This window comes from Lathyrus oleraceus, chromosome 5 (assembly GCF_024323335.1).
Source record: "Lathyrus oleraceus cultivar Zhongwan6 chromosome 5, CAAS_Psat_ZW6_1.0, whole genome shotgun sequence".
NCBI lineage: Eukaryota > Viridiplantae > Streptophyta > Magnoliopsida > Fabales > Fabaceae > Lathyrus > Lathyrus oleraceus.
The window spans coordinates 392,621,035-392,693,123 of NC_066583.1; the positions used below are offsets into that span (position 1 = coordinate 392,621,035).

At 35.1% G+C, this 72,089-nt stretch overlaps 1 protein-coding gene across 1 annotated transcript; it reads right to left on the reverse strand.

Annotated features, from left to right (window-relative positions):
• Window positions 1-33,976: 33,976 nt before the first annotated feature.
• On the reverse strand, window positions 33,977-34,549 carry LOC127080941 (uncharacterized). The gene has a single exon (XM_051021224.1). It carries the CDS (start codon window positions 34,547-34,549, stop codon window positions 33,977-33,979), a length of 573 nt encoding a protein of 190 aa, XP_050877181.1.
• Window positions 34,550-72,089: the final 37,540 nt, after the last annotated feature.

A 72,089-nucleotide genomic window follows, 5' to 3' on the forward strand; every position in this document is an offset into this window, starting at 1 on the left:
TAGGTATCGAGCAAGCCATTGATTTGAGAATCAAGACTCTGGACATCTTCGGAGATTCAGCTCTAGTGATCAATCAAGTGAATGGTGATTGGAATACTCTTCAGCCTAATCTGGTCCCCTACAGAGACTACACGAGAAGACTGTTGACTTTCTTCACAACAGTAAGGCTGTATCATATACCTCGTGATGAGAACCAGATGGCAGATGCTCTTGCTACTCTGTCCTCCATGATCAAGGTGATTCGGTGGAACTATGCTCCCAAGATCGATGTTATGCGCCTTGATAGGGCCGCGTATGTGTTTGTTTCTGAACTGGTAGTTGATGACAAGCCCTGGTACCACGACATCAAGTGCTTTCTTAAGAATCAAGAGTACCCTGTAGGGGCATCCAACAATGATAGAAATACTTTGAGAAGATTGGCAGGCAGTTTATTCTTGAACAAAGATGATGTGTTGTATAAGAGGAACTTCGACATGGTTTTGCTCAGATGCGTGGATAGACACGAAGCAGACATGTTAATGCAGGAAGTTCATGAAGGCTCCTTCGGTACTCATGCCGGCGGACATGCAATGGCTAAGAAATTGTTGAGAGCGGGTTATTACTGGATGACCATGGAATCTGATTGTTTCAAATATGCTCGGAAGTGTCATAAATTCCAGATTTATGTTGATAAGGTGCATGTGTCGCCAAATCCTCTGAATGTGATGTCTTCGCCGTGGCCGTTTGCTATGTGGGGCAATGATATGATTGGAAAGATTGAGCCGACTGCTTCCAATGGGCATCGCTTCATCCTTGTTGCCATTGACTATTTCACCAAGTGGGTCGAAGCAGCATCATTTGCGAAGGTCACCAGACATGTGGTTGCCCGATTCATCAAGAAAGAAATCATTTGTCGTTATGGGATTCCCGAAAGAATCATTACTGATCATGGTTCTAATCTCAATAACAAAATGATGAAAGAGTTGTGCAAGAACTTCAACATTCAACATCACAACTCTTCCCCTTATCGTTCTAAGATGAAAGGTGTTGTTGAGGCAGCAAATAAGAACATAAAGAAGATTGTGCAGAAGATGGTCGTTACTTACAGAGATTGGCATGAGATGCTACCCTTCGCCTTGCATGGGTACCGTACTTCAGTATGTACATCGACCGGGGCAACCCCTTATTCCCTTGTGGAAGCAGTCCTACCTGTTGAAGTGGAGATTCCTTCTCTAAGAGTCATGTTGGATGTCAAGTTAGACGAAGCTGAATGGATTCAGACAAGGTTCAATGAGTTGAGTCTTATCGAAGAGAAGTGAATGGCAGCCATTTGTCATGGGCAATTGTATCAGAGTCGGATGAAGAGAGCCTTTGATCAGAAAGTGTGTCCTCGATGCTTCCAAGTCGGAGATTTGGTGTGGAAAAGGATCCTTCCTCCTCAGACAGATCACAGGGGAAAGTGGACTCCTAACTATGATGGACTGTATATTGTCACCAAGGTTTTTGATGGTGGAGCCTTAATGCTTGCAACTATGGATGGTGAAAACTTCACTTCCCCTGTGAACTCAAACGCAGTTAAAAAATACTTCGCATAAAATAGACCCGCTGGACGATAAAAAGAATAGTCCAAGCAAAAAAATGGGCATCCCGGCGAACCAAGAAAATGAAAAAGGTTCGGGCAAAAGTTAGGGATTTAAAAATGAAAAGATTGTACACCCGGTAAGTTGAAAACCTGAAAGGGCAACTTAGGCAAAAGTGGGTATCCCGGTGGATTGAAAACCCGAAAGGGCGATCCAGGCAAAAGTTAGGGATTAAGCGAATGGTTGCGTTCTGAGTAGTTCTGAATATCATCTCGTGTCGATAACCGGAAACTTCTGAAGGATAGGAAACAGTCCAATCACCTTTTTCTGAAAGCTGATCATCCGGAGGATCTTGAAGACGAGCGAATCATAGCAGAATTGGAACCCGATACAAATCCATTTCACATTGTCATTAGATTAATTTCTGTTTTTATCTGTTGTGCAATTACCTCTTTCCAGGGATTGCTTCCTGATGTAAATACCTATTCAAAGGCCACTCAATCAATAAAATCATGTTATTCAGTACATCTTTGTGTTCATTTTCATTTTACTGTTTTGTTTGCAAAAATGACGTCCGAAATTTTGATAAACATTGCATCATGAAACATAAGAGCTTTACAGGTACGTACTTAATAAACATTGAAAATTGCTGTAAATTTTAAGTGCTTTGGATTGTCTATTCAGAACAAGTACATTCGGGGCATTTCCTTAAGGTCCCCATCAAATGATCGCGGTTGTTTTTCCTCAACAGTTGGAATTTGGTATCTTATCCCTGCAGAGCTGGTCCGAGCGTTGGATTCTTCAATCCCCAACAGACTCTCACTGCTGTACTTCCCCAAGCATTTGTTTCAGATTATAAATTCACCAGTAGAGTCGACAATGTCTGACTGTATATCCCCAGCGGAGTTGACAATGTCTGACTGTATATCCCCAGTGGAGTTCACAGTGCCTGACTGTATCTTCCCAGCAGAAGCGGCTGCTCCTCAGAGTTCGATGCCAGATCGATGATCTCGACGTTAGACCCATGGTCTCTTTCCTTGAAGCAGAATCTCGGTACCGTATCGGTGTTTGCTTCCCCTGTTGAGTCATCTCTCTCACAGATTATGGTTGCCATAACCACTGTCGCTTTCCTCAGCAGCAAGTTTTCAGTGCCATTCTCTCCCCAGTCAGAGCCTCGGTATTTTGTTATTTTCCAGAACACCGTGTGGCGGGTCATTTCCCCACAGAGTTCTTTGTGATGTGCATCTCCAACAGCCTTGCCAGGGTCCACAAGATGGTGATCATTTCCCCAGCAAATTTCCTTGCCTCAGCTTGGCGTTCTCTCTAATCAAGCATTTCGTATCCCTGCATGTAGAATCATATTGCATTGCATCCTCCCAAATTGCGTAGTATTTCCATTTTCATGGAGCATTATGCCATTGAAAAATTGAAACATATGCATGTAAAGCATAAGGCATTCTCGGTATCCCAAGTGATAAGCCAGAAGTTGTTTCCAGTACTCAGACTGAAGATTGTTCATGACTTATCTTTATTATTCCTAGCAGGGGTCGTTGGCCCACGCACCGCCTCAATTATCATTTTCCCTATTTCTGTCGATGTTGACAAGCATGAAAGTTTCCAGTATTCAGACCGAAGTGGAACTCAGGCCAGTTTTCCGATGTTCAGATCGAAGAAGGTTCTGACATTCAAGTCGATGCAACTTGTGGCATTCAGGCCAGTTTTCCGGTATTCATACCGAAATGGCATTCAGGCCAGTTTTCCGATGTTCAAATCGAAGAAGTTTCCAATCATCAGGTCGATGCAACTTGTGGCATTCAGGCCAGTTTTCCGGTATTCACACCGAAGTGGCACTCAGGCCAGTTTCCCGGTGTTCAGACCGATGGTTGATAATCTAATATCTTCCGATGTTCAGATCGAAGAAGTTTCCGACATTCAGGTCGATGCAACTTGTGGCATTCAGGCCAGTTTTCCGGTATTCAGACCGAAGTGGCATTCAGGCCAGTTTCCCGGTGTTCAGACCGATGTTTGATAATCAAGTATCGTCTGATGCTCAGATCGAAGTCATTTCCAGTATTCAGATTGATGAGCGGCATTCAGGCCATGTTTATTTCTGTGTTACCATTTATTTTGGTATTCAGGCTAACATTCCTTGTTTCGATGTTCAGACCGACTCTCACCGTACCAGACGAATTCTTTTTCAAGACTGCCTCTTGGCCGATTCTGACAGGCATTGTTACTTCATTTTTTTCACTTTAGTGTAAATTTTCGGGATTTTATCGTATTCAATCACTTGATACCTCGAAAGTGCGAAAGTCGTTGCTATCTTCCTTTCGGGTTACTGCATTAGTGACATGGAGATCAGGTTTTGATCGATCACTCCTTAACAGAAGGAGCCCACACAAAGCAAGATTGAGAATTGGACTTCATTTTCTAAGTATACAAGTCTCAAGGGTCTCAGGGGGGGTCCAAGTATCTTATTATGGTCCTCAGTTCATCAGTGAAGGATTCAAAGCTATCAGAGTGTTCATCTGGATTTAATCTGAAATTAGGGTTTCATGGCTACCTGCAACAGGCAATGTTTGGTTGGAAGTAGAGGAGCTCATCCATGTCACGATTAGAGAGACATCTTGGCCTAGGAATATTCACAATTATCTTAGAAAGATCCATTGGCAATCAGTGCAATCAGTTCCTGACCATTTTGCCCTAAAACTAGGGTTTGGTATAAAATCAGTTTATTTCTGATTCTTTGGGTGAAACTCTTTTCCATGGCCCTCCATATGTCCACAAGGGTCTACATACAAAAAATCAGCTCTTTATTTGAGCTAGAAGTGCTTCAATTGATCAATGGAATCGTGAATCAGACAGTTTGGGAAAAGTCAACTGTGGAGCCAGAAAAGTCAAATCCTGACATTTTGAGAGTGGAATCTCAAAATCCATGCCTAGGGGATCCTACATGTGAAATTTGATCAAGGTTGGATCATGGATTCATCATTTAATCAGGAATTAGAAAAGTTACTTAATTTGGAAATGATTGACTTTCCATTTAGGGCAAGTTTTCATGATCGTTGCACTCACTTTAAGCCCATTTTGCATCCAGATAAAAGCTCCATTTTAAACTTTCTCCAATATGACATTTGTTCCTCTTGTTCTAATCTTTCTAGAGATATAAAGTTTGCTCCATTTGAATTAGAATTGAGAAAGTTATGCTTAGTCAAAGTGAGACATTTGTTTAGGACACTTAGAAAAATTTCTAAGTCCAAAATCTTCAAAATTTGTCAAGACTTCTTGGCCATTTTTCTTGCACTTCAAGGCATTATTTGAAAATACTTTCTTCACAACAATTGTACCTTGCCATGTCCTCTTTAACATCCTTTTGGAATCATCTCATTTGGATCCATGGTTTAAGAGATACATTCATTTAAAGTGGGCACCATGACTTGATTTTCTAGGCAGATTTTGGGCTTGGCTGGCCCAATCAGATTTTCTAAGCATGTTGCACAAACCAGTCACGTTTTTTACCTCTTTTGGCCATGAATTGGACATCCATTCACTTAAGTTTGGCCCAAAATAACAACATTTTACACCTCACTTCACACTTTTATTCTTATGGATAAATCACTTATTAAAAAGCCCATGAGAACACCTAATCCACCCTATTTAAGAAGCTGAAACCCTAACTCTAAAGGAGCATTGGAATTTCATGGCAAGGAGGCAAAGCTTCATCACATATCAGATTCCATTCCACTTCTATTTTCCATTAGGTAATCATCTCTTACATGGCCATGTTTTGATATATCTACGCTTGCTTATCATGTTCATCACCAATAATCCTTCCATTTTCATATTTCTTTTTCTTATTTAAAATATTTTGTTCGCCCATAAAATTACCCAAAAATATTTTTCACTTTTCTTAACGTTTTATTTAATTTTATATACTTTTTATTTTCGTATTTTTTTAATATTAATATTTTATTTTAATTATTTATTCTAAATGGTCCATTTTAACACACTTTTTTATTTATTTATTTTTTATGACTTAAAATTATTGTTAGAATTTGATTTTTGAGATGAAGGTTGACCATTGTCTCATAGTCAACCTGACCTTTTCTTGGAATTTAATTTCACATTTTCGATTTATTTTGGATTTAGTTTTGACCTAGTTTGGTTGGTGGACTTTTAATTTGACTTCTGTTTTATTTTAATAAATTCACGTACCAATTTTCATTATTTTTAAAATATTTTTGGGGGATGATGATGTCCTGACCCCACCTTATTTATTTTAATTTTTAATAATTTTCTTGATTAATTTACTATTTATTCTTGATTTATTTCTAACCTAGTCTTATTAATTGACTTTTGGTTTGACCTATGTTTTGTTTTAATTAATTCACGTTCCAATTTTCATTATTTTTAAAATCTTTTTGGGGGATGATGATGTCCTGACCCCACCTTATTTAGTTTAATTTTTCATAATTTTCTTGATTAATTTGCTATTTATTTGTTAAGTTGACTTGAATTTTCAGTTGACTTCTTTATGATCGATGTTTGACTTAGGGATTGCTTATGGCAATTGATGAGATCTTTTGATCCTCCCTCGTTCATCTCATATGCCATGTATTAGAGGCCTTTTACCTTGATTTTATTTGGTCCTTACCTCATTTCCTGATTAAATTATTCAGTGGACCCTTCGTGTGCATATTTTCATCTGTTTGATTCATCTGTTATCTTTTATACTTGTTTCTCTCATTCATGCTTTCTATTGCTTGATTATTTAACATGTTCATACTCCCATGCATTGTTTAAATGCTCCATTATTTGATTCTTTGGTTTGATTATATATTGTTTATTTATCCGATCTGATTGATAACTGTTGCCTACTTGTATGATGTATGAGGCATATATTCTTATTGTTTGTTTGCCATGAACAATCCCCATTCATAACAAATGTACCCCTCTCCCATAAAGTGTATAATATTTCTTTCTTTATTTCTTTAGTCACCTGTTAATACAAGAATTAAAACGAACATCCGATAACCATTTCAAAATAAGATCAAAAGCTCGATCCAACGTCGAGTAATCATTTTCAAAACTTAACAGAACCAGCACGCATTCATCCCTCCTCTTGTAAGTCGATTGCCTCCGGCATCGCCATCTACCTGTAAGTCGATTGCCTCCGGCATCGCCATCTACCCTTATCCGTAACTCCTCTCCGCGCTCCATCCGTCGACTCTTGTTCCGTTTAGGTAGCACCCATTAGGTAGAACCCTTTGTATGATAACATATGTAGAATTCCCTTATTCTTTGCATGCTAACATTAGGTAGATGTTCCCCTTTGTAAATCCTAACACATAGGTCCACATTGCATGACAACTCTAGAGCATAGCTTCCCCACTTTTAGACCTTCCGTGCGTCTCCGGTCTTGTGGCATGTCAATCCGTTCTATTGCAAAGAGGTAACTGCCTAAGACTCGATTCAGCGAGCTGCGACACCTACTGCTACGACGTTGAACACACTGCCCACCCTCCTTTGACACAGCTGGTGTCCTCTTTTGTAAGTCCATGTTCAGATGGCAATCCTTAACCCATAGTTAGCCGAACTACGTTTTGCTCTAATTCTCATTCCAGATGAGATACGTAGGCATAAGACGCAACGTCTTACCGAGCACACTTCTCTTTAACCCATAGGTAGCCGAGCTACGAAGACTCTGATTCTCATACTCAGATGAGATACGTAGGCAGTGGATGCGACATCCTTGCGAGTCATTTTCTTTTAACCTTCCTTTTAGTAAATAGTACTTTAGATATACCTACACCCTTTAGACTAGAACAACACTTATGAAAAGGGCTCCCTAGGAGTACCTAGGATGTTTTGGGTGCTTAAAACCTTCCCATTGCATAACCAACCCCCTTACCCAGATCTCTGACATTTTTACTAGTTTTTGATTCGATAAAACTTTTAGGTTTTTGTTCGCTTTCTAACCATTCCTTTGGATAAATAGAAGTGCGGTGGCGACTCGACTTGTATGGTTTACCTTTGATTTAGTCAATATCTCTAATGGTAACGAATACCCCGCTACATCAGGTATGGTGACATAGGTGTGAGAGCTCGAGGCGTCACCAAAGCATTCTGGATCAGTTGTTGGTAGAGTTTGATATATGGCATCGGAATTGGGTCATTGTGATCTTTGTTCCCCTTGTTCTTATTCTGATTTTTGTTCTTAACCTGACTTCGGTGATTTTGAGGAGGAATAGTCATAGGATGTTAATGATGACTTCCCGAGGGAGGGTCATATGCCAGTAGATGAGGAGTTGCCACATAGAATTGCCCTTGACTTGGGGTAACACCGAATGGATGTGGAGCCGTAGCTTCCTCTGTTGCATCAATGGGTATGGGATAACCCTCTTTTCTCAATAAGGCTTTCAAGGTTTCCACGACCCATCCCATTTGGCTCTTCAAAAGATTGAATTCCTCTTTCAATGCTTCTTGACTTTTCCTTAGCTCGTCCATCATTTCTTAAGACATGGCTCTTTGTTCTAAACGCGTGTCGGGAATCAATTTATTGATCATGGACAAACGATAGATGAGTTTTTTGTATTTTTTCTGGAAAATGACATGCATTTTGATGAGATGCAGATGTAATGGAATATGAATGAATGCAATTCAAGCCATGCATATTTTTTTTAAAATATACAAGTTCAAAAGTCTGAGGTACTGATGAATCTGATTGCTTTCCAAGAATAGGTTCTCACCGGGTATGATCTAGGGTTACAAAGGTTCCCAGAGTCATGGATCCACAAGATTGTTTGCTGCCTACGGTAGCTTACTTGTCAGGCGTCAACTCCATCCAAAGAATCTACTCTAAGTGAGATTCTCGCATCGATCCAACGAGAAATTCGTCTCGCAGACCCACACTACACAACCATCTTTCCTAGTTGGCCAAAAGATTAAGGTTCTACAAATGGTCCTTAGAGTCATGAATCCTGATGAAAATAACGAAGCTTATGGCAACTTACTTTTCAGGCGACAACATCCTCCAAAGGATCTACTCTAAGTGAGGTTCTTGTACTGACCCAATGAGAAATTCATCTCGCGGACTCGCACTACTCAACCTCGTCCCATATTATGTTTTTACTCGAGACTCGGGTAAAAAGTCTTTCCCACAAGGTTTGCAATCAGAGTATCCAAGTACTAAAGCATAATGGAATCAATACAATAGATTATATAAATATGATAATAAAGATAGCAAAATTAAAAAAGAAAAGTTACAAAACTAAACAAACAAAGGCATATAAACGACCTAACTAGACTTGACTCACTTAAGGAAATTGTCATCCCCAGCAGAGTCGCCATCTGTCGCACCTCGAAAAATAAGAACACAGCCTAGCGAAGCGCAATCGCATGATTGCATGATGGACTAAACAGAGTCGCCACCAAACTTTATTTATTCCCAAAATGGGAAAGGGAAAATATCAATAAAACCCTTAAAAGAAAGGATAAGATATGTGTAGTGGGGTATTCGTTACCATTAGAGATATTGACTAAATCTAAGGTAAATCATACAAGTCGAGTCGCCACCACACTTCTATTTATCCAAAGGAATGGTTAGAAAGTGAACAAAAACCTAAAAGTTTTATCAAATCAAAAACTAGTAAAAATGTCAGAGATCTGGGTAAGGGGGTTGGTTATGCAATGGGAAGGTGTTAGGCACCCAAAACATCCTAGGTACTCCTAGGGAGCCCTTTTCACATTTTTTGTAAGGTTGGTGTTTTGTGAAAATTTGTTTGTGCAAACATGATTGAAGAGATGAGAAGAGAATGTACAAGTTATTTACATTTTGTGTTTGGATGGATAAACCCATTGCCTACGTACCATCTTTAAAAGATTAGGATCAAAACCTCGTAGTTCGGGGTAAAAATCTCAAAACAAGTTGGTGAATTGATTGGTCCAAAAGCCTTAAGGTCTTTTGTTATCCAAGGGAGAAAACTCAACCCAAAACCACAAATCCACCATGTGAGGATAGCTTCAACATGCTAGTGAGGGGTTAACCCTATAATAAGCATGGAAGACTCATTGTCCATCACTAAAGATATAGGTGAGCATTACATCAACCTCAAGGATAACTCAAACCTAATAGCTAAAGGTTATGAAAAAATTGATTAAGAAAGTGGCCATTGAAACCACAAAAAGACATTTGATTGGGTTGTATTTACCAATGAAAAGTATGTACAAAACATGGTCAAAGTTGACTTAGAAGTTTAATTCAAATAAGTATTAAGAAAAGAAAGTTTGAAAATCAAAAGCATAAGGCTTAGGTTTCTAATGTTGAAAACAATTGTTAAATGTTTGCACAAAGGTTTTGGCTTGGGTTAGAGTGGAGAGAAGAAGAAGAAAGGCTAGAGTCCTAAACATACAAAAGGTGAGGGATAAGAAGCAAAACCACAAATGGAGTTCCTCTCTTGAGATCATATTGATGATCCAAGTAGCTCTCATCCTTTGGAATAAGCAATCACATAAGCATAAACTCAAGCAATCAACAATCAAATGAACTCTTTAGAAAGCTCCTCAAGGTATCTTGGATTTCTCTCTCTCTTGGAAGCTCATGGCAATGGTTCCTCAATTTGGATCAAGTTGGAATCCCTAGCACAAGAACACACACATCAAAAGATTCTAGCAAAACAAAACAAGGAATGGACAAGAGGAGTTTAGAAGTTGGTCATTTCAAGGTCATCTTTCAACATTAAGCATTCTAAAGGCATGAGGCCTAGTTTCTCTTTGACATTTAAGCACTCTAAAGGCGTGAGGTCTAGTTGCTCTTTGACTCCAAATTTGCATAGGGAAGGTCCTAAAGTCTAAGTCCATTTGTCCATTTCTTTGCACTTGGTTCACAACAAACAGACAAACACAAGCACAAAAGATATATACACAATCATATGCTCAGGTGAGCAAAAGGCAAATGGCTTTAACATAAACATGTGCTCCAATGAGCAAAAGGAAAAAGCAAATGGATAATATGTACAAGAATGATAAATTGCATAAAGTAAAGAGCAAAAAGTAAATGTTAATGGTTAATAGTTAGTGTTAGTAGTTAGTATGCCATGAGGCAAATTTAGCGCTATGTTAAGCAATCGTAATTGGACTTATGTAGAAGTCACAACTATCTGAGCCGGTCAATAATAACGTAGGCAACAACACAAGTTAGAAGTCTTGATTAGTGAACCAAGTTCCAACAACTTGCCATGCCAAAAGGAAAATGGGAAATGATCTTGTATTGGTTTAAGTTTTTTTCATGATTTAGGAAGCAACATATCCTTAATGCAAAGCCATTCACTTGATCATTTGATCAAGATGAATTAGATTTGAATCAAGGAAGATTAAACCTCCCTAATCAATTCTAACTTATCAACCTTCAACTCATTGATCAAAAAGAAGAAAGAAGAAGAAGAAGATGAATAATGGAAAATGGAAAAGGAAAGAATAAAGTGCATTAAATGAAATGAAATGTACCAATCAACATAGGTTGACTAATGACAATGAGAATCATAGTCAAACAATCAAAAACAGAAGTGAGATGAAGATTGGAAGTCAAGAAATGAACAAAATATTTTTTGGCATTTTTAATATTTGAAAATAAACTTGAATTAAAATATTAAGGAAAGGTCAAACTTCAAAATCACCTCAAATCAACCTTGAAAGGTCCAAGTGATTTATCCTAAGTTCAACAAGGTCAAACAAAGTTTGACAAAAAATTTCAGCATTTTTAAAAGTCAGAAACTATTTTTAATCAATTAAAAATGAATAAAAATAACCTAATTGAACTAAAATCTCAAATAAATCTCAAATCAATTAATAAATTGATGAGAATATTTTTCATAGATCCATCATCATTCAAATAGGTTAGGAAAATATTTTTGTATTTTTTGAATATTAAAAACTATTTAAAAGGAATTAAAAATAACCAGAAAAGAGAAAATTCACAAAAAAATATCAAATGACAAAATAAAAAATATTAAAAATCATTTTTAGAAACTAGAATTTAAACGGAGAAGAATGCAATTGGTTCCACATTTTTTGGAATTAAAATGAAAGAGTTATGAATTTTTGAAATAAAAGGGAATTAAAGAAAATAAAATCAGAAAATGAAAAATAGCAAAAATCAGGAGGCGTTGGATGAGATTTCATTAATTGACCTGGCACATCTAATGGTCCAGAGGCGCGCGCTCACCATGAGTCCAAGTCAATGCAACCACACACTGAATTAAAAAAAGTCATAAAGATGGAAGGTGGAGATTAGATCTGGAAATCAGATCCAAGGGCCCATATTCAACCTGGCAAATGGACGGTGGTGTACACCACCGTCTTCTCCGGCGAGTCCAGGCATTCCGGCCAAAGTTGCAGGTCATCAAATCTTAATGAAAATGAGTGATCCTCATATCATTGGAAAGTTGGGGTGATGTACATCACCCCTGTACTATTAGTTTCTCTTCTAGATCTCCATAGAAAGAGAAATCAGAAGAAGAAAAATATGGTGTTCATGTTGAACTTCATGTTTTTACAAAATTGAAAGCACAAATCAAATGCCTCTAATGAGAGGACTTCAGCCAAGCCAAGGAACTCAAGAAATAAGCAAGAAACAATGAGTTTCGAAGAGAAAAAGTTCTGATATCCACCTTTGAAATGCAGGTCTGGAGAGCACGATTCTTCTCAACTAAAGCTTGCAGTAGGATCTAGTGATGAAGATGAAGCAAGGATAAGGAATTGTAGGTCTGAAAATCAACCAAGGTAGTTGAAATTCATATCTGAATTTTTTAGAAGAAAGTAGAAATTCCTTTAGTGATGGCTAGGTTTTGATATCTGCAACATTTCAGATTGATTCAGGGATCCCAATTGAATGAAATGGTGCTTCAATTTATAGATGGAGAGGCAAGGCAAGGGTGATCAAACTCATGTGCATGAAATTGGGTCCTCCATGCATGGGCCTGTACAGGCGCATGTGAGACCCAAGATCAAATGCAAATGCAAGCTGAGCTCATTCTGAAGTGAAATGGACGTGCATTTTGAATGGTAATTGCTTGTGTATGAAGTTTCACCATGAATTGCATAATTGTGCCTAAAACTTCATCTCTTCGAAAATGCCAATTAGAAAATCCAAACATGAGCATATGAGTAATGGTTGGAAAGGTCTTGATGCAAGGAACAACAGTTATGTTGAACAAAATTTCAATTGGGCCTTGGAAATTAGTGAATTTTGAGTTTAAAGCATAAGGTGCAAAACATGCATAAGTGAAGTTTCCAAATTTGGCCAATGTTCAAGCCTTTCTGTTTTGATGATGCAAGCTTCAAATGAAAACACTTCCAACACAAAATTTGTAGATCTTTTCAGGACAATCAAAATGGACTTAAATTTTGCATCATTTGGATTTTTTATAAAGAAGTTATGGGCACTTGAAGTTGGACTTTTTTTGCCTTTCAATGCATTTGGTCCAAAGTGACCTATAATGTTTTGTATTATCACATGTATTTATTTTGAGATTTTGAAATTTTGTTCAACATAAAATTTGAATTAGACATGTTAAGATTTCCAATGCATTTGATCCCACCTCAAAATCATAAAAAATGAATGAGTTATGTTCTTGGGAAGTTGACCCAAAATTAGGGTTTCAGTCAAAATGACCTATAATGTCTTAAAATGGGAGATGACCTTACAAGCTTCAAATAAATTTTTGATGAACATGAAAGTTGTTCATATTGTCCTTAAGAATATATTTTCTTTTGGGATCATCTCCATTTGACCAACACATAAAAAGTTAGATCTCAGTGCATTTCAAAATAGTCAGATGAATTGACTGATCAACTTCTCAAGTCCACAACTCATATCTTGATGAATTGATGATTGAGGGAACTCAAATAAGTTCAAATATGCATGAAATGATGAATTAAAGAATTTCCCTTGATTGTATTTGACCATGGGCTGAGGTTACTTCACTAGCAAGGCATTATAGGTGATCAGATGAATTAGGGTTTCCTTGAGGAACAAACCTCAAACCCTTTGACTTGCTTTGATTGAGATACTTGGGATGCATATTTGATGGATGAGAGCTTGGGGAACCATTGTCATGCTTGCCTTCATCTTCTCTTGGCCATATCTTTGTACCAATGATTTCCTTGAAGCCCTTGACCTTGTGATTGCTCAAGCTACAAACAAGAAATGTTAGTGACATATTTTGTGCTTTTGGTTAGTGAATAAAGATGAGAAAAGCAATAATATACAATTCAAGCATACTTGGTGATCTCAAACCACTCGCAAGAGGTCCCACCCAAAGGCAAGGGGAACCAAGATGCTTATGATCCTTGAGGCTTTGCAAATGCAATGTTATGATGCCTTGAGGGATCTTAGGGACAAAATTGGGGTCTTACAATATGGTCATCGCAACCAATATCAGGGTTCGGGAGTCGATTACGCAAGGGAAATGTATTAGCACCCCTCACGTCCGTTGTACTCAACAGGAACCATTAGGTTAGTTGTGCGCGTTAGTGTTGGTTTAGAAAAGTTAGGCTTCTCAAGTTATTAAGAGGGAAAGAAGAATATGAGAGAGAAGAATGTTTTTGGATTTTTTGCAACGAAGAGGACTAAACCTAAGTTTTTTATTAATGGGCCTGACAAGATTTACAAATCCTGCTTCTACGTATCTCCGGATGCAATAAAGAACTCAAGGCTTACGTAGTTCTGAGTAGAAAAATATTTGTTTGTTGGTCGATTTTAGCGAAGCTATATTGTATTAATCGACGAAAACATTATTTTACCCAAAATAGATGAGGAACGGACGTATACCACCATCAAATGAATTTACAAATCAACATTCGGAAAAACGTCACTTGTCTCAACTCAACAATTATGGCTGAATCATTACGTTACATCACCTTAAGACAAGAAGTCTTTCGTTTATGAAAAAGTTTTAAAGACCGCACGGCGGCGAAAAAATAGTTTGATTGGTTGAATGTATTTTTGGGCTTGAAAGACGAGTATTTATGACTTGTAAGCTCTTACAACTTGGGTCTAATACTCAAGACTACATCTGGACCTTTCACCCAGGTAATCTTTTTCTTCCAATTTTATTGAGAAAAGAAGTTTGAATAATTACAAGTGTTTTGAAGAGAAGATGAATACATAGGGCTTACAAGCTCTTACAACTTGGGTCTAATATTCGGTATTACGATTGGATATTCCATCCAGGGTAATCTTTTTATTCATATTCACTTTTGAAAATGATTTGAATATCATAGCGTTTTGAAGAGAAGACGGATACTTATGGCTTGCAAGCTCTTACAACTTGGGCCTAATATTCGGGATTACAACTGGATATTCCATCCAGGGTAATCTTTTTCTTCATATTTTAATTATGAAAATAGTTTAAAATGATTTAAGGGTAATTGAAATGGTCTGAATTCGAAATTGATTATTGGATACCGCATTAGTGAGATGATTATTTACATATGTTAGGGCATGGACATGAATAGAGAAATTAACTAATTAATCTACTAAAACATGTGAGAAGGATTAAACAATTAATTAAACAATATATTTAGAAATTTAAAAGAAAAAAATTAATTAATCAATTAAACTATAAATAGTAAAATAGAATAAAAAACATAGAAGAGTGCATATTAGCATGGAATGGAAGGTGCATGAGCAATTAGGGATGGGCAAAAGTTAAACCTATTTAGGGCCCAAAGCCCATCTTGCCTTTAAAACCTTAAATTAGGATCAAATTAATAATATCATTAAAATGTAGATAAAGCAAAAATTAAAAAAGAATACTAAAATAATGTGAGGAGTGTTGCATCCTAATTTCAATTTCTTTCAAAAGTTACATAACGAAATAAATGAGTCAGGTTTGACTCACCTCTCTAAAGCAACCAATGGGATTGAGACATATAACCTCCATTTATTATTAAAAACAAAAAAATGGAATAAAACTTGAAAGAGGTAATGTCTTCACGTCAAAAAAAAATTTGGCAACAACTTAAAGAAAAATGGTTTCAAAATCTGCTTTACTGTATAAAGTCAGTATTTTCTCTTTATCAATAGGCCAATGAAGATTTGACACATGGACTTTATTTAATTCAAATTATAAAATAAATGAAGAAAACATTTCTTCTTTGTTTTAAAAATCTCAGATAAAACAAAATAAATTAGTTCTTACCAAAGCAAACTTCTCACTCTCATATTTTCTTCCATTTTAACTTTCTCTAACACACATACTAAACATGGTGGCTAATACATAGAATCACACATGAATTAAAATAAACCAAACCTTTCAAAAAACAAAATAAAAATGATACCGATAGAATAAGCCAACTGCTTATGGCATTGTTCTGTGAGGGTTGACATCGTGGAGATGACCGGATCTGAGAAAAAGAGTTCATCGTCGAAAGAGCTTCAAAGTGGTTGTTCATATTTGGTGATGGTGGTTGTATTTCCATGAAAAGAAACACACATGCTTAGGGTAGTTATGTGTGATGATTATTGCAAAAATGAAGGTTTTCAGTGTGAGTTTATGGTGCTCTTATGTGGAGTTATATGAAGGGTTTGTATAGTGATGAAGAGGTAGCATGAGGATCACGATTATGGTGTTGCAAGGGATGAATCAAGGTGAAGGAAATGTGTTGTGAAGGTGAGTAGTAGTAGGTTATGGAAGGGGTGATAATGGTTATGAGATGTCGATGATGAGGTGCTGATATGTGTTGCACGGTTTAGATCGGTTAATTTCCGGCGTGACCAATGGTTCGTGTAGTGTGAAGTTTGTGTAGTAGTGTTATGAAGCAAAAAAATGGTTTGTGTGAATAATATACTTGTTGTAATAAAGATAAAAAAATGAAAGTTATATGCTTATGGTAGTGATAAGGAAGAAAGAGAAAGTGTTGTCTCAAAGGTTTTTTGTTGTATAGCATGGCTATGGTGTCTCACGAGGCAAAATGTTGCATGAAGAAGGAAGATTCTTTCTTCTCACCAACTGACCAACTTATCTCAACCTTTCTTTTTATCTTTTTGGGATTTCAAATTGAAAAGTGAGATAAAGTTGTAGCAATTGGATAGGGGCTCCGCTCCCCCCTTTCATTAGCCTCTTCCACATTCTTATTTATACCAAAACTTAAGGCTACTCATGCAACGCAAATGTCATAAATATCCTTGTGAATATTTTTTGTCAATTAAAAAGTGTTTAAATTATTCAAAACAAATAAATTCAAAAAAATTAAATAAACATAATAAAATTGAAGTGAAAACATGACTAATCCTATTTAGTTTTTATGAACATATTGATAAAATACAAAAATAAAATTATTCAAAATGAATAAAAATCGGACATAAAAGTGTTCGAAAAGATAAAATGAATGCACCAAAATGATCGGCGCGAAATAAATCTCTCGGAAATATACAACGTTTGAGCCAATTTTGAAATAAAACTTGACCAGTTAAAAGGCTAGACTGTTTAAAATGCGATTGAAAAAGTAGTCAAAAAATAAAACGAGCACGCCAAGTTAAACTACGTGAAACGTAGATTAATAAAACTGATGTCTGCAAGCTTGATTTTAAAAAATTTCGCCCGTTGTTTTGATGTGCATTTGATAATTAATTCGACCGGTTTGTCTGTAAATCTGAAAAATTATTTTGACTGACATTCTAGGCATTATGCGGTATGGAATGCATGTTATGATATGCAAAGATGCAACGACTATGACGAATGTGTCAATTGGTGATGCACGATCTTCGAGGATCTCAATGAGTGCATCCTTGTCTTTCATCTCAAGTTGCAACTCCACTTGATTTCAATTCAAAGCATGGAATCGTTCTCCCCAAAGGTCCTTATCTTGCTTAATCTTAGCTAGTGTGTCTTCCAACTCCTCTACGTCTTGGTTAAGAAGAGTTGATGGCTCAACCACAACCATAGACATAGGTATTTCATAGGCATGCAACATCTTAAGCTCTAAAGCTCTCTTCTTCACCCAACTAGTATAAGGTTCTAAAGCTACATAATTGCACGGTCCAAGCTCGACTTTTCCCTTCCTATGAACATTATGCCAAGAACGCACCATCCTACCCTTCAAGTTTTGGGGATCTTTACCCACTTGATAGAATAGATCTTCTAATTGGACGTTATTAGGTTTATCTTTCAACCATCAACTTAGAGAGGCACATTAGAGAATTCACCACAACTATCAATAATCTTCAAGCCATCGCATATATAACCATACCAAGTAATATCATCATTAGTGAGAAACATAAGTCTCTGGGACCGCCATAGACATTTCTTGTTCTCTAAGAAGACTGGTGTCTGAGGCAAGTGCAAAATAAACCACTTGTATAGAAGAGGGATGGAACACACAATGGTTCCACCACCTTTAGAATTCCTTAGCTGTAGAGAGAAGTACATGTCACCCAATAAAGTTAGAACATGATTCCCAATCAAGAAGATTCTAATGGAATTAACATCGACAAAGTTGTCAATGTTAGGGAACAATGCTAGACCATAGATAAGCAATACGAAGATAGCTTTGAAAATATCCATACTACCATCTTAAGCAAAAGCGGTATGTCTCCCAATCAGAAAATCAGAAGTCAGACCTCGGATACCTCATTTCTTTGTCATATTTGCAACAATCTCAGACTTCTTCAAATGAAGAGCATCAACTATGACTTGAGATTTTGTAATCTCCTCTAATCCACGAAAAGGCACTTTGTCAGATACGGGTATACCCAAGAGATAAGCATACTCCTCCAATGTAGGCATAAGATGATAATCGGAAAAGGTGAAACACCGGTAGAGAGGATCATATAACTGAACCTACATACTCAAGAGTCCTTCAACAACATCGATAGATAGCACAGACAGAAGCTTTCCATGACGTTCTTTGAAATCCAAGGGATCAATTACAAAGGATGCCAGCTTCCTTAACTCTTTCAAATCTAGACATCTGAAACCGTATTTCTTAGTGTTCCTTCATCCATAATCCATGGTCTGAAAATATTAGTAAATACAACCTTAGTTCCTTGAACTTTTATTTTTATGATGAATGTTATGATGTGCATGTATGCATGCATGCAACAATCACACACAAGGAAAACACAAACAAAGGTCAAGGGATAGATCAAGTCATTGTTAAGATCAATCATCCATTTGGTGGATTAGGGTTTTTCACCTTATCAACACCCAAGACACATTGATATTGATTATAACCGATTGGATCAACCAGGAATCAAAGGGTTTATTGCGAGTCACGAGTATGAAGTAGGGTTAAGAACCATCCCAAAGGAGTGTACTAAGGATTAAAAAAATTGTAGAGCATGTTCTACAAAGTTCCCAAAGCCGTGATCCCATCTATCGAATACTATAGGTTTGGATGACTAGGTCTTCAATCCATAGTATTCTCAAGAGAAACTCATCTAAGTGTAGTATCGCGTAACAACTGTTATCATGTCTACACTTGAACAGTCTTTGCACTACATTCTAAATAGGCCATGTCGGGTTAAATGTTCTACAGTTCTCAGCTTCTCAAACTCCTAGGTCGGAGAATGTAGTGTCTATCCACGACTTACTCGTGTGACACCAGTAACTCTAAAGGGGTCTCCACTGAGTGGATGAGTCTCAAGACAACTCGTTAAGGACTATTCCACACGAGCCGAACAAGACTATATCATCCTCCTATCTTAGATTGCACTCAAGTTCGGGTATAGAACTTATCTCACCACACAGTGATCACCAAGCACAACAGACAAAAAGTATCATACATATAATATACAAACATACAAACATCAATAATTAACAAATATAATACAGACAAAAAGTAGGCTAAACCCACTTGGGACTACTACTCCCCAGCAGTGTCGCCATTTTCTTTCTGTAGCGGTAAATTCATGACCATTTGAGTTATTCGTTAACTCAACAACAATAAAACCAAGGTCGCCACCACACTTTTATTACTTACAAAGGAAAATGGATAAAGTACGAAAAAAAACCCAAAAATAAGAAGTTTTCAAATCAAAACTAATAAAATGTCAGAGATTACAGGTAAGGGAGTTGGTTACACAGAGGGAAGGTATTAGCACCCAAAGTGTCCTAGGTACTCCCAGGGAGCCCTCTTTCTGTGCATTTGTTTTGGTTAAAAAGATGTTTGTTTTAAAAATAGAATGAGGGGATGAGAAAAGAATTCATTATTTACATTTTTGTGTTTGATAATACTTTTGGTCTTATGCCTACGTACCAACATAAATGAGGGATCAAAACCTCGTAGTTCGTGGTAAAAATTTCAAAAATGGGTGGATTGATTTTAACAAAATCTTAAAGATCTTTTGTTATCCATGGGAGAATACTCAATCAAACATCCACCAATAATGAGAGCTTTATAACATTTAAGATGGATGGCTCCAACTTGAATTAAATCAACAATTATGTCACTAACCCCTAATAAATAGAAGGTCTTACACTCAACATATCATGGAATGGGAGAATTACATCTCAACCAAGGATAATTCAAATCTAAATGCTTTCTTTTTGAAAAGTTTAAAAGGAAAAAGGCATAAAATGGCCAAAATGATTAGATGAGGTTGTTAGTTATTTTTGGTCTTTTTGAAAATAGAGTCAATATGATTATCTCTTTTTACATACTTGATTAGGAAAATAGTTTGAAAGTCAATGGCATAAGGCCAAGGTTTCTACTCATTAAAACAAGTCTAAGTTGAAAAATAACAAGCAAAGAAGTTTTGAAAATGAGGGGGGAGATTTTGAAATTAAAGAAGAAGGAGGAGATGAAGGGACTATCCTAGACAAGATTTAAAAGTTTAAAGTTGAAAAGATCTAACACATGGGAAGCATCCACGAAATAATAGGTACAGATAGAAACTCATTTCCTTTTGATTGTCAAGCAAACAACAAAGCCATAATCATCTAAGCAATTAATAAGAAGACTAAATATTATCAAATAAAGATATCCAAACATCCAAGCTAGCACTCTAAAGCAAGCAATCTTCAATGTCCTTTATGTGTATTAGATGAAAAATTTCTTTGAAGCATACTCACAGAGAAAACATCAAATAATAATAATAAGATCAAAATAACAATTGGACAAAAGAGAAAGAGTGTATCAGATGAACCAAATGGAGTCTCTCAAGCTTGTATCAGACGAATGTCATTGACCAAGCTCTTGGTCTCAAATTAATGGCATTGGCCAAGTATCTTCCATAGTTCAGGGATGTTGTCTACTCTAAGTCCATAGGTCCAAATCAAGTCACAGACAGAGATCCAACAGTTCACCAATGTTTTTTTAGGGTTTTTGTTTTTATTAAGTGTTTTAAGGTCCTAACACAAACAAAACAAAAGCACAAGCACAAATATAATGGCTCAAGTGAGCAAAATGAAAATGACTAAAGCATAAACAATAGGCCCAAGTAGGCAAAGAGCCAATATGATATGAGATGCTAAAATAAAAGCATAAAGTAAATAACAAGAAATAAAAGCATGAAGTAAATTACACTAAAATAAATCTAATATAATTGCATTTTTAAACTCTTTTCTTATATAAAACTTGTGAATGAACTTAACCATATTGACTTAAAATCTCAAAAGACAAAAAAGAACTAACACTCATTCAAACCTTTGGGCTCTTTGTGCCCCGTTTTAACTTAAATTTTGATTAAAAGTAACTCACTCATTTTGAAATTGATACCACGAACTACGAGGTTTTAATCCCTCATTTTTATGTTGATACGTAGGCACAAGTCCGAAGGTCTTGTCAAACACAAAAATATAATCACATGAATTCTTTTCTCATCCTCACATTCTATTTATCTCAAACATCATTTTATACCAAACACACATACACACATAAAAAAGGGCTTCCTAGGAGTACCTAGGACACTTTTGGTGCTAACATCTTCCCTCTATGTAATCAACCCCATTACTTGTAATCTCTGATATTTTATTAGTTTTGATTTGAAAATTTATTATCTTTGGGTTTTGTTCGTACTTTTTCATTTTCCTTTGGAAACAATAAAGCGCGGTGGTGATTCTGGTTTTATTGACGTTAAATTTATCCATAGCTTAATGGTCATGAATTTACCGCTACATATGACACCTTAAATTGTTGAGTAAGACTTTTTTATATAAGTTTAGGGGTTTAGGATGTTACATATTATCTCACTATATAGTTCATCAAAATAAAATTTAAGTGTTAAGAGACACCTCATTGTATTCTTATTCATCTTCAATGCTATTAAAATGGATCTTGCCATTAATGCTATATTTTTCTTTTTTATCATTTCCATCATATGATCCTTTAAAGTCGTCACATGTTTTTATGATGTGCTTATTTCTACCATTGAAACCATTTATAATAGACTTATTTTTTCAAGATAGGCACTTTTTGATAGGATATGTTTCTTGATTGTACTTTCCTTATTGTAGTCTTTGGAGGTTATGAATTCTCTATGTGGGAAGTTTCTCTTGCTCCTCCCTCTCTCTTGACCCATATATATTATATTTCTTATAAATAAATTATAGTTAATCATATGGTTCATCCCTTTGTACACAATATGATACATGCTCTAGTTAACATCTTCTTGAAGAGATTAAGATGTTGAACCTTTGCTTTTAGGTTTTAAAGCAATTGATATTTATCTCTTTACTAGTTAATCTTTATTAATCTCTATCTGGTGAGACTTAAGATAACTCATCAATTATTCTAAGAGTTGTTTTCTTAACATACTTCTCATATTATTTCTTGGAAATAGCATTCATAGATTGAACCTTTTCCTTATTATAAAGTTTATAATCCTTCTTTGCTCAGTATGAGACTTTTCCTTTCTATGAAAACTCCAACTTAACTTTCTATGAGGATTGTTTCAATCATCGACATTATTCTATAACTAATAATAATGTGATAGAAATAAAGATTAAATTTGTTTAATTTCTTGTAGTCAAAGTTACCACCTTAGAATAATAGAGTATGATTGACATAACAACATGTATTCTCATTATCACTTACATGTATTCTCATTATCACTTGTAGACATATTTTAGCACATGATATTTACTCTCGTATTAGTAATGTCCTCACCCAAAAGATTGGACTCTAATTCAATTGAATATATAGAGAAAAAAACACAATAATGGGGTGTGTTTAAAATATTTTGATAAAAAATAATACAAGATAATGAATAAAGAAGTTAAAAGGAAATAGAGAACCAATATAATAATGTATAATGGGCATTATCGATTTGATAGTTATTCCAGACTCAAAAACCCAAAGGATTTTAACTAAGATCATACTAACCATAACAACCACTAGAGCAACAACTCTTTAACGTATTATATGTGGATCTATGTGCTTAAAGATATAACCATCAATTAGTTTTTATGATGACAACTGAAACAGCTTTTAAGATGAAAACTCCTTAAGTCAAACGGATTTTGGATGTTGAGAGTTCTTTGTAACTTGGGAAGTTGATTTCAACTATCAAGTAAAGCTTCAAATGATGGAACCTAATCAAGAATATATCACAAGCCTCACTCATCAGAGAACAAGAATCCAATTGAGGTGATAATGAAGTTGTTGAATCAAGCAAAAGATCTTGAAGTATGAATGAGAGAAAGTATGAAAACTCAATTGATCGTGAACTTAGCATCTTAGAGCGATCTGTTAAATTGTAAAAGATCAAGAGTAAGCCTTTAATTATTAAGGAAAAATCACACACACACACACACGCACGCGCACACGCACGCACGTACACACACGTGCGCACGCACACACACAGTCTTTCAAAAATTCTCTAATTGTTTGATAAAACACCTAAAAATATTTTTATACACGTACTTAATAGATTACTAGCTTGATTAACTAATTAGGAAGGCTTTCTACATTATTTAATCGATTAAAACATTAGGGTTAATCAATTAAACAAGCTCTAAGTCGATTAATGACAATATAACTAAAAAACTTTCCTTATGTAGATTAATTACTTTGAACATGTGGCCTCATACACAAGAAATGGTGAATTATGGAAGTTTGAAAAACAATGGTTATTCTTCACGAACCTAGAAGGAGAGCTTTTCTTCAAGTGGCGGAGCTCGCGAATCAAATAGAGACTTACACTAATCCCCCAGAAATAGCTTTTAATAGGTTTAGCTCAAACCTAAATAATTTCTTCATATGGAACAATAAATCACTCAAGAGGTGAAATAACCCTAGATGATTTACAATAATGCCCCTTCTAGAACAACTTCCTCACTTAAATCAAGAACGTTTGTCAAAGTGTTATGGTTAAAAATATATGAGAGAAAGAAAAATAATTTAGAGAGAAATGACAGAGAGAAAGGTGATATATCTCACGTTTTCTGGATGAAAACAAGTGAAGGGAAAGACCTCTATTTATAATCTAAAGGATGGCTTAAAAAAGGAAACAAACCATGGGGAAAATAAATGTCCTAATCGATTAGCTAATTAATTAGGAACATGCAATGGTCGATTATTGTTGGCCAAATTAGAATTTTTTGATAGATAGTTGTTACCATTCATTAAGACATTGTCATAATAGATCATAGACTTAGTTTGCCATTATTTAATCGATTAGACATTTTGTCTAATCGATTAGGCAGTTTAAAAACATTCCTTAATCAATCTGCAGTTCCCAATTCATCTAGATAGGCTCCAAAAACTTTTTAGATGATTTTATTTGAGAAATAGAGGATTCAAAAATATTTTTAGTGTGTGCTTGATTTAGTCATACCACCTCTTAAAACGCCCTTGTGCACTAATCACTTAACTAAACACAATCAAACGAGCTTTATCACTTCCTCCCTTTTACACTCTGAAGCTTCAAGTCCTTTATCAGATATCTCAATCATATTAACACTTCACTTGAATCTTCTTGGAGATGAGGCTTGAGATATGTTCAAGTTAGAAACAATCACAAAAGATATCATTGGTTTTCATAAAAACCTTTTGTTTAGCTTGATTCGGAGGAATAGTTTGATCAAACATCTTATGCATCTTTGACCGCTTGAGTTAACTTCATTCATTGCATCAAGTGTTGTCACCATGAAAACTACGACATTATCAAGACCCAACATATTCTTATTATCGTGAACTTTGATCACTTTCTAATTAAACCTTCAATCACATAGTTTTATATCCTCCCCCTCACATGAGTAGAGAGTATACTCTACTCCCCTTGAGAATATATTTCTCCCCCTTTGTCATAATCAAAAATGTGGATAAAGATGCAAGAAAAAAAATTAAATATGAAAGCACATTGTTCACTTAGTAAAACATTTAAAAGGGATAGAATTTTACTTCATTGATTCAAAGATATTATAATTTAAAGTACAAAATCAGGAAATTTCAGGAAATTAAACAATGCAGAGAAGATGGAAAATTAAACACACTAAGACATAAAAGACACATAAGTGAGGCTACTCGTTGCCATAAGTATCATCAGTAATTAAGGTATTCTTCTTGATGATAGCAACATCTTTTTCCAGATTATGTATGGCTAGAGCATTGTGTTGACACGTCTCCACAAGATTGTTTACTGTTGTGTTTTACGTTGGTGGTTGTGCTATGTCTTCATCTATATTCATCGCTTTATTTCTTAATTCTCCATGATAGAGACAAATCCTCATTCTTCTAAGCAAGGATTAATCAATCTTCTTCTTTGTTGCGTCCACTATTTCTCACATACTATTGATTCCAAATGTAGCAAGAACTTTAGTGATTAGGGGCCCATATGGAGTCGTGTTGTTTGAGTTTTCTTGTGGTGGTTCATGTGAATAAGTATGCCTTCAACCCAATTAGTTTGAAATTGTTGGTTTGGGAGCCAAAGAGGAACTACATCTTCCTTGATGACAATATCTAGGTTGATGTGCCCTGGGAGGAGTATCCTTGTTATTAGGTAATGCACAACACTGACTTTTGGTTTCAGATAGCTCGCCTTGATTATAATTTTCTTATCCTCCATAGAACTCACAACAAAGGAGAAGATGGTAATGGCACGTTTGAATTTTTTAAATTTTATTGGTCCTTCGTAGGTGTAGGATAGCCCTTAGAAGGGCAACTCAAACATCCTTCTAAGTTGATCTATATGGATGTCAATTTCAATTCCTTTTATGGTTCACTTTAATAACGATCCTCAATTATTAAATTTGAGTAGAACTATTTCACAAGATTTAGAAACATTGGATCATGTATCTTAGTGGAGAACTCTCTTAGAAAACATTAATAGATATGGATGTATGGCTTGAAGATCTGAATTAAACGTTCCTCTGTAAAAGATGGTCGAATCACTCTTTTGTTTGTCATCATACGTCTTTCTTGAATTCTTGATCATAAGCCTTCTACAAACAGTCTTCTTGATGAAAAGTCTTCAGATCAAATGCATTTTAATAAGGCCATGAGTGATGATACTTACAACGTAGAGTGAGACTCACACAAGATCACAAGAAGAGAGAAAGATATGAGATTTAAGAGAAGAGAAAATGATTACCTACTTATAGCAGACCTTCTGGTGGTTTTGAGAGTTCAAAACTTGCAAAAAATCATTGAGGATTATGCCCAGCAAATATGAGAACAAAATATTTCTAAATTATCTCATCTAACTGATTAGATTTAGGCCCTAATCGATTAGATCCTGATATTTTTGAAGATTTCACACGTTTATCATAAATAGACATAATTGACTAACTTGGAGGCGAAGATTCGGTCTAATTTTGATTGAGATTTGAAGCACGCAGGTTACATGATCGATTAGCTTATGGTTCAAATCATTTAGCATTTTATTCTTCAGCTTCCTTGGTACTCTTTGGGCCTTAGGTTGACATTTGTCTTGGCACTTATGCTTTTTATGTTGGAACAATACTGGTTTGTCCCATACCTCTTAGGTTTTGATAATAATAAAGTACTTAAAAATTAATTGGGTATACTAATGTTTGTTCAAGTATGCATGACCATAGACTACAATTTCATGTAAAATCAAAGTATTAGTTTTGAATCTGAACATTCAAAGCGAAGCATGAAGACCGTATTTTGATGGATCAAGAAGATGAAGAACTGACTCTGTATAAGTCATATCATATTCTAAAGAGGTCAACATTCAAACATCATAGTTTGAAAGAATCATCCTCTGAAGAACATACTTTGGAGAAGTCTACTTCTGGTGATCAGAACATGAGCATGTCAAAGCACAAGGACCAAGATAACATTGATAGGTCATTATTCATCTCTGAACATACTTTATCACGACCTAAGCTCTATTTTATTTATAGAATCAGCTGGGATAAAACTTCTAATTCCTTTTGTAGCAAAGGTTTTTCAAACTAGGTTTCACCTAACATGACAGTTTAGTGAAACATCCCATCGTCTCCCAACATATCTTCTGACACTTCTCAATGGTCTTTATCATGTTTCATCTTCAATGACTCTTTTTCATATCTATATATGGAGCTAAAATACTTGAAGAAAAACTTCGAACATGCTTATGAACAACACTTGACAAAAAGAGAAGTTACTTTATCAAAATAGAAGCATAAGTTAAACTTAGGATTTCTTATCCTTATATATCTTAGAAATCCTTAAGTCTTAAAAGAGTCTTATTAGTTGCATTATTTATACACCTCTGATTGTATATCAAGTGTTTAACCTAACAATCATTTATCTTCTAGGTAGATTTTTAGAAGTCTCTTACTAAGTGTTAGAGCAAGGAAGTCTGATACTTGTGTGTGTCAGCAAGGAAGTATCTAGCTTGTGTGCTAGAGCAAGGGAGTCTCATACTTTTTTGTGTGAGCAAGGAAGTCTCTTACTTATGTTTTTGAGCAAAATAGGTATTTTGCTTGTTTGCTTGAGCAAATTGTAATCTTGTTTGATTATAGTGAAAATCTCTTGTAAGTATAAGGGGACTGTATTACTCTTGAGTTGTGAGAGGAACCAGGATAACTTTATGTGTTATTCTTCTTTCTTGCACTTTATATCCACTGCCCATCTCTAAACAACTCATATTCTATAACCTTATGTTTAGAATATGACTTAAGAGTCTTATAATAAAGAAAAAGAAAACATAACTCAACCCCCCCCCCCCCCTTTCTTCTGTTTTTCTCACCTTCAGTCGGCATTAGAGTATGGTTTATGCTTAACATTTAATAATGGTACATAAAAGATCCTGAGAAAAACATATTAATCTATGTCTGGTGTATTTGAATCTGTGAGTGGTAATCTTACTCCTCATGCTACTATAGATCATGATTATAGCAATCCAGAAAAGAACAATTATACAGCTAGACCTCTAACTTTCAATGGAGATTCTACTGAGTTTGAATGGTTGAAGAGAAAGATGTATACTCATATCATAGGCCTTGATGATGAGTTGTGAGATATTCTAGAAGATGGCACTGATACTCCAGTTAATGGAGTTGGAATTTTAACACCCGAAATTTTCCCCCGCGTAAGTTTAAAACATTTATCAGAGTAAAACAATTCAACATGCAATTTAGGATACTACACTACAACATAAAATCAACCTACTTAATTGAAAAGACATGTAACACTTGACAGTATAAAAATAGTAGTAATAACTACATGTCTGAATGTTAGCTTTTATTAAATAACAGCGGAACAACAATAACAAACATTTAACTCACATATTCAACATCAACATAACATGTCATTATAAGAATTGTTAAAACATAACTAAATACACAAGGTTCCAATTTCCCGATGTTACACATTAGAGAAGACATCGACACTAAAATAAAACAGAAAACTTCATCTTCCGCTCACATATGAGCTCCTACTACAGATTATCTGCATGTTACCCACGTGGAGGCAACATTCAAACAGAAGAGATGAGATATCATAATTATATAAAGGAAAGCACGATAATAAGTAAGCATCAGATTATCACATGCACATCACTCAGTCCACAACATAATTACACATAATCTACACAAACGATATCCATACATAATAGCAACATCACAACTATCCATACGGAATAACAACACAACAACTATCCAAACAGGATAATAACATAACAACCATCTAACAACCATCTGACATATTAACAACATAATCAACCATCAAACACAATAACAAATACAACCAATGTACAATGCAATGAGACTCAACAACTCGACTCAATGCATGTGGTACCAATACGTGAACACTCAGGTTCACTACTTCGATCCTCACCTCCTAGGATCTAAGCCACCAATTTGTTACCATCACCTCCGATAATGACTCATTGATTCCATCACCTCCAAAATCACATATCGATCTAATCCACACAATGGGATTTAAGGCTCGCTAATATTGGACCATTTATCCAGCAACATGAATGCATATAACATATTATGCATACAACAACAACATCATGCACAATGACCCACCACCATAATCAATGTACACCACAAATACTGGTCATCATCCATCAAACACATGTTATAGATCTCAACAACATCAACATACAACATAACAAGCAACAACAATGCATTTAAGGTTATGTCACACCACCACTTAAACATTACAATTCATTTCAACACTATTGTATAAAAAATTATTCATTTTTAGGTACTGCTACCAGTTTTAAATTAAACTACACGCTTTCAGCTTCGGACACTTCAAACGGCACTCGAATCGGACACTTGGAACAAAAGTTATGACATTTTAAAGTTTTTACGAAAATGCTCCCAATGTAACTGGTTATTCCATTTCTGATAACCGATTACACTATTGTGGAAACATTTTTCTGCAAATTATTCAAAATGAAAATCACTTAAAATTCATCCCAAACCCCATTTTTCTTACAAATCATTTATACCATATTTTAACATAAAAAAGCATTTTTCCAAGTTTCAAAATCCCAACTTATTTACACCGAAAATATTCATAACTCAATTCCGACTCTGACTCGAAACAACATTAATCACACAACATTGAAATCATACAATCCAACCAAATTTTATGATTCCAACCGCAACAATTGCAACAACTCATCATTCTAACATCAGTCGCAACATCATCATACCATACACACACAATTTAACAAGTAATTGATCACTTCAACAATTACCAATTATCACAATGATCATGAATATAGAGAAAAAGAGCATAAAACCTACATGGCATAATCTACCCCCTATTATCATGTTAAACCTTAAATAATAATAACCTCGCCCTTACCTTAGAGATCCAAGCAATTGATTATTTGACTTTCAACAATGGTGAATTCTCCTCTTGAACCCTAGCCCCTTCTTCTCCCTTTCTCAGTTTCTTATCTTTTCTCTTAATTGTTATGTGTTCTCTGTTTCTATCTCATTATCCCTTTTTCTATTTTTATTATAAATCTTATTATTATTGCTAATTCCACTAAATAGAATAATAATAAATAATAATACCTCTAATTATTTAATCAAAATAATAATCACCTCTTATTATTTTATTAACTTATTACTATTATCACTAATTTCCACCTATTAAATAATAATAATAATAATTCACTCAATTAACTAATTAAATTAATATTCAACTAATATTAACTAATTAACTAAATAATAACTAATATAATTAATTAGTTTTACTCACCACACCATCCTTTCTATATTTTTGCTCACACACTCCTCAATACCTTAATTTCTATAATTCTAAGGTAACTACCCCACACCAAGGGTAGCACAACATATCAAAACATAAATCAACACAACACAACCATAACTATAACATAATTAAATTATGAAAAATAATTTAAATAAAATTGGGACGTTACAACTATCCCCCGCTTAGAACATTTTCGTCCTCGAAAATTATCTAGTGCGAACAACTCTAGATACAACTCTCGCATCCTACTTTCCAATTCCCAAGTCATATTTTCGGTAGCACCTCCCCACACTAGCTTCACGAGATCAATCTCTTTTCCTCTCAACTATTTTAGTTCTCGATCATCAATCCTTATAGGCAGTGCCTTAATTGTAAGGTTATCCCTCACCTGAACATCATCCATCGAAATCACATGTGACAGATCCGGAACATACTTTCAAAGTTGTGAAACATGGAACACATCATGTAGATTTGACAAAATCGGTGGCAACGCCACTCTATAAGCAACAGGTCCAACTCGCCTAGATATCTGATATGGACCAATAAACCAAGGAGTAAGCTTCATCGACTTCACATCACGTCCTACATCGGTCACCGAAGTGACTCTCAAGAATACATGGTCTCCCTCTTGAAACTCAAGATCCTTTCTCTTCTTATCATGGTAGCTTTTCGGCCTACTCTATGAAGCTTTCATCTTCTCCTGAATCAGCTTCACCTTCTCAGTAGTATGTTGGACAATCTCAGGTCGAAGCACTACACTCTCGCCATATTCATGCCAACACAAAGGTGTCCTTCACCTTCGACCATACAGGGCTTCAAAAGGTGTCATTCTAATACTGGAATGAAAACTATTATTATATGTGAACTCAATCCATGACAAATAACTATCCCAAACACCTCATTGCTCGAGAACACAAGCTCTCAACAAGTCCTCTAATGACTGAGTGGTCATTTCTATCTGACCATCGATCTGCGAACGATAAGCTAAACTTAACCTGAGCTTCGAACCTAAAGCTTCTTGCAAATTCTCCCGAAATCTAAAAGTGAACCTCAGATCTATATCTTATAAAATACTCAAAGGAACTCCATGCAACTTCATAATCACAAAGATATATATCTCTAGCAACTTCTGCATAGAAAAACTGATGTTAATCGGAATAAAATGGGCCGACTTTTTCAGTCTATCAATAATTACCCAAATCGCATCATGCCCTCTTAGAGTATTCGACAACCCCGTCACAAAATCCATAGAAATTCTATCTCATTTCCATTCTAGAATATCCAACATTTTCATCAATTCTGCAGGTTTCTGATGTTCAACTTTTGACTTCTGACAAGTCAAACAAACATAAACAAACTGAGCTACATCTCGCTTCATTCCAGACCACCAAAAGATCTTCTTCAGATCTTGATACATCTTAGTAGCTCCTGGATGAATACTCAAGCTACTTCGATGACTTTCTTCTAAACTCATCTTCTTCAACTCGACTTTGTTAGGAATACAAATTTTATCTTTAACCTCAACACACCTTGTTCATTCACTTTGAAATTATTACTTTCGGTATGATTACTTCCAACCATCAAGTCCACCAACTTCTGACTCTCTTTAATGTTATTAAGAAAATCGTTGTTGATCTTCAGCATACCCAACATCACACTCTGCAGTGTCAGCTCACAGACTAAACTCATGTCTCAGAACTATTCAATAATTCCCAACTTTCTAACCATCATAGCAGACATATGCAAAGACTTCTGACTTAAAGCATCAGCCACGACATTCGCCTTACCAGGATGATAATTCAAGCCAAAGTCATAATCCTTTAAGAATTCCAACCATCTACATTGTCTCATATTCAATTCCTTCTGATCAAACAAGTATTTCAAACTCTTATGATCACTAAACACTTCAAATCTGGAACCATAGAGGTAATGCCTCCAAATTTTCAACACGAACATCACCGCAGTTAACTCCAAATCATAAGTAGGATAGTTTCTCTCATGAATCCTCAACTATCATGAAGTATAAGCCACAACCTTTCTATTTTGCATTATCACACCACCTAAACCCATCAACAACGCATCGTAATACACCACAAACGGTTCATTCAATTCAGGTAAAATCAAAAGCGGAGTTGTAGTCAACCTTTCCTTTAGCTCTACGAAACTGTTCTCACAACAAACGTACCATACAAATGGTTTACCTTTGCAGGTCAACTGAGTTAACGAAAGTGATAACTTGGAAAAGCCTTCAATAAACCTACGGTAGTAACCAGCCAAGCCCAAAAAGCTTCTAATCTATGTCACCAACTTCAGAGCCTCCCATTGTAGAACTGCATCTACCTTGGATGGGTCCACAACAATACCATCACCTGAAATAACATGACCAAGAAAGCTAACCTCTTTCATCCAGAATTCACACTTAGACAACTTAGCATAAAGCTTCTTCTCCTTCAACACTTGCAATACAACTCGCAAATGCTTAGCATGTTCTTCTTCTGATTTAAAATAGTTCATAATGTCATCAATAAATACCACAACAAAATGATCCAAGTAAGTACGAAAGGTACGACTCATGTACTCCATAAATACTCCGGGTGCATTATAAACACCTAACAACATCACCAAATACTCATAGTGTCCATATTGAGTTCTAAACGTTGTCTTTTGTACATCTCCATCCTTCACTCTAATTTGGTGGTAACCTAACCTCAAATTAATTTTGCTAAACATACATACACCCACCAACTGATCCATCAAGCCATCTATTCTCGGAAGTGGATACTTGTTATTAATCGTCAATTTCTTCAACTGTCGGTAATCCACACACAAGCTCATGCTACCGTCTTTCTTATTTACCAACAACATCGGAGCTCCTCAAGGCGACACACTTAGTCTTACAAATCTCTTATCTAGCAGATCTTCTAATTGTTTCTTCAACTCTACTAACTACGATGCAGACATCATGTATGGTGCCACAGAAACAGGTATGGTACCCAGGATAAGATCAATAGAAAACTCCACCTCTCTCTTTGGAGGTACATCTAAAATTTCATCTAGAAACACCTCTGGAAAATCCCACACTACCTGTAATTCATCAACCATTTCCTGACTCTTAATAGATAACACCACGAATAGCACAAACACCTGAGCTTCCTTTTCCAAAAGCTCCTTCAACTCTCTAGTAGACAAGAAACCAACTTCTTCCTCCTCACCATGAGTAAGAAACTGCACGGAATTGTTATAACAATTGATATAAACATGATTGAACTCCAACTAGTTCATCCCCAAGATAATATCAAGATTCTCCAATGGCAAGCAAATAAGATCAATGCCAAAATTCTTATCAAAGTTTATTAGAGGACAATTTAAACAAATTGAAGTTGTAGTTACCGAACCTTTAGTAGGAGTTTCGATAACCATTTCTCTACTCATAGAAGACACAACAAGGCCTAGCCTTTTCACACGGTCAGCAACAATAAAAGAATGAGTAGCACCAGTATTGATAATATCACTTAATGGAGTATTATTAATATAACATATACCTCTGACAACTTATCATCACTGGAAGTTTGAGTCCCCGTCAGAGCTAACACCTTTCCTCTAGTTGAAGCTTGCTTAGGCTTCGGGAAATGAGTGTTGATATATCCTGGTTCACCATAGTTGTAGCAAGTCACCACGTCCTTTTTACAATCAGCAAGCAGATGTCCTGACTCCTCACACTTGTAACACTTCTTCACATCACTCTTGTATTCACTGACATGATGACCCAACTCACCGCACCTATATCACTTAAGAGGAGTAGGAGAACCTCCCCCACTTGGCCTCTTACCATCAGCAACTCTTTGTTTACCTTTATCAGGTGAGGAACTATATAGCTTCCCATAGTTCAGATTATGCTTTCCTCTTCTCTCACTCAACCCCTTGTAGTGAGCCGACTGAGCCTTACTATCATCCTCATAAATTCTACAATTGTTCACCAACTCTAGAAACCTCCTGGTCTGTTGGTATCCAATCACTTGCTTAATCTTAGGACGCAAACCATTATTGAATTTGATAAACTTTGAGAATTCAGCAGTCGCGTCACTGTAAATAGGGTAAAACTTAGCAAGTTCCACAAATCTGGCAGCATACTCAGTAACGGACAAGTTACCCTGCTTTAGCTCCATAAACTCAATCTCCTTCTTCCCACAAACATCCTCAGGAAAGTACTTTCTCAAAAATTCCTGACGGAACACAGCCCAAGTTACAACTTTAGCTATAATATCCGACACCTGAGGAGTGTTAATCCACCAGTCATCAGCTTCCTCAGTTAACATATGCATACCGAATCGCAATTTTTGTGCTTTAGAGCAATCCATCACTCTGAAAATCCTCTCAATCTCCCTGATCCAAGTTTGCGCTCCATCAGGATCGTACCTACCCTTAAAAGTATGTGGATTGTTCCTCTAGAACTTCCCTAAATGTCGGAACTCATCGTTCCCACCAGCATTAGGCTGATTTTGTATAGCCTGAGCAACAGCCTGCAAAGCAGCAGAAATAGTAGCATCGTTTCTTCCAGCCATTTTCAGTTTCACACCACCACCAATAACAATGGTTAAAGAGACAACATCAGCAGTATTCAACTGTCACACCATACTGACTCAACAACTTGGTCGGATAGACCGACTTGCTCTGATACCACTATGTAACACCCTAAATTTCCCCCCGCATAAATTTAAAACATTTATCATAGTAAAACAATTCAACATGCAATTTAGGATGCTACACTACAACATACAGTCAAACTGCTCAATCGAAAAGACATGTAACACTTGATAGTATAAAAATAGTAGTAATAACTACATATCTGAATGTTAACTTTAATTAAATAGCAGCGGAACAACAATAACAAACAGTTAACTCACATATCCAACATCAACATAACATGTCATTATAAGAAATGTTTAAACATAATGAAAGACACAACGTTCCAATTTCCAGATATTACACATCAGAGTAGACGCCAACAATAAAATAAAATAAAAGACTTCATCTTCCACTCACATCTGAGCTCCTACTGCGGATTATCTGCATGTTACCCACGTGGAGGCAACATTCAAACAGAATGGGTGAGATGGCATAATTATATAAAGGAAGGCATGATAATAAGTAAGCATCATATTATCACATGCACATCACTCATTCCACAACACAATTTCACATAATCCATACAACTGTTATCCACACATAATAGCAACATCACAACTATCCATACGAACAACAACACAACAACTATCCAAACAGGATAACAACATAACATCCATCTAACATAACAACAACATAACAACCATCCTACATAATAACAACATAATCAACCATCAAACACAATAACAAATTCAACCAATATACAATATAATGAGACTCAATAACTCGACTCAATGCATGTGGTACGAATACGTGAACATTCGGGTTCACCACTTCGATCCTCACCTCCTAGGATCAAAGCCACCAATTCGTTACCATCACCTCCGACAATGACTCACTGATTCCATCACCTCCGAAATCGGCTACTGGCCTAATCCACACAATGGGATTTAAGGCTCACCAATAATGGACCATTTATCCAACAACATGAATGCATGCAACATATTATACAGGCAAGAACAACGTCATGCATAATGACCCACCATCATAGTCAAGATACACCGCCAATACTAACCATCATGCATCAAACACATGTTATACAACTCAATAACATCAACAAACAACATAACAAGCAACAACAATGCATTTATGGTTATGTCACACAACCACATAAATATTACAATGCATTTCAACACCAGTGCATAAAAAATTATTCATTTTCAAGTATTAAAACCAATTTTAAATGAAAGTTCATGCTCTCAGCTTTCGGACGCTTTGAACGACAATCGAATCGGACACTCAGAATAAAAGTTATGAATTTTTAAAAAATTTATGAAAATACTCCATTTCTGGTAACCGGTTACACTGTTGCAAAAACATTTTTCTGCAACTTTTTTAAAATGAAAAATCACTTAAAATTCATCCTAAAACCTCATTTTTCTTATAAATCATTTATACCATATTTTAAAATGAAATTTTTTTCCAAGGTTCAAAACCTCAACTTATTTACACCGAAAATGTTCATAACTCAGTTCCGACTCTGACCCGAAACAACATCAATCACACGACATTGACATCATACAATCCAACCAAATTTTGTGATTCCAACAGCAACAATTGCAACAATTCATCATTCCAACATCAATCGTAATATCATCATACCACAAACACATAATTCAACAAGTAATTGATCACTTCAACAATTAGCAATTATCATAATGATCATGAATATAAAGAAGAAGAACACAAAACCTACATGGCATAATCTACCTACCATCGTCATGTTAACCCTTAGATAATAAGAACCCATCATTACCTTAGAGTTTCTAGCAATTGATTATTTGACCTTCAACAATGGTGAATTCTCCTCTTGAGCCCTAGCCCCTTCTTCTCCCTTTCTCAGTTTCTTCTTTTTTCTCCCAATTGTTACGTGTTCTCTGTTTCTATCTCACTATCCTCTTTTCAATTTTATTATAACTCTTATTATTATTACTAATCTCACTCAATAGAATAATAACAAATAATAATACCTCTAATTATTTAATCTAAATAATAATCACCTCTTATTATTTTATTAACTTATTACTATTATCACTAATTTCCACATATTAAATAATAATAATAATAATAATAGTTCACTCAATTAACTAATTAAAATAATATTTAACTAATATTAACTAATTAACTAAATAATAACTAATATAATTAATTAGTTTTACTCGACACGCCACTCTTTTTACGTTTTTGCTCACACACTCCCCAATACCTTAATTTCTATAATTCTAAGACAACTACCCCACACCAAGGGTAACACAACACATCAAAACACCAATCAACACAATACAACCGCAACTATCACATAATTAAATTATGAAAAATAATTTAAATAAAATCGGGGCGTTACAGGAATGGTGTTTGATAGAAAAGCTCTCACACCAGCTCATAAAAAGGTCTATAGAAAACATCATAGAGTTAGAGGCATCTTGGTCGATGCTCTACCTCATTCAGAATAGATCAAAATCATTGACAAATCTATTGCTAAGACCATTTTCAATTCCCTATGTGATAATTAGAAGGGAATCAACAACTCCAGGAAGCTAAGGTTAACCTTCTGGTTCAGCTTTATGAGTTGTTCAAAATGAAGGAGGATGAAGACGTTGAAACCAAGTTTTCTAGGTTTCAATTTCTTATATTTGGACTTCAAGTTCTGAACAGGATTTATACTACGTCTGATCATGTCATGAAGATTCTTAGGAATCTTCCTATCAAATACAAGCCTAAAGTGATAGGTATTTAGGAGACTAAATACTTAAACACATTAAGTCTTGAGAGTCTCATCAACAATCTTCAGAGTCATGAGATGGAGCTCAATGGAGATGAACCTGTCAGAAAGTTAAAGCCTCTTGCTTTGAAATATGTGTCTAAAACTGCAAAGGCTCCTCAAGTCTGGGAGTTTGAAGAAACTTTTCATGCAGAAGATTCTGAAGATGACTCAGATGATGAGGAAATAACTTTCATCATTAAAAGATTTCAGCATTTGGCTAGGAAGAACTAAAGATTCTCTGGAAGAAGCAGTGGCTTTAGAGGACCCGGTTCTAGAGAAAATAAGGATGATCATACAGGATTATTCAACTGCAAAAAGCTTGGTCGCTTCGTTGTTCAATGTCCTGAGCTACAAAAGTATAAGCCAAATAAGGGAAGCTTTCAGAAAGATATCTTCAAGAAAAGATTCAAGAAAAGTCTCATGGAAACATGGGATTAACTTGAGGAAGACTCTGAAAAGGATGAAGAGCAATCCAATCTTGTATTGATGGCTCTTACATCTACAAAAGCAGAATCTAACTCAGATTTTGGCTCAGAGTCTGACGAAGAGGATAAGGTATTTTCTAAACTATCTCATTTTTATCTAATTATTTTTGTTCAAGGGCTCATGGGAAGATGTCAAGAAAAAGCCAGACACATGAAAATACTGAAAAAGAAATATGATCTTTTGAAAGATGAGTTAAAATCTGTTTAAAATAAAAATGAAGCTCTATATAAAGATCGTGCTTCTCTAGTAAAGGAAGTTCCTGATAAACCTATTGATAAGCGTGAAATGGATCTTCAAGAATTTCTCATAAATGGTTTCAATAGAACTAAACTTACTTCCATGATTTATGGAGTAAGTAGAAGAAAAGTTGAAGGTCTTGGTTACTCTAAAAATCAGTTAATCCTAGTTTTGAGACCCTTGATTAAACCATCAAATCCTTCTTATTCAAGCTCTGCTCAAAAAGGACTTGACTCTTATTTTGTACCTGATGCTAAGAATGAAAAGGTTTTGAATCAGTCAGAACCTAAAGTTGTTGAGTCAAGGGTTTTGCATAAACCATAATCTAAGACTCTAAAGTCAAAGGTTCTGAAGAAGCCAGGACCTAAGATAATGGGAGCTAAGGTTCTGAAAGGTGCGGAACTTAAGGAAAATGTATATTCAAGACAAAAAAAATTAAAAGTCTTGAATAATCCTAAACCTTGCCATATGAGAGCAAAGGTACAAAACAAGAAGAAACTTGTCATAACTAACCATAAAGTACCCATAAGATTATGTGTGCCTAAATCTTAAATTATTTTTGTTGCGTATATGTTTTAAGGGATAAGAAAAGCAACAATCATGGTATGTGGACAATGGTTGCTCACGGCATATGACAAGAGAAAATCTTATGTTCCAAACCCTAACTCTAAAAGAGGGAGGAACTATGGGATTTTTAAGAAATCAAAAAGGAAAGATCACTAGTATGGATACTATTGGTAAATCCTCCATTTCAACCAATAATGTTTGACTTGTATATGGACTTAAACATAACCTACTGAGCATTAGTAAATTTTGTGACAATGGTTATGAACTCATGTTTAATAAGACTTTAGTGAAATTTAAACCAAATAACTTTCAAGATTTTTACCCCATAGCCAACACCTCAACAATCAACATCCACAATACCTTTCTCTTTGGATATCCATACCCTTTATAGGTTAATCACCTTATCATGGTTAAGTACCCATCTCTGAACCATACCCCTCTATTTGGGTTAATCACCTTCTCATGGTTAAAACCCTTTTCATGCATTTCCGTGTGAGCTTTGTGCTCAAGAAACCTTCATGCATTGCCCTATGAGCTTCGTGCACAGGTAACCTTCATGCATTTCCCTATGAGATCCACGCTTAAGCATACCTTTTTCATTCTTTCCCTATAAGCTTCGTGCTTAGGCAACTCATGCATACCCTGTGAGCTTTGTGCTTAATCAAATTATGCATCCCCTGTAAGATCCATGCTTAGTCAAATCATACATGCCCTGTAAGCTTCATGCTTAAGCAACTCATGTATTGCCCTGTAAGCTTCGTGTTTAGGCAACACCCCTCTTTGTATGTCTTGATCCCCCGAATTTAGGCAAAACCCTACAACTTTTCATTGGCTAATCATCATTTGTTGGTTAAACGCCACACTCTTTGGTTCATATACACCATTCTATGGATTCAAATAACACAATCCTGGTCCAAACAATAATTTCATAACATCCAAACAATACCTTTCTCATTTCCCAACTCTTTTTCAATTCAAGCAACTCTTTCTCTTTTTTCAATTCAATCAACCTTTTTTTCTTTCGAACTCTTTTCAAAACAAACAAACAACTTTTATTTTCATAAAGAACCATTATAATTCGTTCCTTAGTAGTCAGACTAAAAGCTTAGAGCATCCGAACAAGGATCGGAATAAGATAACGTCTACACACTTCTAGGATACGATTATAACGGTTCCCTAAAAACAACCAACAAATTTGTATATTCTACTATGAATTGTGGGGCTCTGACTTTCTCATTGCACTATAAGAATACATATGCATGAGGGTTTGAATCCTTGGTAAGCATATTAATTAACAAAATTATTATTCCTCTTTAACCAAGTAACCTTTAGATATAACACCCATCCGTGCAAAGAATAATCAAAATGGTTCCCGTTGAGAAACATAAGAGAAACATTTCTAATATACATAATCCCCCCCCCCCTTATTGTGTATTATTCTCACCTTCAGTTGGCATCTGAGCATGGTCTGTACTATAACACTTAACAATAGTACATAAAAGATCCTGAGAAAAATACACCATCCATCATGTCGGATAGTTCTGAAGTAACTAGTCCTGTTAGTCCTCCTCGTGGGAATAATAACAATAATCAAGGTACATGTGGTAAAAACAATTATAATTCTAGACCACCAACACTCAGTGGATAATCTACTAAATTTGAATGGTGGAAGAGTAAGATGTACACTCACATCATTGGTCTGGATGATGAGTTATGGGATATCTTAGAAGATGGCATTGACATTCATGTCAATGGTATTGGTAGGGTTTCTAACATAAAGTCTCTGACTCTTGCTTAGAAAAAGATATACATAAAACATCATAGAGTGAGAGGAATTCTTGTTGATGCCTTGCCTCATTCTGAGTACATAAAGATTATTAATAAGGCTACTGCCAAAACTATCTTTAATTCTTTATGTACTACCTATGAAGGTAATCAACAAGTTCAAGAAGCTAAAGCAAATCTTCTGGATCAGCAATATAAGTTGTTTATAATGAAAGATGATGAGAAAATTAAGACTTTGTTCTCAAGATTTCAAGTTCTTGTGTCTGGACTTTAGGTCTTGAACAAAAGCTACACAACTTTGGATTATGTCAAAAAGATTCTTAGGAGTCTTCCTGCCAAATACAGACCCAAAGTTACTGCTATTCAATAGGCTAAATACTTAAACACATTAAGTCTTGAAATTCTTGCTAGCAATCTCCAAATCCATGATATGGGACTAAATGGAGATGAGCTTGTAAAGCAATTTAAAACACTAACTTTAAATTCTGTTGGGAGATCTGAGAAATCTTCTCAAACTAATGAGTATAAAGAAGCCGCTTATGATGAAGCTTCTGATGAGGAATTTGATAATTATGAAATGGCTTTCATCATTAAAAGATTTCAACACTTGTTCAAAAAGAATAACAGATTCTTTAGTAGAAGTGATGGCTTCAAAGGGTCTAGATCTAGAAATGATAAAGATGATCAGAAGGGTTGCTTCAAATGTCAAAAGCCTAATCATTACATAGTTGGTTGTCCAAATCTCTGAAGGATAAAAGCAAAAAGGAAAGATTTCAAAGGAACAACTTCAAAATCAAGTTCAAGAAAATTTTCATGGCAACATGGGAAGAACTTGACAATGAAGAAGAAGCTGATAAAGAAGAAGCCAATCTTGCTTTGATGGCCTCAACATTTTCAGATTCATAAGATACATAAGAGGTATTCTCTAAACTCTCTAAATATAATTTAATTACTTTGTGTCAAGATCTTATGAAAGATGTCAGCAGAAAGCCATAAATATGAAAATTTTAAAGAATGAATGTGGTCTTGTAAGATATGAACTAAACTTCTCTAAAGACAAAATTGAAAAACTTGAAAGTTATCAAATTACTTTAATAAAATATATGTCTTACAAACCTCTTGATAAGTATGAATTTTCTCTTCAAGAGTTTGTCGTATTTGGATACAACATAACCAAACTTGCTTCCATGATCTATGGAGTGAGTAAAAGCAAAGGAGAAGGTCTTGGTTATCATCAGAAACCTTATAACCCAAGGATTTATATCTTGATAAAACCATCAGATACTTCTTCTTCAAGCACTGCTCAAAAGGGGTTGAATGCTTACTTTATGCCTGCTGCTGAAAATAATAAAGTTTTGAACCAATCCAAATTTGTGATGAGTGACTCACAAGCTATGAAGAAATCGGAATCTCAAACTCAAAGATCAAAAGTTCTAAGTAAATTTGAACCTAAGATTCTCAAGTGAGAGGTTCTGAATAATTCAGAACTCATGGTTGTTGAATCAAAGGTTCCAAGAGGATCAGAAGTCAAGGTCAAGATTTACCCTATACAAAATGTTCATAAATAAAAACTCTGGAATGAGTCTAAACCAGACTATAAGGCTAAGGCTCAAAGCAAGAGGAAGCCCTACAAAACTAACCTCAGAGGACCCATAAGCGTATGGGTACCAAAGAATGAGATTGTATTTGCTACATATATGATAAAGGGAAAAGGCCAAGCAACAACTCCTGTTTCAGGATAGTGGTTACTTACAACTTACAACAAGAAGAAGGCATACATTCCAAACCCTAACTCTAAAGGGGGAAGGAAATATGGAATTTTGAAGAAACCAGTAAGATAAGATTACTAGTACTGGGAAGACTAAGATTGTCCTAAATTGTTGGTGCTTTAGACTCTTGATACATCTCTGAAGTTCATCCAGCTAGTCTGGAAATCTAAAAGAACTCATGGTTTCCTTCTAAAGAGCATTATTGGAGTAATGTTGTTCCTCATGAATAATCTCTATAGTATATTAGAAGCTCCAAAAAGAAATGTATGTCTCTATTTTTATGAAGAAGTTTCTAATCCTATTGTTTTAATTAATTCTTATTTATGGAAGAAAAGTTGCACTTTACTATGTTAACTCTACTTCTATCATATGCTCTAAACCAACATCTGATGTATAATAGCCTCCGATCCATCTCAGCCTCTGAAACGAAGTTTAAAATTAATTGCGTCTGATATATGCACGAGTGGACAAAACTGTTGTTTCTGCCTCTAGCACCTATCGGCTTACGTTTCATAAATTTGAAACGTCTTCTGACACGTGGATTTTTACTATTGAGTAAAAACTCTTATGTTCTTGATTATTTGTCTTTAATGCGTTGTCTCTTGTTTCATTTTGTATTTAGAATCTATTTAAAATTCCCTTTTCACTCAAAACACTCTATTTATATCAGAAACACACACACATCTCTCTCTATCTATCTATCTACCTATCTATCTATCTATCTATTTATCTATCTATCTATCTATCTATCTATCTATCTATCTATCTATCTCTATCTCTATCTATCTCTATCTTTATCTCTCTCTCTCTCTCTCTCTCTCTCTCTCTCTCTCTCTCTCTCTCTCTCTCTCTCTCTCTCTCTCTCTCTCTCTCTCTCTCTCTCTCTCTCACACACACACACACACACACACACACACACTCACGCACACACACAACTTACACTTTTGTTTTCTCTAGCCTCTTCTTAAAAACTCATTTTTCAAAATAAACCCTAAAAATCCCTTTTCAACAATGGCATCCTCATCATCTGCTCAACATGCACACATGATTGTCAAGTCTGGAAAAAGTATGACTATCAAGCTCTAATCCATGGATTTGAATCAGGATGATCTGAAGCTTTTGGTGGAACAAATTGTTAATTTTTATCTAATTCAATTAAAATAGGTATAATCTTGGGAGCTACTTTAGAGGACAAGAATGGTCTTCATACTTTGAGTTGTTGAACGGGCCTACTTACCCTTGCCTTGTGAAAGACTTATGGGTTAGGGTAGAAGTATTTGATGAACTTGTTACATCTGAGGAACTTAGAATTCTGGTATAGAAAGACAATTCTTTGAAAGGGAAGAGTAGAGAAAAAGTGGGTTTGAAGATGTTTGAAGATGTTGAAATTCTACATGTTGTGATGGGTGTTAATGTGATCGTCACTCAGAAGACGATTGCTAAACTTTTGAGAGTTCCAAACTCTAGAGGTTTATTGTGGGCACTAAAGACAACAATCCTAGAGTAGAATCTATCAATAGGTATTTGTTTGATAATTCTAAAAATATGTGTTCTTTTGTCTTTGGAAAGGTCAAGAACATGAAGAAGGAATTCAAGCTTATGTTCAAGACTTTAGTTGGTTGTCTGATTCCCGGAGAAGGAAGTATTGATCAGATTATAGGGAATCACAAGCACTTCATTTTCTACCTGAAGAATGAAGATAAAATAAATCTCTCTTTATATATCTTCAATCATCTATGTGAAGCAATCTAGGATAACACAAAGCTTCGCAAGAAAAATGTGCCATATGCAAGATTATTGTCAAAACTATTTTATCAGGGTCGTCTAATCAAAGCCCTTAAAACTTTTCCTGACAGTGGGGATCTAAAGAAAATCTATGGAAACATCTTGTGTGATTTTGTTCTTGCTAGCGTGAAGCTTGTAAAGAAAGGCAATGTTGTTTCTTCAAAGGTACCTTTCTTTGTAAGATGCACGAACTCTGATTCTCTTGAGGGTTATCGTGTCATCACCAAGATGGATAATCCTGAAGTAATCAGGTTATTCATCGAACATGCATTCTTAGAAGGAAATGTTATCAGATACAAAGACATTCCTAATAAACCCACTGAGGGTGTTTAAACCTTCTAATAAGATGAAGCAAGTGGCTTCAATTGTTCTGGAGGATGATCAGAAACCCTCTAAGAAGATAAATGTACATCATAAGGAGATTGAAGAAGTAATTGCATCTACTGAGTTAATGCCCTCCAAGAAGGTTACTTTTGTACCTGTCTCTTCAAAATCTCCTTTGAGGGAGGAGATATTAAGGAAGTTGTCTAAGATTGAAAAGGAAGAGGAAGAATAGGATGTTAGTGAGTCACTGGTTAGAAAAAGGAAAGTTGTAGTTGCTCAGAAGAGTGTGATAGAACATATTTTCATAAGTACTCAACTGTTAGCATCTGTTATGCTGGATCAATCGGAGAAGCATCGAGAAACCTCTGATACTTTAATTGAAGAGGTTGTTGGTGGTGGTGATCTAGAGATTGTAGAGGTTCAAGATGCATAAGTAATTGTTGAGTTGATTTTTGTTGAGATTACAACTTCTGGTATCCTTGAAGAAGTAGTTTTAGAAGCTCCTGGTAAAGAAAATTTGGCTACTTCAGAAGCTTTGAGTACTAGTATGATAGGTATTAATATTAACCTTATCACAGAGGATGATTTTGATTACTCCACCCTAAACCATATATCTCTAACCCCCTCGTAAATTCCCTCACCCAATCAATCTCCAAAATACACTTCACTCCTTATTGATGAATCCACTGATGTTCAGAATGAGTTAATCGTATTCTCTGCTTCTGGAAAACCATCACCCCTGAACACAATGCTTGAACCCCACATAGATGTTTATAGTGGGAAACCTAATTCTTCTAGCTCCGAGTCAGAGTATGATAAAGCAGGGTTTGAATCTCACCTTAACCTTAAATCTATAAAACTTTTGATTGTAATCATCAAACTTATCCCTACCACTCTTATTCAAACTTTATTCACTTAAAACCTACCATAAAACCAAACATGTTATGCTTCTGAAGTAGAACATGTAACCTTAGTTCAACCAGAAATTACCTCTCCACCAAAAACTCAACCCCCTCAACCCTCACCTAAATCTACACCTCACAAAGCATAAAGCCATGTTCAGACTCAACTTCAAGGTCTAGATGTATCTGAACTTCAGGGTAAAACAGAACAAATTATTCAGGATTTATCTCTGGTTCAATTCACATCTGAATCTAAAAGTGAATATGAACACATCCCTTTTGACTACCTTCATCCATAAACCTCCCAAACATGTTTGTCCATAACAACCAATCCTCTAGCCCTTCTCATTCTAACATTTCATCTTATCTACCTATTATCCAAACCAACCTAGAAGTAATCAAATCAATCCTTCTATATAAGATATAGAGTTTGGTTCAAAAGAGAGAACATATTCCTTTTATTACAATAGCTTTTGCTTTTAAATGGGATTCTATCCAGACATCTGTTGTATCAGTCATTCAGAATCTGAAGGATGTCACTTCAGAATCTGTCATTTCCTCGAGTTGAAGGCGAGAAGTTTTGGAAGAGAAAATTTCCTCTGTTGTTAATACTCAACAAACCATGGTTATCAAGAAAAATGATATGGATTAAAGTATGAAGTCTATGGATGCTAGACAAGACTCTACGGGTGCAGATCTTAGAGTTGTGTTAGATCTTCTGAAGAAACCTTAGGCTTAGGATCTAGAACTCATTTTGTGTTTCCTTTGTTAAACTGATTTCTTTATATATGACATTGTCTTCTTTATTTCATATGTTATGCTTGGCATTTTTTTCTTGCTTTTAGTATTTGCATGCTTATGTGTTTTTACTCTAAGTTATATTTTTTCGGGAATCATTATTTATGTCTAATAAATGTTAAAAATAATGTTTGCGCTCTTTGATTTTTTTTGGATGAATTATGTCTAGAAATTTCTTGAACGATTGATGCATTCAAATGGAATCAAGCAACTACACGAAAAAATCATTGCAAAAAAATCATTTTCGATTGATAAAACAGAAGGAGTATAAGATTCTTGAGTTACATGATTTTGTCTGAACCGGATAAATATTCCCCAGCACTACAAGAATATTCCTAATCTATGACTCGCTTCTCACTTCCCTCATATGAGTCATAGTAAAATATCTTCCTCAACACTATTTTCTTATTTTTCAGCATCTTTTATTTCTTCTTGGGCTTCCTAACCCTCAATGCATCCCTAATAGCAATCGACCCAGATGGTTAGGCCTCCTTTGTGGACTGCTATTGGTGTTATACCATGGTGACAGTTTTGCTCTCAACAGTGACTTCTGTCGAGATAGTGCTCTTAGCCTTCTCTAATAGAGAACTAATGTTGCTAGGAAGTTAAGAAGAGTTGGTTGAATAGATGAGAAGTCAGTATCTGAAGTTGTGCTTTTATCGACAAATTTGAGTGTCTTGTATGTTGCGTTTGGAAGATGAAACTTCTGGTGATTTAATGCTTGCAATGATTACTTCTGATGGTTGATGTTCTTGAATGACATGTGACCATCTTGAGAAATACATAAAAAATTTAACCATTATATTCATTTCTCTCTATTGAGAAGAGCAAAGGTTGTTTTTGCTTTTTTTATCAGAACTCAATTATTCCCACATATTTCTTTCATAAATATTTTTCTCTCTCTCTATGCTAACATGTTATATTCCACTTTTTATTGATGAGAAAAGGGGGATAAATTCATAAGAAGATTAAAAGTATTTATTGAATGATTTTAATATACTTGAACCCTATTATTTTGATATTTCTTTCATCTAAACATTATCTTATCAAAATAAGTTCAATTAAATTGGATAGAACTTAGGGGGAGCTTACAAAACTCAACCTATGGACTATTATACTCAGGAGGAGCTTACAAACCTCATACTCTAATATTGTCAAGCTAGTTAAACTGACCAACCATTGTTCTTAAGTACATTTGTTTGTCATCATAAAAAAGAGGGAGATTGTTGGAACAAGAATTTTTCATATCCCTTGGGTTTTGATGATAACAATATACTTAAAGAACAAATGAGTATACTAACATATGTTCAAGTGTGATGGATCACAAGCTTAGTATTCAACAATGAATAGACCCTGTTAAAAACATATGTGGAGAAGAAAAGTATATCAGATTCTAGAAGATCAGAATTTGATGACTCTGAACGATCAGACTTTGAACGAGGTGGTTCTTCCTCTGAAGGTTCAGACTCGGATCACAGAGTTTCAGCCTCTGGTGATAGCTTAGACTGTGTAGGATAAATATGTTTGTGATCTATATATTATACCAAAAGCAGACCAGTCTTATCAAAGCGCCAGATTTATGGAGAGAGTCAACTAAGGTTTTGTTTTGCAAGGCTCAAGGAATAGTGATTTGACCTCTTAAGTATGTTCTACCTTTTGGTATATACCTAGTACTTGGAAAGGTGTTATAAACAATACCTTTGTTCAATGGGCAATGCTTCTAACCAAATACATTCTCCAAAGTCTCTTTTGGCATGCTTCCTCACTAAGTTGGCTCTTATGCTCAACCCTCCAACGACTCTTTCTCCGCCTCTATAAAAGGAAGTTGAAGATTTGAAGAAAGGTTACAACAACATAATGTCATAATATCTTGAGCATAACTTCGAGCTATTATTTCATAACTGTAATTGCATAAGATCTTAAGATTTCTCATCTTTGTGTATCTTAGAAATCTTAAGAGTTAAGAACCTTTGTGGTTGTTGTACAACTACTATACTTATGATTGTGTATTAAATATAGTTGTTATTTATTCTACTAAAATATTTTTTTAAAGTAGAGGAAGTCTCTTGCAAAGTTGCTTGAACAGTGAAAGTCTTATACTTATGTGTATAAGCAAAGGAAGTGTCTTGCTTGTATTCTTGAGCCCTGAAGTCTCTTTCAGGAGCGATTGAGCAAAGGAAGTCTCTTGCAAGTGTGCTTGAGCAGAAGACTCTTTCTGGATTGATTGAGCAGTTGTAATCAGGATGATTATAGTGAAAGGTTCTTGTTGAGGCAAGGGAACTGGACAATTCTCAGTTGAGGAGAGGAATCAGGATAAATCTTTGTGTGTTGCTTTGGTTATTATTTTTGATAACATAATTTTTCCGCTACCATTAATCAACTCTGACATCAGACTCCGAACCTTGTTTAGATTCTGAAGTTGTTCTTATCAGAAGAAAAACATTTTTTACATACACAATTCACCCCCCCCCCCCCTTCTTGTGTATTTTTCTCACCTTTAGAGTTAACTTCAGCCATTGCATCACGTGTTATCATTATCCAAACTATGATGTTATCAGGACCTCGTATATCTTGAGCATAAATTTGAGCTATTATTTCATAACTATAATTGCATAAGATCTTAAGATTTCTTATCTTTGTGTATCTTAGAAATCTTAAAAGTTAAGGACCTTTGTGGTTGTTGTACAACTATTATACTTATGATTGTGTATCAAAGTATAGTTGTTATCTATTCTTATAAACTGTTTGTTTAAAGTAGAGGAATGCTCTTGCAAAGTTGCTTGAGCAGTGAAAGTCTTATACTTATGTGTATAAGCAAAGGAAGTCTATTGCTTGTGTGCTTGAGCACTGAAGTCTCTTTCAGGTGCGATTAGGAAAGGAAGTCTCTTGCAGGTGTGCTTGAGCAGAAGACTCTTTCTGAATTGATTGAGCATTTGTAATCAAGATGATTATGGTGAAACGCTCTTATTGAGGCAAGGGGACTGGACGATTCTCAATTGAGGAGAGGAACCAGGATAAATCTTTGTGCATTGCTTTGCTTTTTTTTTATAACATAATTTTTCCGCTTCCATTAATCAACTCTGACATTAGACTCTGAACTTTGTTTAGATTCTGAAGTTGTTCTTATTAGAAGCGAAACATTTTTAACATACACAATTCAACCCCCCCCCCCCCCTTCTTGTGATTTTTCTCACCTTTAGAGTTAACTTAAGTCATTGCATCACATGTTATCATTATCCAAACTATGACGTTATTAGGACCCCGCATATCTTCCTTATCTATGAGGTTTGATCAACTTCTAATTAAACTTGCAAGCACATAGTTCCATAGATTATTCGATTACTGGCTAGGGTTAATCATTTAAATCATTAAACTTCTGAGCCATTTTTTCTTCTATATAAAGGAGGTTTCTCCTCATTTCACTTTGCACTAAAAATTTGAATATAAATTCCTATGTCTTTCTTCTACTCTTTTTGTTTTTAAATTTTTTTTCACAAGAATTTGTTGTGCTAAAAGAAGAAGAAAAAATGCTCTTCTGAGAGATTTGTTGTATTTAGTGTTATAATTAAATATATTTATTCAAGATGCTATTCTTGGATATATGTGTTTGTAGATATGAAGACTGCAACAACATGATGACTTGATTTTGATGTTGACAACGCTCTTAAGAGGAGTCTTCCTCTGTCTTGTTGTTCAAAGATATATTTGCTCAAGTGATGGTGCTTGACAAACTGTTATTAGTGTTGATGTTCAATGATATGATTGTTCACATGATGGTACTTGATGTGCTTGCTTTTATCATAATCGTTTTAAACTTCCTAGTCTTTTCCACCACATAGTTTATATTTCTTGTCGATTATATTCTTAAAATATTTGCATTCTTAAACGTATTTTGTGATTTCAATTTGTCGTACTTTGGGTTTATGTATCGTCTTCCATGTCCTTTGGTTGAGATTTCTCCGTCCTCGTGATTTATGTTGAAATTTGAACCTCGTCCATTGTTGCTACGTCCAAAATGTCTTCGATTGCAGCCTTATCGTCAACCTCTACCTCGATCTCGACCTTTGTTGCCTTCTTTTATTTCTTTGAATTTTTTCATTCTCCTTTAATTACATATTGAATATTTATTTTGTAATCTCTTTTTTTCCTCTTAAGCTAGAAATTCTTCTTGAAGTTTCTCTGTTTTCATAGCCTCTAAATTGTTTATTTCCTCAATTGTCACAATATACTCAAATTTTATAATCTAATGAGTCAAATATCTTCTCCATAATTCCCACATATTCTAGTTTGGTGAATTAGGAAAAATGGTGAAAGAAGTTACATATTAGATTGGCATAAAAATCACTTTACAATAAGAAATATATGTTGGTTTAATTGCATCTCACTAATAATACACTCGTTTCTATATCATAAATTTATAACTCATATTAGTTTTGAACAATAATTTTAATTATATGTTGGTTTAATTGCATCTCACTAATAATACACCCGTTTCTATATCATAAATTTATACCTCTAACATTCGAACCTACGTCTTTTCGGACCAAAATCTTAATCTGGTGCCTAAGACCAACATGGTCATATCAACTTTGTTGTAAGGTAAAACAAAATAAGCATCCTTAAACATTGTTTGGAGATAATGTAAATATATATTTTTCTTACCACACCCACGACAACTAAATAACACAATGCATAACCGGACACTAACAAGTCTGATGTCAAAACTTACTATCATTTTTTTCACAAAGATTAATTAATCAATACTTTCTTTTGTAAAAATTCATTCTACTAAAATTAAATTATGCTTTCTTATGTACAATTTTATTTAGTAACTGTAGTAATTTAAAATGTGATATTATACATCTCAAATAAGGGAAACAGTAGAATGAGATCTTTCAATCTTCAAGCTTAAATCAAACATTCCAACTGCACTTAAAAATCGAGGATGATAAAATTAAATGAATAGCAATATGATAAAATTGACTCTGGATTGCATCAAAATAATTTAGGGTATACATGAGTCGATTAGTTTGAATTGGGATCCAACAAAATCAAAATTCAAATCACATAAAGTATATCAATTTGGATGAAGTAAAATAAGATTGAATTGGATTGAACAGTGAGTTATCAATTTTTTTATATATTATTTTAAATGATTTATCGTATAAAAAAGAATTCAACTATTTTTTTCTTAAAGAATAGTTTAGCCATATTAGTGTTATGGCTAACATCTAATTATAACTAATAAAATTTATATTAAAAATATTTATAAAAATCAAAGTTGTATTACGTCAGTATCTAAAATTATATAAATTACTCAAAATTTATTAGTGTGCATTAAAATAATCAAAGTGAAATATCCTAAATAATTTTCAAACATTACTCATAAAATAAATAAATAAATATTTAAGATCCCAAAATTGAATCAACCAAGTATAAACACATCAAAGTCATCACTCGTCAAATTACAAAAAAAGAATCAAGAATATTGTTCAAATATCCTACACAATTAAAAAAGAAGTCTTGACTTCAACATTAATATATTCAACCAAAATCTAATAATAAAAATATAAATATTAGTCCATATATTAATTAAATAATCTTTTTATGAAATTACTTAATTAATTATTCTAAATTAATTAGTATATAATTTTGTTTATTGATTAGTATGTGTTCATGCACTCATTGATATATTACCTCTTTCCAAATATTAATGGACGAGAGTTTGACTAGGAGTACACATAGACTAAGCCATGTGTGAACACATCATCATTTTAATGAAGGATGGTAAAGTTATACAGCCATATAATGATGCCTTGATATCTTACTATCGTGTGATGTGGTGATCGAGACATATACCAATCATCGAGTCACACGCCCTTTATATGACATGTGATTCTTTGACCATATAGTTTCCTTTAAGATACGTTACGTGTCTAAGCAAGTATTGCCTCAGTTTGGCTACATGTATAATATTCCTAAACATCCTATCGTTCTTGCCATGTCTATTATATATTTATTCTGATTGATTAAAGGTATGTTGAGTATTTAGACTACATTTTCCCTTTAGGATCGAAACACTGAGATCTTCCATGGTGAGGAATTCTATGAGGATACATGAGGTGGTATTCCTACTTGATTCTAACATCGAAAGAACAACCAGCTATACCAAGTAAAGATGAATCTACGTAAGTAAATGCAAAAGAGGATGACAATATGTATAGTCAAGTCTGAGTATGCACGTGTATCTAAGACATAAATGTTGAGTTACTCTCTAGTGGGACTGTATCTAAGAGCTCGTATATCGACATAGTTGTTTGGGGGAAATTAAGGAAATCCAAGGTTGCATTACGGATGTTGAAGTTAAAGATGAAAGGCAATATTTCCCTTGCGATCCAATAGTGATTTTTTTAGGGTCGTTTAGTTTCATTTGAATGTGGTTGTATGTTTGTACTTGTATATTTGTAACATGCTCACAAGAGTCGGTATAGGGTTCACTAGGGAGATACAATGTGTCGCCCCAGTAGGCTTCCCAGTCGCCCATTTGTTTGAAGGTGCACATGTTATCTAGTTATGTCACTCGTTGTCTATATCACTTGCCCACTTTTGAAACATGGGGACTGATGTGTATCTGTATATAAAGGTATGGGAGAGGTGGCTAAAGTGGGGAGGTCACGTTCTCCAGAGTAATAAGTAAAATAACTACCTATTTCCCCATGCTCTTGAGAGAGGGAACTGTTGATATTTCTTTCTTGGGTTCTAAGACCCAAGCCCAAGAAGTTCGTGTTGTCGGACAAGTGACTTCAAACACAAGAGAGGGTGAATTGTGTGTGTTTTAAAAATAGTGTATATGCAAAAAATCTTTCATAAAATCAGAGTTTAAAATATATTTGTAAAAAAAACAAGGTAAAAGCAGTGGGATAAGGAAAATTATAGTGGAAAAAAGAAACACAACATAAGTAAATAAAAGACATGAATGTAAATAGACAAGGGAGTAGAGAAAAACACTAGAGATATATAGAGGTTTGGTCTAATAATATGACCTACTCTTATCCCAATAATTCCTTCTTGAGAGTTTCAACTATACTCGTGTAAGCTTTTCACTAGTTTTATCCACTAACATTTTTACATACATATTGGAGTTTTACAATGGTTATCCTTCAAACCAAGCATGGAGTTTTAACTCCAACCAAGAGAATTTACCACCAGGACAATCTCAAACCAACTGAGAGCTTTTAATACTAGGCTAAGTTCATGAACCAAATAAGAGTTTTAATCATAGAGACCTCCCAACTAAATAGAGGTTTTATCAAGTTCACCTCAACAATCAAACAAAATCTTTTCAATTGGTTCATCTCACAACCAAAACAAACTTCTCCCAATGAGATGTTGTAACAATGCCCTTACACCAGACCCAAACACCTCACATATAAAAGATTTCAATCTTAAAAGCACTAAAGGAAAAGTGAAGAAATATATATATATATATATATATATATATATATATATATATATATATATATATATATATATATATATATATATATATATATATAGAGAGAGAGAGAGAGAGAGAGATTTTATATGGAATTTTGTAATCCTCTCTCCCTAATTATGGGATTGGGTATTTAAGAAACCTCTTGGGCCATACTAGAAAGCGAGAGAAATGGTTCCCTCGTCTCCTGATCAGAAATGTGGGAGTGGAGGAAGACCGATTCTTCCTTAAATCATGGGGGAGACGGTTTTTCCCTTTGACATATATTTCCATACCGTTATTCCTTGGACACCTTACATATGTATGATAAATGAGAAAGATCATGGATTTTAGTTGGAGCGACCCAAGCCCAATCGAGCAAGGTGATTTGTGATATGCTTCGGGCAACCTACTCTACTTCAGGTCTTTGCCTAACATTGCTACACTTATTTCAGGTTGTTTTATCATGAAATATGAATTTGATATCAATAAGTATAATTAAATGTTTAATAATTTGTTGAAAAATTTAAAAAAAAATTAAGTGAGAGCCATATAATCCCTTATTCTAGACAAATAAAGAAGAGAAAATTTATAAAATACATAACACATTTGGTCACCATATTGATGGACAAGTGACTTCAAGTACAAGAGGTAGGGTGGATTGTGCTATTTGAAAATCGTGATTACTTTAGAGATATTTTTAATTTTACTTGAAAATGTGTAAGTAATTTTTTGAATAGAGTAAGTAGCAGTGGAAATAAAAATAGTAAAAGTAAATAACATAAATTACAGAGGATAAGGGTTAAAGGGATTGTTCCATAGAGTTGTCCGGGTTTGACTTAACATTGGCGTAGTCTTGTCCCCAAGAGTTCTTCTTGATATTTTGACTATAACTTTGAGCTTTTTACATGTTACACTCATGAACCGTAATATAATCTGATCTTTGAGATTTTTACAAGCTTATTCCCAACAAAAGATAGTTTTTACCACAGGTTAAGATAACAAACTTTTTTAGAGATTTTCAATTTTATCTTAATAATCAAAACATAACTTATTCCGACAAATTTCAAGAAACAAAAACATAAATTTTATGACTAGTTTATCTTATGAACAAAACTCAATTTCCTAAGATTATCATCTTCTCAAGAATTAAAACAACAAGGCAACCACTTACAAATTCTTCCTTACAAGTAGTATTTCACTCAAAAGCACCCAGACATCTTTAAGCAAAATAAAAATATTTCTAGAGAGAGAAAGAGAGAAAATAGAGAGATAAATTTCAAAGAAAATGGAAAACTTCAAAAATTTGCATTGTATAAAGAGGAGGTGAGACTCCTTTATATAGGAAAAGGAAAAACCAAAAAAAGGAAATGATCCATGGGCAGAATTGATGAGTCAATTGATTGACTTAATGCCTAATCGATTGGATGATCTGTTTTTAATGATTGTCTTGCCCAATATGGAAATATTTGATAGAGAGTCGTTGTAAGTCATTAAGATATTGTCCTAATCATTTAGGCCTTCTCAAATCAATTGGATTAATGCTCTAATTGTTGGCTAGTTAAAAACATTTTTCCAATTGATTGGAAAAAGTCCCCAATTGATTGGGTAGTTCAAAAAATCTTTAAAACAATAGTGGACAATTTCTTAATCACTTAGCTCGTTCTTGAAAAAAAATACGATATAAAAAGGTAAGAAAAAGACTTGTGTGTGTGTGTGTGTTGACTTAGAACTTAAGAGTTACTTCCTTACTTTTACAAAACTTTAGTCACTCTAACAGACACGGACAGACACAACCTAATGGGCTTTGACATTTCCTTTCTTTCATTATTTTGAGGCTTAAAGATTCTTTTTCCAAGTACACTAATCAAATAAGCACTTTAATCTTGAGTCTCTTTTCTTGAAGAGGCTTGAGATGTTTTTCTAGTTTGGTAACTATCATCGGAGGGTTGAAAGTTATTTCCACCGACTTCACACATCAACAATTATTGGCGTCATCAAAACTTCAGAGAGGAAATTTTGCGGGATTATAAATATAATACATGTAATCACATAGATTCATATTATCCCCCTTTTTTATGATGGCAATGCATCTCTCAGGAAGGTGGTAATATATATATATATATATATATATATATATATATATATATATATATATATATATATATATATATATATAACTGGAGTAATTAAACTCTCCCTCAATTAGGTTGAAAGTATACTCTACTCCTCTTTAGAGTATACTTCTCCCCCTTTAGCATAATAAAAAAGGCAAAAATAAAGCACATAGATCACATTTAAACAAAGCAAGTTACCTTATTAGGGTGGATATGAGCATTCAAAGTAAGACATAAAAGAAGGACCTAAGATATTACTTCTCCTCATGGAAGGTAGCATCCAACTTTGAGATCAAATGGTAGATAAGCTTTGGAGAACTTCTCCTCATTTATTCTTTCTCGAGCCGAACTCAAAATTCTTTGAAGCTTTCTAAAGCGAGAGGAAATTCAGGAGTCTACTTCTCTCTTAATCGTTTATCTTTAGGAGATCTTTTGAATAACCTCTTTTCATCCTCCTTGAGCCTTATACTAATATTGGACTCTATGCATACTATATTTGGCACCCCTTTGCTTCAAAGGACTTAAAGCTCAATCATAAGTTAGTGGAAAATAAATTTAATTGACTAAGTAGTTAATAAATCACTTACTAGAGAATCAAATAGAGTTTTTCAATTTTTCAATATTTATTATATGTACTACCCTAAAATCTCAAGGTAACTTGAGAAACTTCCTCTTTCGAGGGAACAACAAACTATCATCAATTTTCCTTCTCTTCGAATTATTTAATACGAGGGTTGGTTCAAATACATGATTGATAAATCCATTACAAATTTATCACCTTAAACTTGTAAGAGGTTTCATGATCAATGTCAACACCTTGTTGACAAACACCATTAACATGATCTTGATCAAGTTCATCAAGATTGATAAGCGCCATCAGGTAACCACTTTTTCTTATACGCCTAAGATAATACAAAAAGCTCTATCATGTTTTAATTTTAATCTGCATCATATCAGAAATATCATTGACCGCTTATATTCTTGGATTCAGTGATGATTCTCTCTCACGTGGCTCCAATGTATGTGGGGCTTCCTAGGAGAATCCCTTAGATGTCGTTTGGGTGGCACATCTGTTGGACAAGGGCGTCCTAGTCTAAGACTTCCCAAATATAACACTACAAATATTTTTTTATAATAAAAATATAGTCTTTCAGTATTATACATACCAAGATCATTTAGAAGCAACTCCTCCTCATAATTTAAATCTTAATTTTAATTATTTTAAATCATAAATATGTAATTTTCAAATTAGTAGAATCTATATATTATAATATATTAAAATTGATTTACTTATTCGCCAAATCACTAAAAATCTGATGTGACACTCTTCCAAACACAACATTCTAAAACTTCTTTTATTTATTTAAGAAAAATGTGTAATATTTCATCTATAAATTCTTTTAATTAAAACACGTCTATTTTTATATTTTGATTCAATTCTTTAAAAAATTAAATTAATCAATTTTCAAATAATTAGACAAAAAATTATGAGAACTAATTTAGATTTTTTTTAAATAACCAACTTTTTCAAAAATAATTCTAAAATAATATTTTTTTCAAAACAATTTCCAAAATAACCACATTTAAAAGAGGATGCGTCAGATGAATTGGTGCATCTCTTTATGATTTATCCCTTTTTGTACCTCTAAATAAAATTATGTATATTCAGTTATTTATTTCTTTTGCTTCTCCATTTCATATATCATGTTATATACTTATAGAAATTGTGCATCCATACCATACATCGAAACTCAACTATTAAATTTTTATTATATTTTCTATTTCACACTCTAATTTCTTTAATAAAAATTAAATTAATTAATTTTCAAATAATTCGATAAACACTATGAGAGTTGATTCAATTCTTTAAAAAATTAAACTAATCAATTTTCAAATAATTAGACAAAAAATTATGAGAACTAATTTAGATTATTTTTTAAATAACCAACTTTTTCAAAAATAATTCCAAAATAACAATTTTTTTAAAACAATTTCCAAAATAACCACATTTAAAAGAGGATGCGTCAGATGAATTGGTGCATCTCTTTATGATTTATCCCTTTTTGTACCTCTAACTAAAATCATGTATATTCAGTGATTTATTTCTTTTGCTTCTCCATTCCATATATCATGTTATATACTTATAGAAATTGTACATCCATACAATACATCGAAACTCAACTATTAAATTTTTATTATATTTTCTATTTCACACTCTAATTTCTTTAATAAAAATTAAATTAATTATTTTTCAAACAATTCGATAAACACTATGAGAGTTGATTCAATTCTTTAAAAAATTATATTAACAATATTCAAATAATTAGACAAAAAATTATGAAAACTAATTTAGATTTTTTTTAAATAGCCAACCTTTTCAAAAATAATTCCAAAATAACAATTTTTTCAACACAATTTCCAAAATAACCACATTTAAAAGAGGATGCGCCAGATGAATTGGTGCATCTCTTAAAGATCAAGAGGAGACGCCCAAGGCATTGGCGTCTGCCCCTCATGAGGAGGCGCCAATGTCGTTGGCGCATGCATTGACCCTCATGAGGAGGCGTCAATGCCTCTGACGCCTGCATGGTACATGTGGTGTATGCACCAATTCATCTGGCGCATACACCCTTGTATTATTTTTATTTTTTATTTTTTATTTTTTTTATTGATCAAATAATAAAAAATAATATAAAAATAAATAAATTTATTCATGATATAATAAATGTTACATGGGATTGATAAAAATTTAATGACCGATCCGATCAAAACGTCCCCCTGTTCCACAACCAGGTGTGTTAGTTTGTCTCCTAGGTCTCTCACGATTTTCTTGACGTGTTTGGGGTCTTTGTGTGCTGACCTGATCGAATGATGGTTGATGTGAAGGTCCGGCGGAAGTTCCAACGGTATTTGACAAATGTGTCATCATTTGTTCCCAGTATCCAGAGGGGCTCTGGCCAACGACATTTTTTGTAATGGAGTTTAGTGTCCATATCATCGTAGTTAGATCAATGGGGTTGGGCGGATTACGGACGATATAGCTTCCCGAATTGGGACATTGAATCATTTTGGAAACGAAGCAATGGTTCCTGAGGCGTACTATAGTTAAACAATGGTTGTGTGTTTTGGTGATGGGATGTTTGAATGGTCATTGGTGGGGGGCTACGATGAAGTGACACATATGAATTATCTGGGCTATAGACAGTTGTGGTTGAATCGCATGGTTGTTGGTGGGTAGGGTTTGATTCTTGGTTTTATGGTTGGGTGGGTGGCATGAATGGATTGCGACGTTGGGTGTTTGGTTGTTGGGTGGATGGCATGAATGGGTTGCGAAGTTGGGTGTTTGGTTGTTAGGTGTATGTGGTAGGTTGATGTTGTGAGGTTGGTTGTTGGGTTTGGGTGGTTTGACATTGGTGTTGGACGGGGAATTGTTGTGGGGCGTACGATGACGAAGCTAGTTGGCGTGGATTCATCAAATACCGCGGCTCAGACACAAATTTTTGAGTTGTTACCGACCTAAACCATGTCATATATTGTTGAGTTAGTCTTGCACCATGGATGACTGGTTCGTTTAAGATGTGTTATCGTCGATTCCTCTATTGATGACACATCTCTTTTGCAAAGTCTCTCTAGTATGAATAATCCCATTGTTCATCAACTCATTTTTCATGCCAATTCCCCAAACACATGGAAGGTTCTGGAATCTGTTGTTGCATGCCAAACTGCAGTTTGAATCGGTCACTCTGGTGCATTTCCACAGTAGTGAACCAGATAATCAGTGTCTTTGTTGTCCAAACTACAGCATCGTCATGGTTCACATCATGATCAAGACCCAGATATGGCCTCCAGATAAACTGTAAAACAATACGAAACGATTAGATGATAAATAATTTGATAAATATTTTTAAATTAAAATATAGTTGTGTAGGAGTATTACATCGTCAGGTCCAATGTGATCCAATAGATTGGGATAGACTACAATAATGTGTTTCAGACACCTATTGTAGTTCATCCCCCTTACTGACCACCTTAGATAAAAAAAAATTGAAATATATTATTTACATTTAATTTTAATATAAAATATAATTAATTAAATGGTAAAGTGTTACACTTACTTTGATGCAAATAGGAACATGAATGGGTTCTCGTTTATCGAGACGAGTGACGACATTCTTGACCAACCCCATGTTTGTAGCAAATACGCACATGAAAAAAACGTACGAGTATTCTTTTTTGCAGTTTTACACATTGCACTATATAGACGGGCCAACACAGCTGAACCCCAACTATATGTGCTTACCTTATTAATATTGCGTAACAATAGTAAATACATAATATTTATTGAATTACTTGTACTTTCTGGAAATAAAAAACTACCAAATAAAATCATAATATAACATCGAGCTTTAATTATTTTCTAGTACTTGGTTGATTCTTCGGACAATATTATACTCGCATAATATTGTTTAAGGTATTTTAAATTTATACCTTGCCCTCTTGCTTGACCAGATGACTCTCCCTCAGTTTGGTCGTCACACAAAGGGGCACCCAATAATTCGTTGCAGATAGAGTTTTCTTGGTTTACTCTATCATTCACAGACTTACCATCTACACGGAGACCCAACAACATGTATACGTCCTCAAGTGTGAAGGTACACTCACCGATAGGAAGGTGAAATATGTGGATCTCGGGTCTCCACCTCTCCAACAAAGCAAGAATGAATTTGTAGCCCACCGAGTACGAGACAATGTTGAGGAGATTTCCAAATCCACATCTTCTAATATATGGTTCTATCAAAGGATCGTGGGTTACATATTCATGTACACGACATCGAAAATGCTTTGGGTCCTAATAACACATAAGTAAGAAATACAATAAGAAGAAGTAATATATAATACAAACATAGATAACAAAGGTATACAACTTAAAAATGGAATAAGTAAAAAGAGAGTGATAACATACAAATGTCAAGATATTCTCGAGTGTTCCTCTGTGTTCATCACCCATAGTCAACATAGACATAATTTGATATTGCAGAGCTTGAGTGTGGCAAAGAAAGAGTGTGGTAAAGAAAGAGTATAGATGATTAGTGTTGGAGATGATTTGATATTGTGATTTGAAGCCTATTGATAGATGAGGGAGTCTTACTAGGTTAGCAACCTATGAAACATTGTTGCATGCAATGATAAAAGTAGAATAACCATGATCTTAGGCGCATGCATGTGAATATTGACATGCAAGGAAGAGGCGCCCTTCCTCTTGACGCCTAGGAGTACTTGTATAGAAGGGGTGCCCTAGCTCTTGGCGCCTAGGGAATGAGCGCCTGTTTGGACTATTAAGGCAGAGATTCTTTTGTGAGATTCCTTGCCACATAGATTCATTGGGTGCATGTATTGTATCTTCTTGTCATTCTTGTCACTGCATGCATGGTCAAGTCTGTGCAGACGAACCGAGTGATCAATGCATTCAACGTTTATGCTATTTAAGTATGTGCAGATGAATAACTTAGCAATGCATTCAATTTCAGTATAGAAAAGAAAGTTAGATTTTAAAAAATGTCTTCCTCACAACATTACATGATCAGTGCTCATATCGAAGGTGAAATTTTTTATCATCAATTATTCGGTTTTTATTTTTGCAACACAGTGTAACACCTCAAAATTTGCCCTCCTCTCTTGGGACTAGCTTAGCATATTGAATTTCATTTTTTAGGACATTAGTCATTGCATCTTTGCATATGATGTGGAAACATTAAGCTAGTCATCCTCCCAAGTCTTTCTCAAAAGATAAAGAAGTCAAAAGATTCAAGCCTAAGGGTCTCATGAATTGATCACTAACCATCTGAGGGTTTGTGCTTCAATTAGGGTTTCTTGGTTCCTCAAGGAGATTGATTGCTATCTTGGTTGAAATGGTACATCATCATCATCATGGTCTTATCATCACCAAGAGGTTCATTGTGCTTGATCAGTTCCTTGGGATTAGGGTTTTGACCTCTGGTCAACCCTAATCATCTGCATTGTGCCAATCAGGGTTTGTCAAGGAGAGGAGGTCTTCATTGAGATGGGGATTGTCATAGGCTTTTATTGAGCTTGTGAAGGCTAGGGTTTCATCTTGGAGCCATTTCATCAGGAGATTGAGGCTCAAATTCATCTGTGCATGACCAAGTCATCTATCAACTGAAAAAGTCAACCACAAGTCAACTGTTGGATTTGGAGGTGGGAGATGGTTAGAAATACTTCATTCATGTTCAAACAAGTCTCATTTGACATTTCAAACATCAACATTGAAGAAAATAAAGTCAGGACAAAACTTTCCAAAAATAGAAAGTGACTTGTAATTCAAAATTGCCGAAAATGGAAAGGTTTTCTCCTCAAGATTGCATCATCAAAAATGCTTCAAATGAAATTTTGTCCAACATGAAAGTTGTTGATCTTGTTCTCCCATTTCCAAAAAGTCCAAGAACATGAATTTCTCATGTATGGTTGAGAAGATATGGATCAATCATTGCCAAGTCAATTTGAACTTCACAAGTGCATAACTTTTGAACCATAAGGCCAAATGAAGTGGTTCTTTTTGCAACATTTCTATCTTGACATGAGCTATCCAAAACATGCATCATATTCCATGCATTTTGGTCACAAAAATATTGGCATTTTCATTTGAATTTTGGAGGGAAAATCCAAGTTCAAAAAGTATGCATTGTTTTCACTTCCAAGCATTGCATTTGGCTTCTACATGTCATTTTGAAGTGAATTGAAGCATAATTCGTGTACTGTAGCATCTATTTCATGCATGTAGGGTGCATTTGCAAATTGGCCAAAACACCTTCAATTTCACTAATCCATTTGCATTTGGCTTAATTGTGATTACCACCATCATTAGCACACCATATAAAAGGATAAGCATAACTGTTTTGGGATTAACAACAACAGAATTCTCAGATCTAGATCTAATTCACAAATCTTCACAATTTTTCTCTCTCACTTTTCTTCAATTTTCTTCATAAACCTTGCATTGTTCTTGATCAAATCCTCATCCATAAGCATTGTGGAGTATCCTTGAAGCTAGATCCAGCAAGAATCGTGCACTTTGAGGACTGTTGAAGGTTGCATCCATTAATGGCAAGTGGAGATTTGAGCAAGATCAAGCACGATTAACATCCAAACTTTCCTCCATTCATTCATCCAAGAGCTGAGGAGCATCTGTTTGTGCCTTGCCAAGCCTGAAAGCATCGATTCCACTTCTGCACATCCTTGAAGGTCAGATTTCGGATGTCATGATTCTTAAAATTGATAGATGCATGTTGTAGGTCTTTTATTGGTGGTTAATCTGCACTTTAGATCATTGAATTTCATGGAGTAATGACTTAGTTATATTGATTATAAGTTTGGCACATGAAAATGTTTTGCTTCGAAACTTTGAACATAGGATGAATTAGGGCATAATAATCTTAGATTCGTGTTACTTGTTGAAAGACCTATCCAATGGTATGAATTTTATGAATTTCTGGACAAAAGTGTTCTTGAGCTCAAGAACACATTGAATCTGTTGAAACACCTAGGGTTTTTAATTCCAGAACGCTTTTGATCTCTCTCACGCCTTTATGCATATGTTTTTCTGTTGCTGGCCATGTATTGGTTGCATTGAGTATGGCGTGTCAAATTGATTGGCCAAGAATGATTCCCGTGCCACATAGATTTAAATGAAACGGTGAGTTTCATTGAAAATGCGCCTCAATTTGAAACATAGCTCACTTCGATTCCGGCCATGAACATTTCCAAATTTGGTTTTGTATTATTCCATGTTATACCATGTCATTTCATGTACATGCTTTCATGTGTTTTTTTTAATTTTTCATTCATTTCAAAAATTCATAACTCAATGAATAATGATCCAATTGGCCTGGGATTTTTTGCATGTTGTTCCTCATGATTTCTAGTTTTTTATGAGATCTTTTCCAGAAATTGTGCACGGTTGGAATTTAATTTGGCTTAGGGATTGTTCACATGTATGCTATCTTGTACCTACCTTGCCATTTGCTTTGTGAAATGATGAGTTTTGATCCAATGATTTTGAAACTTTGCATGCTTAAACTAGACACTTTGATTGAAATTTTGGTGTTGAGTTTGTATTTTTAGCATTTCTGGTTGATGAGTTATGATTTGATTAATGTAGGTGTGACAATGTGTGTCACACCTTTGCTTGCTTGACTTGTGGATTTTCTTTGCCATGCTAATTCAATGCCAAATAATCTGATTTTTTGTGTGATGCTTCTTCTGGATGTTAAGATTAATCATGATTTTTTATGGAATTTTCGGAATGATTTCTGATTTGTTTGAGATTTTTCTTTCTGGTTAGCCATTTGTAGACTTTTGGATAGTCATGAATTTAAATGATTTGTGAAATGCTTGATGTTTATCATATGAACTTGAAATTTTGCACATTGATTCTAGACACTTTGAAGTTTATTGTGGCTTTGGTTTGAGACATGTATCATTTGTGGATTCTGTTTTAGGCTTGTGATAAGTTGATGTAGCATTTTGTGCCCTAATTGAGCTTGTTTGTGCTTGCCTTGCCTTATGGAATTTATTTGCCATGTTTCTACTTGTCCAAATGTCTTGATTTTTGGTGCGCTGATCATGTGATGTGTGTTGTTTAGCCATGATTTTTCTTGAGATTTATTGAATCATTTTTGAGTTGATGTGGATTGGTTCATTCTGTTTGCTTCAATGAGCTTTCAACTTGCATGCTTTGCCTTATGTGCTTTGTGAAATGAACTTGGTTGATGCTATTGATATGAGACCACTTGGATATTGTTCCTAATTGATTAAGCTTGATTCATGCCAATTTTCATGTTCTGTTTTGGATTATTTCTCCCACTTTGACCCTAGGCCTTGTCCTAGTGGTTTGTGCTTATGGTTGAGTTGTCTTTTCAGGACAAGAAGCATATGGCCTTGAGGAATTGGTTCATTGGCCTGAGCTACCTATTTGATTGATGTTGATTAACATTGAGTTGTCTTGTAGGTGGATTAGCTCCTTTGAGTTGAGCTTGTGCTTTCCCTTGGTGCATTGATGCTTGTCTGTTTAATTGTGTACTGTTGACTGTTGACCACTAGTCTGTCTGTTTGACTTTTGTTGACTTGTATACTGATTGTGTTAGATTGTTTTCAGGTACCTTAGTTGATATAGTTCCTTTGTGAACTTGCTTTTGCGTTGCTTGGTTGCATAAGCACTGAGGTATAATTTCACTGACTTCATGTAGTCTGGAAGACCTGGCCTATTATGTGGTCAGGCACCTGTCTGAAGTCCTCCTTAAGAGGCAATGCTTGTGTTTGTTTATTTTTGTGCCAAGCAGGAAAAGACCTTTGATAAGGCAATTGGCAGATAAAAGAGATGTGTAGTCCATCTCCTGTTAGTCTGTGTGTCATCCCTTTGGTCACATTACATGTTGATGCATTGTGGATATTAACCCAAGATCTATAGAGTCATTAACTTGTGGAGAGAGTTCCAACTTTCTGAACTCCCACACCTTCTATCATCTGAAGCTCTCCCAGGCCGGGGATAAGAGCTGTGAGGCACACCCCTCACTTCCCATTTCATCTGCTTCGCCCTAACTCTCAATGTTAGGGTTAAGATCTAACATCACCCTGATACAGTGGCTTGTTTGTCGAGGTTGACATGACCCCTTGACTAAAGCCTAACCTTGTGTGAGCCCACTTTGTTTGTATGTAGTATGTGTTGGTTGTGTGTATGTTTGCTTTGCTTTGCCTGTTTAGGATAGCTTGCTGCCTGTGCAAGTTAGATAGAAACCTCAACCTAGGACCATTGTGGAATACATGATAAGTATTAGGCTCGAGTCAGTCTCCCTTCTAGTTTGTCATTTCCCGGTCTCTGGTTAGGAGAAAGTTTCTCCCCTATTCAGGGGAACTACGTTGCCCTGATCCTCATACCAGATGAGGTACGTAGGCAGGAGGTCGCACGAGATCTCTCCGGGCACCCTTTTTTTTCTTTTTGTGTGTGTTTGCTTGACAGTTACTAGGCTCGAGTGCCAGACTCCTTAGTAACCTGTTGTTTGTTATCCTTCTTGTGTGTGTTAGGAGATGGATGTAAGACCAGCGATTAGCATTCCGTATCCTATTGGTGTTTGTTGCGTGGAGTCCGACGTAAGTCCAGCGATTGGCAGTTGGTTTCCCGTGTGGGTTTGTTTGGTTCGGAGTCTGATGTAAGTCCAGCGATTGGCATTCGGTTTCCATGTTTGCCTGTTTGCGTGTGTTTTGTTTCGGTGTGCGTGAGCCGTGTAAGACCCCAATTTTGGCCCTAAGATCCCTCATGGCCCATATCATATCATATCATGGCCTCAAGGATCATTGCATGCCCCAGTTTCCCTCCTAGTGGGTAGATTGCCTTGTGGTTTGTTTCTTGATCACCAAGCATGTCTTGCATTTGTATATCTTTGCCTTTCATATGTTTATTAACCAAAAAGTACAAAAATATTGTCAGTTTAACCTTGTTGCTTGCAGTTGAAGCAATCATCAGCAATTAGGTCAAAGTCAGTCACAGTCAGTCAAAGCAATGGATGGTGGCCATTCTTGCAGAATTTGGGCACCATGATCAATAATCAAAGGTTCATACATCTTGGGACATCATTTGAAGTCAAGTTCTCAAGGAATTAGGGTTTGGAATTCATCAGAAATGCATCAGTCATCCAAAACCCTAGAAAAGTCAAACTTGGTCAACTGTGGATTTAATCAGAGATTTGATGGATAGAATTGATCTGAAGGAGTTCATTCATGCTTGTATAAGCCTCATCTATCATGTTCAACCTCATCATGGAAGAAAATCAAGTCAAACAGAAAATTTTCCAGAAATAGAAAGTGGACCTGTAATTTCAACTGCCAAAAATGGAAACTTCTTGATCTTAAACTTACATCATGATACAAGCTTCAAATGAATTTTTGCCCAACATGAAAGTTGAAGATCTTGTCTTCCCATTTTCAAAAAGTCCAAGAACTCTCAAATCCCATGTGTGGTTGTCAAGATATGATCAATTCATTTTCATCAATTTTTGAACTTCAACGAGCCATATCTCTCAAACCATAAGGCCAAATTTGGTGGGGTTTTTTCCTACAAACCACATTTTTCATCCTCTTTCCAAAAATATAAATTTCATTCATTAAAACCCTACCATTCAAAATGGCATTTTTGGACCTATTCCTTTAAAAATCAAAGTTTGACTCACAGTTGACTTTTTGATTTATGGACTTTTTCTCATTTTTGCCAATTGGAAAATGTTTTAAATCACATTTGTGACTTGTCTCAAGCCTTAAATCATCATCATACCACCATTATGCTATCACTTTGGACCAAAATGCAAAACTTGAAAATTTGGCAAATGGTTTCATAAAAAGCAAATCAAGTACAGCATTTCATGTACAACCACAAACAGCAAAAACATGATCATTGGCAGCCTGTTTTCCAAGCCCACTCGGCCAGCTTGCACCTCCATTTCCACTTATGCACAAACTTGGCATTTTTGCAAATTGGTTTCAAAGAGTAAAACAAAGTACAGCAATGCATGAGTAACATCCAACAGCAGAAGTGTGGTCTGTCTACAGCCTGTTTCAAGGCCCAAAATCGTGCCAATTTCATACCCTCCATTTCCATATTTTCAGCTTAGCAAAAAAGGCAAGTGAGTTCATTGAGACAAACCAAGATTAGCACTTCTTAAACCAAGCCAAAACAGACCATATAAAGCCTTTCTTCTGCTGAATCCAACCCTAGTTTTGCAGCCCCTCGACAGAAAATACACACACACACTCTCATCTTGCATTTTGGCCAAAACAAAAATTCTGCAAAAACCCTTGAAGAAACTCGAGTAACCTTCATTCCTCCATCATCCAATCAACTTTTGGAAGCTTTTTCAACCTCCATTTCCCGGCTGCAACAGCTCTTTCAAGCTCTGCTTTTCATCAAGCTCAACCATGGCAGATCGAGCTGTGAGATTTTCCAAACATCAATGAGCCAAACAACCTCAAGCCTTCATCATTTCAAGGCATTGTGAGCATCTGTATCAGGCTGCAACATCAAAACCGGCACTGCATCTCAAATTTCTTCAAATCCAAGTAAAATCTCGAATCCCTTATTTCTCTAAATGATGATATGGGTATTGTAAATCTCACCATGCTCTTTCCATTGCAACTTGAATTATGCTAAATGGTGAACTATACTGTCTGAAATCTTGGTTTTCATTTTTATGAACAAATGCATTTTCCATCGATTTTGCTTGGTTATAATGAGTTAGAGAAAATTGGAACCATATTTGTGATGCTTGAAGTATGCTGATGCTATTGGCATGCTTGGTTTCATTTTCTGGACATTTCGAGATTTTCATGTTTGAACATTAATGAATAAATACTGCTGATGTTAAACCTTACTCTCACCAGAAATTCCACTTGTTGTGTTTGGTTTGTTGTTATTTTGATGTTGCATAATGATGTTCCATTGGCCATGCTTTTGATTGTGCCTGTTTGAAGTTGTCTGTGTGATGATGAACGTTGTTGATGATGAATATGCCTGCTGCTGTTTTGCAACCCTTATACTTTCTTCCAGAAATCCAGCTCATATGTTTTGGTTGCTGTTTGTCACATGTTGTATGCTGTTTGCTTGCTGTTGGTTATGATGAGCACATGATGATGATGAACTTGGTTGATGATCTTGAAGCTGAACATAATGCCCTGCTGTTTGAAAAAACCAGAACTTGCATTTTTGTTGTGTGTTGTCGTATGATGTTTGCATGAGATCCACTATGCCAATGCCATGATTAGTTGTTGCTGTGCATTTGAGGTGGTTTGATCGATTGTTTGAAGCAGAACTTGGTGTATGCTGTAAAACCCTAGGGTTTTAGAAACCCTGAACCATGAACAACCATTGGCCGTGTACTGTTCCATTGGGAACTGGCCAATCACAACATTTCGTTGTGTAGGCCAAAACTGTGTCATTTTGATAAGTGAGGGAGTTAATTACAACTCTGCCATCAGTTGACCTTGGTTTGACCACTTTGCCATGCTTTCATGTTCATACTTCATCCATTATTCACTCAACTTAAACAATTCATTTTTAATTCAAATTTCATCCAAAAATTATGAAATTTTTTCCTCATGTTCATGAATGTGTCCTCTATTTTATGGTGAATTTTAATTAATTTTTCAGTGGCTGGATTTTAATTGATAATTATTTTCCCAACATGTATGCCAAAATGACACCCTTTGCCATTTCAATTGTGAAATACTCATGTTGCATCCAATGAGCCTGAAATTTTTTGTGGTGAAACTAGACACATTGCCCTTCATTTCCATATAAAGTTTGTGCATTTATCATTTGTGGATTGAGAGCTTTGATTTTCTGAAGTTATGTGTTACATTTGGTGCTATATGAATGATATGCATTTTCCCAATTTTTGTTCACATGCTTTCTCTTATCCAATGGACCCCAAATTTTGCATGAATGACCTATCACATGTCTAGTTTGTGTATGAATTTTTCTTGGAATTAATCTTGCTGTTTTCCATTTGATTGAGAATTTTCTTCCATGCTTAGTCATTTGTTGACTTTTTGTGCTATACATTGCCAAATCTTTTGTGAAATTCTCATATCATATTGTATGTCCATGAAATTTCATATGTGATAACTAGACACCTTGAGATTTGCATTGGTGTTAATCTCACTCATTTCTCTTCTGTTTTCAATTTGATATGATTTTTTGAAGTTGACCCATGTTTGTTGACTTTCATTGTGCTTACTTGAAATTATGTTGACTTCTTGATTTTCATTAACTGCCTTCCTCTCATCCAAATGCCATGAAATTTGACATGCTTGCCATGCTAGATGTTAGGGTTGAGTGTGATTTATTTCATGATTTTTGAAAATGTTTGAGTTGACTTTTGAAAGAGGTCTTGCTGTTGACCTATTTGTGCTCTTTCTTGCCATGCTTTGCATCCTTTTGCATATGAAATGACATTGATGCATGATATAATTATGAATCCAATTGAGAATGCTTCCTGAATGTTTAAACTTGATTTGGGTTGACTTTTCCTTGCTGCCTTGACTTTTCCTTTCATCTTTGACCCTAGGCTAGTCCTAGTGGTCTTCTGAGCTTATGTTGAGTTCATCTGTTTCAGGTTAAGCACCAATGCCTTGAGGATCATTCTAATGCGCTTGAGTTTGATTGTTTAATGTGCTAACTTTTGTTTTGTAGGTGACTCATATGCTTGAGTCTTTGTGCCTTGCACAATTGGTCCCTCTGTGGTTGACTTTTGGTTCATTTCTCTTTGTTTTTAATTGTTGAACTGTTTACTAATGAGTTTGACTTTTTTCAGGTACTTTAGTTGCCTAAGTTCTTTGAACTTGCTTGCTTTGCTATTTAGCATTTGCTTTGAGGTATAATTACTTCTTCTTCATGTAGTCTGGAGACCCGGTCTGTTATTTGACCGGGCAAACTGTCTGAAGTCCTCCTTAAGAGGCAATGCCTGTGTTTGTTTAAATTTGTCCTAAGCAGGAAAAGTCCTTCAAGTAAGGCAATTGGTGGAAGGTAGGGATAAGCAATCTATCCCCCACTATTCAGTGTGTCCTCTCTTTGCTCCCATTACATGGTTGAAGCATTGAGATAAATACCCAAGATCTAATCGAGTCAATAATGTGGAGAGAGCTCCATCTTTCTGAGCTCCCACACTTTCTTTGATGCTCTCCCTGATTAGGGATAGAAGCAATGAGGCACACCCCTCATCTCCTTTTAATCTGCTTCACCTGAGCCCCTCAATGGCCAGGTTAAGAGCGACATTTACCTATTACAGTGGACTTTCATAGTCAAACCCTCTTGTGTGAGCCCCCTTGTTTGGCTATAGAGTGTGCTGTCTGATATTCATTGATTGACTGATTGCTTCATATGCACTTATCTGCTTGTATGCTCTATGCATTTATCATCATCATCAATTGCCATTAATGCATGATCATCTCATTTGTCTTTGTGATGCTATCATTGTTGTTTGCCCATTGAGGACAATTGTAAGTCCATTGCTTTGGCATTTGCTCCTATGATATGGAAGGATAGAGTGTAAGACCTCATTGGTCACTCATATCTTCTGTTATCTGTTTGTATGTGAGGATACAGTTATAAGTCCCTGTAAGTTGGCATCTGTTGTCCTGTGATCATAATTTGATCTGTTTGATTTGTATGTGAGGTTGCAGTTATAAGTCCCTGTAAGTTGGCATCTGCTTTCCTGTGATCATAGTTTGTTCATCTGTTTGTATGAGAGGTTGCAATTATAAGTCCCTGTAAGTTGGCATTTGCATTCCTGTGATCATATTGTTGCTTTTGTTCTTGTATGTGAGGATCCATTGTAAGTCCCTGTGATGTGGCATTGGATTTCCTGTGAGCATACTGTGAAGTTAACCTAAGTCCAGACAGATTGGCAGTTAATTTCCATGTTTCATCTTTGTTTTTTTCCTTTTGAGGAGATTGGTGTAAGTCCATTGAGTGGCTTCTGACATCCCATTTTGTTTTAGGAGATTGGTATAAGACCAGTGATTGGCATCCGATATCCGCTTTTGCTTGCTTTGTTTGTTTATTATTATCCATTGCTATTCCAAAGGACACACTTGAATCATCTGCTATATGATTTCAAGAAGTGAACCTTCTAAGAAGTTTTACTATCCATCCTCATCCATTCATCATTCATTATGTCCTAGACTTTTCACACTATACCTTTCAAACTTGACATAAGTGTTGTGCAAACATCTTCATGTTTTCTAACTAAAAACCTGGACTCAAGTCCTTGACCTTTTTTCAAACTTCATTTCATAATACTTATTTGAATTGATCTTAATCATACTTTGACTCCATTTTCATAATCACAATCAATTAACTTCACTCACTCACTTGTTTTGGCTTTGTCCATTAATCTTTTCATGCATTAGCCATAGGTTTCAATTATCATTGTGGTTGATGTAAATCTTGCCTATCCTTAGTGAGTCGACAGTAAGACTTCCGTACTTCAAACAGGGCTAACCCCTCTAGTACGTCGAAGCTATCCTCGCATGGTGGATGTTGTTTTTGGTCGAGTGTTCTCCCATTGATAATGAAAAGCCTCAGTGCTTGTGTTTAAAACTGAATCCACCAAACTTTTAGAAATCTTTTAGCCGAACTACGGCG

Bases quoted from the DNA above. Each gene is read 5' to 3' on its own strand.
- LOC127080941 (XM_051021224.1), bottom strand. From the start codon at position 34,549: ATGGATTGCTCTAAAGCACAAAAATTGCGATTCGGTATGCATATGTTA.